This window comes from Aedes albopictus, chromosome 3 (assembly GCF_035046485.1).
Source record: "Aedes albopictus strain Foshan chromosome 3, AalbF5, whole genome shotgun sequence".
NCBI classification, from domain to species: domain Eukaryota; kingdom Metazoa; phylum Arthropoda; class Insecta; order Diptera; family Culicidae; genus Aedes; species Aedes albopictus.
In genome coordinates this window covers 241297651-241369739 of record NC_085138.1, presented here as the reverse complement: position 1 = coordinate 241369739, position 72089 = coordinate 241297651, and the positions used below count along the sequence as shown (strand labels likewise).

The window sequence follows — 72089 nt, the reverse complement described above, 5'->3', positions numbered from 1 at the left end:
CATTCCATCGCTCGGTAAAAGTGTGGTGCAACCGAAAAGTGAAAAATTATATGCTTGGTGGCCCGCAACAATAATGATGCCGGCCACCAATGATTCCACCAGGAATTTAGCAACGCATTATCCTGTCCAGACCATTTTTCGTGAAACATTGTTTAATTTAACCATTTTTCGAATTAAAATAATCTAAATCTTCCAATATTTTGGTTACTTAATTCGTTATATGAAAATTTTCTCATTTCTCGGTTGATTAACCGTTTCAAGCGTCTGTGCATGCGGGGCGGGACATGCAAACGAAATAAACTGGAAAGCCAGTCGAATGGGAGGAGCTTCATCTGCCAATCTAGGGACATAAAAGCTGTTCCCCCTGATTTCTTTCGTCATTTTCATTGGATCAGTCAGGTAGGGTGGATGTCACCTCCACAGCTGAGCAGTGGCACATCAACCCAGCCGCAACTCTCGGCTATCGTGCGGATAGCACCAGGAATCTCATCCATGGCAGAAAGCGGCGTACCAGTTTTCGGTGGCATCCTGTATTTAGCAAAGAGAAAACCAACACGCATTGCGTGACATGATGTTTTCATGCCATTTCGTTCCAAAAATCGTCAAATAATCAAACGGTCCTTTTCAGGACCACCGAAAATAATTTATCAAGAGTTGTAAATCAGATAATTTCATTCCATCAATCGAGAAAAGTGTGGTTCAATCGAAAAATAAAAAATTGAATTCCGGCCACAAATCGTTCCATCCAGAATTTAGCATCGCATTGTCCTATCAGAAACATTTTTCGTGAAACATTGGGGAGCATCCAGAAATTACGTCACATTTAAAGGGAGGGGGTCAGCAAAGTGTGACGACCCATACAAAAATTTCAGAGGTCCCATACAAAACGTGTGACATAGTGATGAGGAGGGGTTGAAAATGACAAACTTTTGTGTGCCGTAATTTAAGGACGATCCCTTGTTTAATTCTAGCATTTTTGGAATTAAAATGATCTAAATCTTTTTATATTTTGGTTACTTTATTTGAAATGAAAATTTCTCTTATTTCTTGGTTGAAAATCGTTTGAAGCGTCCGGAGCATGCGGGGCGGGTCATGCAATCGAAATAAACTGGAAAGCCAGCCGAATGGGAGGAGCTTCATCTGCTAATCTAGGGGCATAAAAGGTGTTCCCTCTGATTTCTTTCGTCATTTTCATTGGATAAGTCAGGGAGGGTGGAGGTGGATATCACCTCCACGGCTGCGCAGCAGCACGTCAACTGCGACGAGTGGTAGCACCAGGAATCTCATCCACTGATCACGGCTGCGGTGGGCCAAAATCTTCCGTTTTATAAACGGTCTTTTCCAGGATCAGCGAAAATGAATCCTCAAGAGTTATGATTCGGATAATCAAAAGCGACAGACTGGAAGCTTGGTAGTTCAGCAATAGTGAAGTCGGCCACTAATATGTTCTTCCTGGATGAAAACAACATTATTGTGGAAAAAGAGTTTCACGTTAAACTTTAGTTGAAAAGATCTATCTAACGCCGTTCAATTATCTAATAATTTTATCCGCTCGATGAAAATTCTCTCGTAGAACAGTAATTTGACAATTTCTCTTCAAAACGAAATAACTCTTGAACTAGTCAACATCTTTCCAAGTAACCGAACCAGCTGAATAACAGCTTCTTGAGCTAAAGTTAGCTTAAGAGTGATTTGTTTTACTCTTATACAGCAAAAATGTTTGTTGGGTTATAAATGCGTTCAGCGAAAGCGATCACACAACAACTTTACTCAACACATCAGCCCACCATTTGTGATGATTAACCTGGACTTGTTAGGGGAATATCTGTAAATAAAAGAAAATCGCGTTAAGTACTGTTTCTTTGAATTCCACTAAGAATTTGCATCCTTTGACAGATACGTATTTCGACCTCAACTGTAAGGTCGTCTTCAGTGTCTTGTACTTGACTCGACTCAAGTACAAGACACTGAAGACGACCTTACAGTTGAGGTCGAAATACGTATCTGTCAAAGGATGCAAATTCTTAGTGGAATTCAAAGGAACAGTACTTAACGCGATTTTCTTTTATTTCCACCATTTGTATTATCATAACAACAAACATTGTATTATGGAATTATAAAAGTCGGAATCTCGTTCCAGCCTTTGTCCTACGTCAACATTGCGGTTATGTCTCAGACATTACCCACTCCTAGTTTTTGCTATAATAAGCGAATCCAACTGATCGAATTTTTAATCGACAAAAGTACATACGACCTTTTCAAATCGAGCTCCAGATATATGCCTATAGGCAATTCAACGCAAAGCTAGAAAGCGCAGGTGGCGCTTTTGTAAAACAGCTATTTATGTATTATGCTTTTGGTCGAAATACGAAGTGACCGAACGTGCAAAAATTGATTTTTAACCTACTTAGAAATGTCACAACTCAATTTGGATTAGTGCATATTGTTGCTCTTAATTAGCTTAATGATGCGCAACAGAAAAAATAGATTCAAATTTACTTCGCAGCTGCAACACACACACACACTTAACTTTTATTACCGGGCTCCCCAAGTAACAATCAGCATGCCTTGAAGGTTTATTCATGTTTTATCCTGGTTTTATACGAGCATGTCAAAAAGCTAGTTGTTCTAAATTAGTTTTATGTGGTAGTTTTTTTACTTTGAACCTCTGGCGTTCCATAAAACTATTATATAACTTCTGCTATAAACATCTTTAGTTAAAGACGTGCAAGTAGTCATAAATTGGTTTTTTTCACCTATTACATACCATTTCAATAAAACTTGCATTTGCGGTTGTTGTCGGAGATTCTTTTTTTGTAAACAAATACACAAAACTGTGAGGTGTTACTACCGATGGGACGCTCCACGCGTCCTGTGGCATCGGCGTCCGTACGCCCAGGCCAGCTCACCTTCTTGAGTTTCCTCAGGGTCGGCATTGACCGGGGAAGACTCGACTACCCTATACTTACCTGCCAACTATATTCACCAAGCGAACAAGGGAAGGCCAGAACACTGCTAGGGAATTTGCTCTCTCGCTTTTAGGGTTTAAAAGATATGAGTTGAGTCTTATCTACTGTATCTACTATATTCTCTAATTTTGTCTGTATAGGTGTGGGTTAGTTTTGTGGTTACAAATTCACATTTGGTTTCGTTGGGGCCCCTTTACTGCTCGGTGGTGGTGGAGGAAGGGAGGAGATGGAGTCGGACGTACCTGATGAACCATGCGGTGTTCGTGTCATGCTGCTTCGGAACGTTGAGAAACCGGCGCTTCGCTGGTAGAAATGGGGGGGGGGGGGGGGGGTTCGGTACCTGGCGTAAGAGATCGACGGCTGGCATTGGCGAAGCCGTAGCGTTGAGAGACCGACGCGTCCCTGGATGCTACCTGGTTGATCGGCGTTTGCCGGCCACGGGTATCAAAGGGGTTAAATACCGACGGTGGAATCGTCGGATGCCATCACACCGCCTGGCGGATGGTACCGCATGGAGATGTGTGTCGTGTTTCGTAGGGTAGAGGCTACGCTCCTGGACCGTCCAGGGGTTTGTTCGTCCAGATACCAGGAACGGTTCCACTTCACTTTAGCGCACTCTAACTTGGGATGTATTGTTCACTTCCCGAAAGCCGGATAGAAATCACGCACTGTCCACTTATCTTCTGCATCGAACTTGTTTCACGTGCGGTTGGCACCCGATCCCGGACTTCAATCATCTCCTAAAAAACTCATCGTTCGATCCTCACCTCCTTTCTCTCCAAAATCCTCCTTTTCATCCTCCCCTTCCCATCGTTCTCCCATTCCCTTCCTCCAGATACTCCCTGCGGATTCGGTGTTGTTGCATTATAAATTTGATCCCGTTTTCGAGGCATTTTCAGACGAGGGGCAGAGAATAGGTTTAATTACATTTTTTTGAATTTAACAATCCAGAGGTTCTCAACCTTTTTTTTTTGTTTTTTTTTTTTATCTTTACTCAATCTAACATTACTAACAATATTCTAAGGTTTCTATGTACATTTTTTTTAAATACTTTTTTCTAACAATTGGTATAGGATTACTAACAAATATAAGATTTTTTTAACAATACAAATTATTTACAAAAACAAACAACTAGCATGGCCTGACGTTCCATTGCTGCCGATGTTGTCGGTAACAATTCTCCCCTCGATAGAGTAGGAAAATTGTACCAGCAATTTTTCGTTGGATATCATTTTTGTCCCTGAACGCTTGCAAGGCTCAGGTCAATATAAGGACTGGATCATATTAAAGTAAATAGTGTTCCTTGTAGATGAATGTTGATCATTCGCCTGTGGAACATATTCATAACCTATTTCATAGCCATTCATTGGTGTTGGTTATAGAGCCAATGTGCATAAAATTCATAATATCGATTGTATATTTTTCACACTCAACCTGTACTTGAAAAAGCCACATTCATCCTAACCATTCAATATTCTACCATTCGACGCGTCCGTCATTATGATTCACCCTAATCGTTCACACACATATAAGCATCAACTTTTAAAACCTTCAGATCATGCCCTAAACCTATACCTTAATAACCTAACTACCAGTGACTAAATGTAAAACCGTCAACATGGTATTCTAACTCATAACCGGTGACTATATCCACGTCAGCACGGTTGTCCTAAATACTAAGTGCCAGTGACCAAATGTGTCTACGTCAGCATGGCAAACCAGTGACTAAAATTTTCACGTCATCATGGTTGAACTGTTTTAATTTCTAGGCACCACTGCCTTGAAAATCAGCGTATTTTTTTTGTTCTCGGAGTTCCAAATCTTTCGTTTGGAATCCGAGCCTAGGAAGAACACTATCCAATGTCTTCGAAAAGATACCCGATCACTATTCGAGATCTGCTAAACGAACTCACTTGCTCTCCTTAAGGAGATGTGAGTCGTTCTTCCATATCATAGTATGGGAAAATGAAAACGGCTGTACTAGAGCGACGCTGCAGCTGTCAACAATCACTTTCACTATCGAACGAGCCGTACCACCACAACCATCGAAATGGGTTGCTACGCAATTTGCCTAAAATTTGTTGCTACCGATCATCGGGATCTCTCATGAGAGAAACCATGGCTTACCGGCAACTGGACTACCTAGGCCATCCTGCGCTCTCCCAATCCATTGATGGAGCTAGAGAGCTATACGCCCTGCGGAACAGTTCGGGCAAAATATGTTCTTTACAAAAAAAATTAGAAAATGAACTAAAACAGAAATAATCATTTAAAAAAAAACCTATTTGTTTGCGTCGGCAGCTATACCGGGTGAATTCCCTGTAGTTATTGAAGCTATTCGTGTGGGTTCAACAAACTATCAGGCAGGGCTTTCGTTTGACTAATCGGCTTCTATGTGGGTCTTTGTCGTTTAGAGATCCTGAATCGGACCATTGGAGTTCTGACCGCCATTCTCTTTGAGTTGAAAATAAATCTTGCTCTAATTTTAAGAAACTAAACTATGGGGTGAGCCTTGTTGAGATTGTGTGGGTTCTATAAGAAATTTTATTTGATAAACGGAATTACCGTGTATTCTACGGTCGCATGCAATGTTCTGAGCTACGACATCCTGACCTGTACTGCGGACGAGATGACGAGTCGTACTCAAGTTAAAGTATACTTTTTGGTTTAACCACTTATTATCAGCACCCCCTGGTTAGACGAGCGTCAGAAATAAATATCAGGTGAGCCTCGGAATGTTCATCTGGAAGCGACTTTCTTCCGGGGACCAGGCAATTCCTTCCACACTTTATCTCTCCAGATCACTATCGCTCTTTTCAAAATATAATGCTCACTATTATATCACCCATTTGAATGCGGCCTTGCTGGAAAGTTATAAATCTCCGCTGCTTGCGGGCTGGCCTAGGGCCAATCCTTATCGGCTTGCTCCACTACCTATTGCTATTCCTGCAATCAACGCTTGGGTGTGAATAATAATGACGAATAAGCTATTTACGGATGAGTGTGTGTCTCGAAAAATCGACAAACGAACATATGCCTACCTCTCTCATCAAGAACGTACACCGAATGGCATGATAGAGTATGAGGAATCTACACATTAAAAATCTCTTTACTCACCACAAGCAACACAATAATCTTTTGTGGACCGATTCTAACAGTCGGCTACATTGACAAGGTCGTGCAATAAATTCATGAACGGTATTGAAATCGAGGCAAGTATAGGGTTGACTCGAGTCTCCCCGAGGTAGGAAGAATATTTCAATCTATTGATTGAAATATTCTAACCTAATAACTTTCGAAGGGTCGCCAATTGTTACTACCGATGGGACGCTCCACGCGTCCTGTGGCATCGGCGTCCGTACGCCCAGGCCAGCTCACCTTCTTGAGTTTCCTCAGGGTCGGCATTGACCGGGGAAGACTCGACTACCCTATACTTACCTGCCAACTATATTCACCAAGCGAACAAGGGAAGGCCAGAACACTGCTAGGGAATTTGCTCTCTCGCTTTTAGGGTTTAAAAGATATGAGTTGAGTCTTATCTACTGTATCTACTATATTCTCTAATTTTGTCTGTATAGGTGTGGGTTAGTTTTGTGGTTACAAATTCACATTTGGTTTCGTTGGGGCCCCTTTACTGCTCGGTGGTGGTGGAGGAAAAGAGGAGATGGAGTCGGACGTACCTGATGAACCATGCGGTGTTCGTGTCATGCTGCTTCGGAACGTTGAGAAACCGGCGCTTCGCTGGTAGAAATGGGGGGGGGGGGGGGGGGTTCGGTACCTGGCGTAAGAGATCGACGGCTGGCATTGGCGAAGCCGTAGCGTTGAGAGACCGACGCGTCCCTGGATGCTACCTGGTTGATCGGCGTTTGCCGGCCACGGGTATCAAAGGGGTTAAATACCGACGGTGGAATCGTCGGATGCCATCACACCGCCTGGCGGATGGTACCGCATGGAGATGTGTGTCGTGTTTCGTAGGGTAGAGGCTACGCTCCTGGACCGTCCAGGGGTTTGTTCGTCCAGATACCAGGAACGGTTCCACTTCACTTTAGCGCACTCTAACTTGGGATGTATTGTTCACTTCCCGAAAGCCGGATAGAAATCACGCACTGTCCACTTATCTTCTGCATCGAACTTGTTTCACGTGCGGTTGGCACCCGATCCCGGACTTCAATCATCTCCTAAAAAACTCATCGTTCGATCCTCACCTCCTTTCTCTCCAAAATCCTCCTTTTCATCCTCCCCTTCCCATCGTTCTCCCATTCCCTTCCTCCAGATACTCCCTGCGGATTCGGTGTTGTTGCATTATAAATTTGATCCCGTTTTCGAGGCATTTTCAGACGAGGGGCAGAGAATAGGTTTAATTACATTTTTTTGAATTTAACAATCCAGAGGTTCTCAACCTTTTTTTTTGTTTTTTTTTTATCTTTACTCAATCTAACATTACTAACAATATTCTAAGGTTTCTATGTACATTTTTTTTAAATACTTTTTTCTAACAATTGGTATAGGATTACTAACAAATATAAGATTTTTTTAACAATACAAATTATTTACAAAAACAAACAACTAGCATGGCCTGACGTTCCATTGCTGCCGATGTTGTCGGTAACAGAGGCAATGCATAAAACCAACAAAAGATTTCGTGGCCGTAACATAAACCAAAAAAATGCTGTGATAAAACCGCTAGTTCTATCGTGAGCTCAAATATGACTACCACAGGAGGGTTAGCCCTATTGGAGGAATCATCAGGAACACAGAGTTTTATCAGAAAAATATGTCGCCTAGCTGGGATAGTTCATGTAAATACAGAAAAAATATTACTCAATTTTATGATTTCACGTACAGCTTAAGATCAAATTAAACCATACAACTCGTTTCCGTCATTTTATTTTGTCAGAAAAATTACATAATGTGTTTTAAACTCCGCTGTGTTGAAAAAACCTTTTATGCACCCAATTCCACCGAGTTAATTAAATGCATTTCACTTCCAAATTATGCATAGTTTGTGTGGCGCACATAGTTTTTGTTATTATCACAGTCACATTCACCACAAATTTTCCGTGGCATGTCTCCTGACACGTATTAAATAGGAAAACAAATCTGAATTCCATATCTTTCCAATTGATGGCTGAATAAACAACCAAGCATAATTTATTCTGACGATCGAACATTGAGAGTGAAAAATAATCAAAACAATTATTTGACAAGTCAGAAGTTGGTTTTATTTAGAAGATTGATAAAACTATGATACAACCCGAAATCCTAAGCCGGTTTGCATACGAAGTCCTGTAGACCCTAATAAGACTGGGCCAACTAGCCAGAACGTGGGCTTATTGAGGCATACAAGAACTCGAGAGCATTTTTAAGTCGGCATAAATAGTTTTATGTTTAGGATTTTTGAATCGCTAAAAAACTTTGATAAAATTAAAATTGTTACTTGGGTCAGTTATCAGATTACCGAATTCTCAACTGCTGAGCTCTCGGTGATCATCTCGGTAATTGAGTTCAACTACCGATTACTCGGTATTACGTTACATCTGAAGAAATGTTAAAAATCACTGAGCTGCTCGTCAAATTATTACTGAATACTTTGTAAAAGAAGTACCGAGTACTCAGGAACTTTTTTTACAGATTACCGAGCGACTCAGTATTTTGTACGGTTTTCCGGAAATTTACCAATAGGTAAATGATGCAAAAATAAGGAAAATTTTGAGAAAATGAATTGAAATATAGTAAAACATCTATGTTTCTTGATTTTTATTCAGATATCAATCTGCATTCGGAATTAAATGCCAAATTAGGTATATCGCAGGTTCCGCCGGAGGATACGTAAGTCTGGGGATGTTTAAAGTTCATCGGCCCCTCCGCAGAGCGTCTGGCCAAGAATTGTGGCATTCCGAGAATTCCGGTTTGTACAAAGCATTTTCCTGTTAGTGCTTTAATAGTATGATTCATATAAAGGCGATGTTCCAACTCAATCAGCTATCCTGAAACAGAACGAAGAGAGAAAAATATGCTTCGCTGTAAAATTTCAACTAACTTCATTTATTATGCATACTTACCAAACGATTCTTTCACGTCATAAAGCTTCACAAAAACACAAAATTGTTTGAGCCAAAAAAAGCTACAAGCCAATAAATTCGAGAAAAAAGATGTTAGAATGAACCGCGCAAGAATAAATCTGACTATTCTTTTATAAATACAAATGGCGTCACCTTGGGCGTCACTCAAGTACTCCAGGAGCTGAGGTCTCGATTATAGTTTTGAAGAGTATTCAGCACTTTTTTACTGATTGTACGGTACTATTATTTACGGAGCTCAATAGAAGTACCGAGCAATGCAATATACAATACTAATCGGTATTTTCTATTACCGTAATCCGGGGTAACATTGATCAGAATTTTTGATCTTTCTTGAATAATTTTCTTGTTAAAGCAAACGTTACATGTTTTATATTTTTAATACAAGTACTGACCCTCTGAGTATGTGTTAAGCTACTCGAAAAAGTATTGTAAAACTTTGAAACATGTTTAAACAGGCTTTTTAATCTAATTTTTGATTTTGTTGATTTGGGGTAACATTGATCATGTCAGTGATGAATGTTCATTAGTGTTGAAAATACCCTTACTCACTAAATTCGGGATCGCTGGTTTCGAATATGTCGTCCAAATTCTTACAAGTTATGTACTTTTTGAGTTATTTCAGGATTAAAATCCTCCAAACCGCGAATAACGCTCAATGTTTGCATGATTCAGTGATGAACAAAATTATTTCAATTTATTTATATTTTTTACTTTCGATATCCAATTAAATAAAATTGTTATAATAATAAATAAATAAAATATAAATATAATAAAAGCTTTCAGTAATCCACTTGTACATGGTAAACTTGTTGTTGATGTAACTTCACGGTGAAAACACAGTCCTTGGAGTTGCTGAACTACGCAGCTTCAAAGCTGAAAGTTTATTTAAAATATAATACATATTCAAATTCCATTTTATATTTTACCTACATTTCTGTATTATCTAGGTGATTTCCCTACTACTGTTCCAACTAAAACAACTAACTAAACAAGTCCCTTTACTACAGGGATTTCTTCTATGCTTACTGCGCATGTGAAGAGAACTAAACTGACTGGATTCAGAACAATGGGGATGGAATTCAATACGTGCTATCTACAAACTATTGCGTGCAGTTCTCGAGCGAAGCTAGTTATATTGGAGTATCAATCATTGATGTTTGTTGCACATTCAGGGGTTCTCAAATTAAAAGTCGGTTGGTTCACCAGCTTCATCAGCTTGCTACGTAACGCAGTAGCTACGGCAACATCCCCCTACCCGTGAACAACCGCTTTTATGTTACCGGCGTAAATTACTAACTTCCAATGCGTTCTGGCTCTTTGAACATTATCAGCAGTTTTACTGTTTCTGCATACAATGGCTGTCACATATCTTTTCAACCACAAGGATCCTACTTCTTCGTATTTTTCTATTCTAGACAATCTAAGCGGTAGTAAGAAAAGTGTATAGAATCTGAAATGCGCATGCTCCTTTTTCTGCGACAAATAACCATCGTTCGAAGGAATGAACACTGACGAAATCTGCTTAAAAGATGAACACTTAACTAGCACCGAAATGGGACGCGAAGTTAATACATGTGGGAACTCCTGTATCTCTTTAGGCACAACTCTCTTCGTAGTAGTCGGTAAAGCTCCTGAAGTTAGCTCGATCGCTGTTTTTCTGGGTGCCACATCTTCCGGTACTGCTTTTTCACTCGGCATCGATGGTAACGACGAAAATGAGAACCCAAAGTCGCGTCTCTGGTAGGTTCCTGCTATGGGCTGACAACTCGTTCGACTTGATCCGATTGCCATACGCTGCAGCAATTCATACTTCTTTCTGTAGAATTCTTTCTCGGCTTCGATTTCCTCCATGCGAAGACGATTTTGTATTTCCAGTTCTTCTAACGCCAGCTTCAATCGCAGAGATAGTCTCCGTCGGTTGATGTCCACATTTTCTCGTGCCATATCTCAAACTAATTCGTTGGGATTGCATTCGCTCGACTAGAGCTATCTGTATTGATTCTGACTATGAATCAAAACAAAAAACTAGGAGTGGGTAATGTCTGAGACATAACCGCAATGTTGACGTAGGACAAAGGCTGGAACGAGATTCCGACTTTTATAATTCCATAATACAATGTTTGTTGTTATGATAATACAAATGGTGGAAATAAAAGAAAATCGCGTTAAGTACTGTTCCTTTGAATTCCACTAAGAATTTGCATCCTTTGACAGATACGTATTTCGACCTCAACTGTAAGGTCGTCTTCAGTGTCTTGTACTTGAGTCGAGTCAAGTACAAGACACTGAAGACGACCTTACAGTTGAGGTCGAAATACGTATCTGTCAAAGGATGCAAATTCTTAGTGGAATTCAAAGAAACAGTACTTAACGCGATTTTCTTTTATTTACAGATATTCCCCTAACAAGTCCAGGTTAATCATCACAAATGGTGGGCTGATGTGTTGAGTAAAGTTGTTGTGTGATCGCTTTCGCTGAACGCATTTATAACCCAACAAACATTTTTGCTGTATAAGAGTAAAACAAATCACTCTTAAGCTAACTTTAGCTCAAGAAGCTGTTATTCAGCTGGTTCGGTTACTTGGAAAGATGTTGACTAGTTCAAGAGTTATTTCGTTTTGAAGAGAAATTGTCAAATTACTGTTCTACGAGAGAATTTTCATCGAGCGGATAAAATTATTAGATAATTGAACGGCGTTAGATAGATCTTTTCAACTAAAGTTTAACGTGAAACTCTTTTTCCACAATAATGTTGTTTTCATCCAGGAAGAACATATTAGTGGCCGACTTCACTATTGCTGAACTACCAAGCTTCCAGTCTGTCGCTTTTGATTATCCGAATCATAACTCTTGAGGATTCATTTTCGCTGATCCTGGAAAAGACCGTTTATAAAACGGAAGATTTTGGCCCACCGCAGCCGTGATCAGTGGATGAGATTCCTGGTGCTACCACTCGTCGCAGTTGACGTGCTGCTGCGCAGCCGTGGAGGTGATATCCACCTCCACCCTCCCTGACTTATCCAATGAAAATGACGAAAGAAATCAGAGGGAACACCTTTTATGCCCCTAGATTAGCAGATGAAGCTCCTCCCATTCGGCTGGCTTTCCAGTTTATTTCGATTGCATGACCCGCCCCGCATGCTCCGGACGCTTCAAACGATTTTCAACCAAGAAATAAGAGAAATTTTCATTTCAAATAAAGTAACCAAAATATAAAAAGATTTAGATCATTTTAATTCCAAAAATGCTAGAATTAAACAAGGGATCGTCCTTAAATTACGGCACACAAAAGTTTGTCATTTTCAACCCCTCCTCATCACTATGTCACACGTTTTGTATGGGACCTCTGAAATTTTTGTATGGGTCGTCACACTTTGCTGACCCCCTCCCTTTAAATGTGACGTAATTTCTGGATGCTCCCCAATGTTTCACGAAAAATGTTTCTGATAGGACAATGCGATGCTAAATTCTGGATGGAACGATTTGTGGCCGGAATTCAATTTTTTATTTTTCGATTGAACCACACTTTTCTCGATTGATGGAATGAAATTATCTGATTTACAACTCTTGATAAATTATTTTCGGTGGTCCTGAAAAGGACCGTTTGATTATTTGACGATTTTTGGAACGAAATGGCATGAAAACATCATGTCACGCAATGCGTGTTGGTTTTCTCTTTGCTAAATACAGGATGCCACCGAAAACTGGTACGCCGCTTTCTGCCATGGATGAGATTCCTGGTGCTATCCGCACGATAGCCGAGAGTTGCGGCTGGGTTGATGTGCCACTGCTCAGCTGTGGAGGTGACATCCACCCTACCTGACTGATCCAATGAAAATGACGAAAGAAATCAGGGGGAACAGCTTTTATGTCCCTAGATTGGCAGATGAAGCTCCTCCCATTCGACTGGCTTTCCAGTTTATTTCGTTTGCATGTCCCGCCCCGCATGCACAGACGCTTGAAACGGTTAATCAACCGAGAAATGAGAAAATTTTCATATAACGAATTAAGTAACCAAAATATTGGAAGATTTAGATTATTTTAATTCGAAAAATGGTTAAATTAAACAATGTTTCACGAAAAATGGTCTGGACAGGATAATGCGTTGCTAAATTCCTGGTGGAATCATTGGTGGCCGGCATCATTATTGTTGCGGGCCACCAAGCATATAATTTTTCACTTTTCGGTTGCACCACACTTTTACCGAGCGATGGAATGAAATAATTATCTGATTCACAACTCTTGAGGAATAATTTTCTATGGTCCTGAAAAGAACCGTTTGAATATTGGACGATTTCAGACAGAAAATTGACATGAATTTATCATGCCACGCAATGCGTGTTAGATTTCCCCGTGTTGAATGCTGAACGCCGTCGAAAATTGGCCCGCCGCTTGCTGCCGTGGATGAGATTAGTGATCGCCTTCACTGTTGCTGAACCACCACCAAGAATTCAATCTTTCACTATTGGTTTTCACTACACTTTCTCGGTCGATGGAGGAAATTTATCCCATTAACTCTCTAGGAAGCATTTTCGATGGTCCTGAAAAGAACCGTTTGAATTATTGACGGTTTTAGGAAGAAATTGAAATCAATTCATCATGCCACGCAATGCGTGGTAGATTTCTCCGTGCTGTTTGCTGGAAGCCGTCGAAAATTGGCCCGCCGCTTGCTGCCGTGGGTGCGATTCCGGATTTTACTGCTGCCTCTGTCACCACCGTCGATCAATCTGATGTTCAAACACTTCCTTGGTCTGCCGCGTTAGACGGTTAGAAGGTGAATGTGCAACAGCACCCTTGCCGAAAACCACCGCCACCGAGCCGACACGGCCGTCGAAGAAGAATGACGAAAACGCAAACGAATAAAGTGGGCAGCTCTCGTTCGATGCGTTCACCTCGAGACGACAAAGACTAATGAGGGAAGATGCGAAGAAGCAGTAGCTTTTATATTCGACGGGAGCATCCAAAATGTGCTCGATCGTGATTGGCTGGAATAAACATGGGTTCACTTTTACCAATTTTTCAATAGTTTGTTATTGAAAATCAGCAAATGTTAATATTGGACATAATTGGTGTAAAGATTTCCAATCGATTGGAACCAAAATTTTGAAAATTCATCGAAAAATGGCTGAGTTATTAACGCTCAAAATCTCCACTTTAAACGTAACGCGGCCGATTTCTGAAAATTTAGAATGACACCCGGTATAGAAAAGAGAGACGTAGTCCTACGTCAAAAAAAAACAATACCTGTTCCTGACTACAGAACAGACTGTATTGTGGAGATTACCAAACAAATGATTACAATCTCATAACATATTAATGCCGCTATGATGTTAGTGCTTTTGGAACGATGCAGCACTCTTCTTGACCACTACCGATTTCTCGGGTCTAGATTTCCGTCCAAGTTTGTTGGCGCAGTTTGGTGGACGACGGAGTGGATGAAAACAGTTTTGGAAGTTGTTTTACTGAACAGCTTCAAAGATTTCTGTTTTATCCGTACCGACTAACCTAAACTGTTATCACTGACCGTAGCGCATTCAGGGTAATAAATTACAAATTGCTATAGCTATAGCTATAATATACTTGCTTTGCACATACTGCGTGTCGAATTCATCAGGAGCACTAATGATTCTGTCAGAGCTAACAAAAGAAGTAGACTTGTTACCTATAGGGTAATCCTTCTGTGTGGAATCGTTTCTGTTACAATTGATCTGTTGGATACGTATCAGTGCGAAAGAAATGCTTGGTTGTTTCACCTATTCAATTAACTGCTGCCGCACAGTGGTCGCGGCAACATCCCCCTCCCCGTGATCAACCGGATTATCAGTACACGGTAAAAAATCTGCACTGTGATATAAACTGATTGGCACTTGAATTCGCACTACTGTTCAATCAGTTTGTTATCAATTACATATCATTTGACAAAGAACATCCAATGCCTCTTCAATTTTAATGTATCTTCACATCAATTCGTTGTTGACAATGTTTTGATTTCAAAACTAAAATTTAAAAAAAAAAATGTGTACAGCCGCACCCAGATTCGATACCAGGACCTTTAGAGTCACGATGAACTATTTTACCACTACACTGCTTCACATCTGTTAGAGAGGTGCGAATCGAAGCGAAGCACTTTCTACCGCCTGTCATCTATATTTACTTTCATGCCCAAAACAGTCATTACCAAATCAACAACTTTTCACTTTGGATCGTATTGCTTTTTACAGTAGTGCAAATCGAAAGGATTTTCTGTTGATTTCTCTGGTGGGATTGTTTTGATCCTCAAATCAACACTGACAGCATTGCGATCTCAAAGGAAAAGCACTTCTGATCATGTTGATTACGACATTGAATAGTTAAGGGATTTTTCCCTTACATCTGGCGTGCAGAATTTTTACCGTGTAGCACAATGAATTAACTCCTGATACATATTCCATGCCCCGTAATGGGTACTCGATTGGAGTGTAATGTATACTACCGCTGTTACATATCGTTTCAGCCATAAACTTCTGACCTCTTCAAATTTCAGGCAATCTACATCTGATGCTGAAAGCAGTAAGTAAATCATGTTTGACAAGATCTTGGAAGATGATAAAGCGGTCGCTTTCACCCTACTCGTAACTGTTTTAGATGCTTTTACCGAATACTTGTCGGTTGTTATTTTTGCAAGACTATTTGCTATTGGCTCGAATGTTATACTAGAACTATTTTCACTTAAAACAACAGTTTGTTTAACTGGTACGACTGATACCACTATCGGAGACGAAACTTCAGAAGAATTTTGGATGTTCATTACCGTTGCGTCTAAGAAAACGTTTGTAGATGTACTAAAGACTTCATTCAGGCTTACTGTCGTTCCTGAATCTGGTTGTTGTTTACTGACAATCGATCTGACAGCATTCTGCCGGCTCGTCCGACTTCTACGGTTTTCAATCTGCCTCAGTAGTAGTTCGTACTTCTTTCGATAGAATTCCACCTCCGCTTTGATCTCCTGCATTCGCAAATCGTGTTGTAGTTCCAACAACTCTAAAGCAAATATATGCCGTGGAGTTTTTCTCCTACTCTGGTAATTGTTGACTTCATCAGCGGCCATACTTCGACAGATGATCACCACACTTCGGTTGATCATTCACAGCACATTCGGACCACTGTGCATGTGCACTGATTTGTGAATACGCGCTCGCTCGACTAGAGCAACCCGAAGAAACAATGATCAAATCGGACTATGAATCTGAACAATTCTTTCTTACATGGCTACCAAACTTTGGCTGCTCGGTTTCACCGTGATTGCAGTGATATATTGCACTCTGGTTCCAACTCAGGACCAGAAATCTTTGAAGTTTGTTGATGTAACTTCACGGTGAAAACACAGTCCTTGGAGTTGCTGAACTACGCAGCTTCAAAGCTGAAAGTTTATTTAAAATATAATACATATTCAAATTCCATTTTATATTTTACCTACATTTCTGTATTATCTAGGTGATTTCCCTACTACTGTTCCAACTAAAACAACTAACTAAACAAGCCCCTTTACTACAGGGATTTCTTCTATGCTTACTGCGCATGTGAAGAGAACTAAACTGACTGGATTCAGAACAATGGGGATGGAATTCAATACGTGCTATCTACAAACTATTGCGTGCAGTTCTCGAGCGAAGCTAGTTATATTGGAGTATCAATCATTGATGTTTGTTGCACATTCAGGGGTTCTCAAATTAAAAGTCGGTTGGTTCACCAGCTTCATCAGCTTGCTACGTAACGCAGTAGCTACGGCAACACTTGTAATGATCAATTGTCTGTGGATCAATGATACTTGAAAATTATTATCCAATGTTTTAATCCTCTTTTGCAATGGGGCACGTTCGATGTAGTACTAGATTTGTAGTAATGAGCTGAATTTTAGTATGGTGAGAAGGTCAGTACTGCGTTTCTGCAAGAAAGTGGTGCAAAAAGCGTGGGTATTATGATTCCTTGCCAAATTTGATGCTGTTTGAGCAAAACTTTGGATAACTATGTTGTTTATGTTGCAAGAAATGGAGAAAACAACTACACTGTTGCCCAAAATTTTGCTCAAACAGCATCACATTAGGCAAAGAATCATAATACCCACGCTTTTTACACCATTTCATTGCAGAAACGGAGAATTGACCTTCTCACCATACTAAAATTCAGCTCATTACTACAAATCTAGTACTTCACCGATCTGTCCTATTAAAAGCAACTTTACAGAGTTCAAACATTTTCGTTGGCCAATAAAAAAATGCTAACATACAATTTTTAACGATGTACGTACACAAATTTAACACTTAAAGTGTTAAAGGCAGTTCAATAGAAAACGGTTAGCTACAACGTAAAAAGAAAAAAGTTAATGCTTTTCAAAACATAAAGTTATGCAACTCATTTTAAAAACGCTTCAACCATCCTTTTGTGGCATTTGTTTAACTTTCAATGTATTTGAACAATTCAATATTTGCTGTAATTGGAAAAAAAATAGAATTTACAGTTTTCGAAATTTTCTGTAGCTACAAAATATTACTTCAGTAATAGTTTAGTCCAATGGGGCACGTTCGGTGTAGTACTAGATTTGTAGTAATGAGCTGAATTTTAGTATGGTGAGGAGGTCAGTTCTCTGTTTCTGCAATGAAATGGTACAAAAAGCGTGGGTATTATGATTGCTTTCCTAATTTGATGCTGTTTGAGCAAAACTTTGGATAACTATGTTGTTTATGTTGCAAGAAATGGAGAAAACAACAACACTGTTGCCCAAAGTTTTGCTTAAACATCATCAAATTAGGCAAGGAATCATGATACCCACGCTTTTTCCACGATTTCACTGCAGAAACGGAGAATTGACCTTCTCACCATACTAAAACTCAGCTCATTACTACAAATCTAGTACTTCACCGATCTGTCCTACTTGAATAGGACAGATCGGTGAAGTACTAGATTTGTAGTAATGAGCTGAATTTTAGTATGGTGAGAAGGTCAATCCTCCGTTTCTGCAGTGAAATGGTGCAAAAAGCGTGGGTATTATGATTCCTTGCCTAATTTGATGCTGTTTGAGCAAAACTTTGGGCAACAATGTTGTTGTTTCTCCATTTCTTGCAACATAAACAACATAGTTATCCAAAGTTTTGCTCAAACAGCATCAAATTAGGCAAGGAATCATAATACCCACGCTTTTTGCACCATTTCTTTGCAGAAACGAAGATTTGACCTTCTCACCATACTAAAATTCAGCTCATTACTACAAATCTAGTACTACACCGAACGTGCCCCATTAAAAGATTTTTATTCTTTTCTCGGCTTATCAATGGCACGAAATCATCGTTATCGCCGTCGGCAATGAGCCAAGCGGCATCGCATCCTCGTCGTCGTCATCGTCGTCGGCAGTGAGCCGACTGTGGTGAAGTGTGTGCAGCTAGCAGGTGTTGGCACAGGGCTGACTCTGCTGGCTCGAACCCTACGTGTTATGCATGTTGGCAATGAGCCATCAGGTATCTTACCCCACTTTCCCCTACTTATTCTATTCAAAAATAAACATCTCATGTTTGTATTTAACCCTTCAGCACAGACAAACAGACGTAACACTCTGATAATTGCCATCGTACATCGATTTAACGGTTTATTTGAAAATTTGATGGTTGACCAACTGCCCATCCGCGGCGCTTGCATCGTTTTTGTTCGAGTTTGACGTTTGCCTACTGCTGCCACCTAGTTGATGATTGGCCAAATTCAGTCCTTTTAGAATTGGGCGAACTTACGTCTATTTGTCTGGGCCTTCAGCACGCGCGCCGTTGTAAAAAGTCGCATTGTTTGGAATGTGATCATGAAATTATATACACATACACTCAAGTTGTGAAAATATTTTATTTCTTGATGAGTTTTATTCCAAAAGTTATCACATTATTTTCGAACATGTAATTTTTTAAATAAAAATGTCATACTATCATTAACTGAGTCTGGAACTAAGCTTGCATATTTTGCAAGGCATCACGTGCGGCTAGTGCCATTTCGTACTCCTGCGAGCCGGGTGGCTCAAAGGAAAGAATTTGGGAACTATGCTTGAGTAAATATATCACTTCCGTTAGCATCCGCTTCAGTTGGTTGGCGTTCATTTGGCCCGCTTCCGACTGGTATTTTATCTGGACCATGATCGGTGCGTGCAACTCATACATTATGACTCCTCTCAGGCGGCTTAGTCCTGGTTCGTACACATCCACCACGGATAATAAGTCGCGGCAGATTTTTTCTTTCTGTTTAATCTGCTGCAAGCTCATTTCGGATATCAGATAACCAGATATTTTACCGTACAACTGGCACAGAGAGTGCTTGGTCGATAGAAGCAGGTAATGGTTGTGATGAAGAACGTTCTTATATTTGGCATTGAATTGCTCGTACAAATCGATGCTGTTACCATCGATGGCGTCTAGTTCTTTGAAAAGTCTGTCCAAAAGTTGCACAATGATTTTAGCCGGTATGGTGTGTGCGCAGGATTTGCATTTCCAATCCGCGTCTTGGTCCAAAGGGTTGGTTGTAAGGATGAAGCCTTTGGGGCATTTGGTGCATTTAAGAGAGCTGCAATTAGTGGAAAACTCGGTTGGATCGGAGCAGCGTTTACATTGGCACCAGAAAAATTTGCTTTCGAATAAATGCTGCCTTCGCTTGAGTGTGCCTTGTAGGGTATACGAATAGGAAAGTGTAATTGGATCGCCTGCCTTCAGGTCATTGGTCAGCCTTATCGATAGAACGTGAGTTTTAGGATCGTCAGTGTGGGTGGTGTTCGGGGTGCAATCGTGCATGATATAGAAGGCTTCCGGGTACAGCGCCCTTGCATGGACATCGTCCTGCCCAATCTGAAACGAGTTGACCTCAATGATACCGCACACCGTATGAATCTCGCCTTCGGAGAACTCGTCGAACTTCCACTCGTCGCGAATCCGCCTGACAATCATTTCTTGATTGCGTTTCCAAAGCGAAGAAATTTTCTGCCGCAGTTCATTGAGCGGTTCCATCTCTAGCAACGTTGCATATCTTTCCGGGTTGGTCGTTTTCAAAAGCAGACAGCGGAGAGCGAAAATTGCTTCATACATCAGCTTTATCTGTTCAGCCGAGCTTGTTTCGAAAAGTTGCGCCACGTTATGCGTTTTGAGGGGATTGCATTCCAGTGTTTTGTGAGCACCACCGACAGTTAGGCCACTACAAGTCGGCGAGCAAATGCGCCATCCACAGCCGACACATCTGAAACAGCGAAAAATAGATCTCTTTTAGAATTTATTATAATTTTGATATCGCTAAGTAATGCTGAAGCTCATCAAGTGAAATCAAATCTAGCAAAATTATTGCATATATCATATATTAAATATTTTTTTTGATTTGATTGGATTTACTTTGGATTTGGATTGGATTCAGAATGAATTTGTATTGGATTTGGATTGAATTTGGATAATATTTGGTTTGGATTTGGATTTTGATTGGAATGAATTGGTTTAGGATAGGATTTGGATTGGATTTAGTTTGGATTTGGATTGAATATGGATTGGATTTAGATTGGATTTGGATTGAATTTGGATTGGAATTGGATATGGATTGGATTTGGAATGGATTTGATTTGGATTGGATTTTGATTGGATTCTGATTGGATTTCGATTGTATTTGAATACGATTTGGGTTGGATTTGGATTGGATTTGGATTGGATTTGGATTGGATTTGGATTGGATTTGGATTGGATTTGGATTGGATTTGGATTGGATTTGGATTGGATTTGGATTGGATTTGGATTGGATTTGGATTGGATTTGGATTGGATTTGGATTGGATTTGGATTGGATTTGGATTGGATTTGGATTGGATTTGGATTGGATTTGGATTGGATTTGGATTGGATTTGGATTGGATTTGGATTGGATTTGGTTTGGCTTTGGATTGGATTTGGATTGTCCAGGTAACTTACTTTATAACTTTCGAACCTTTTTCGAATCGTTTGTAACAGCCGAGGCAAACTGGATCACTAGCCGCCCAGGGGCCCATCGCCAGTGGCTCAACCTGTATGATTTTTTCTCCTGCTTTGAGGTTCCGCGCCGCCACCAAATACCTGCGTCGATAGAAAATGAGTTTACAAATAACGGAGACCTCATTTTTGTGGGTGATTGAGTCTACTACATACCGACCCCAAACATCAGAGTATCGCACGATGTATGGTTTATTATTATTTTCCTCAGTGGCTGGAGCCGGTGGACCTTCTTTGTTGGTTGATTCTCCTGTTTCATCTTCACCATCACTGGAAACATGCTGTCTGTTTTGGTTTTTATGTTTCCGATGTTTCTGAAAATAATGAAATAGATAATTTAAATGACTATCAATATTCAATCCTTGCGTCAAGCTCGATGAAAATATATTCCTTACACAAGAGACTGCTGACTTATTCATTGAAATATATCGAAACTTCAGTTATACCCGAGAGGCCACTGAGAGTGTATGTATTATAAAACATTATTTTTTTGATATCATCGATTATGCCGATGTATTAAATAGTATATCGCCCTGTTCTCGGTAGTCCCTTATGGTTCCAGTGTCGAATGCAAATTAAAATTATTCTGACTTTTTTTCTCTCATAACTGAAGCAATATCATATATTGTATTTCAACTTGGGAATTTCACGCGTAGATGAGCGATAATTATCACCCAAACGTTGTTCGAGATTGTTCGCTTCGCTGTGCGTCTGTGTGACGAGAATAAATTGTTTTGTGGATTGTACTTTCGAAAAATTATTTGCATATGCTTTTGCGCGCTCGTGAGTGGAGGCTCAATTCGTTGCTCAATTGAATGTTTAGTATAGGTATTATATATTGTACAGCATTCCGGAGCATGCTCAATGCAAATAATTAATTATCAAATTTCAATTCAGGTTCTGGCGTTCACTAAAATGTTGTTTTAAAGTGTTTAAATAGATATCGTTATTTGTTTGTTTTTTTTTTAACACGCTAAGTACCGACAGGCAAAAAAACGTGGAACTGTTTTTTTGCACATCCATATCTCAGCAGTTGGTGAACCAAATTTCAATCTTTTTGCGTTAACGGAATCCTACACTATCCTAGAGAGGTGTAGTGAAAGCCGATAGGAATTTCATGCAGCTTCCGGTGAGAACCAGGCGAAAACATTAGTTCCACATTTTAAACTTCTTCCGGTTCCGTTTTGTTCCCGGATTGGTTGTGAGTACCATGTATTTGTAGCGAGTTCTTTCGGAACCTCGACAAGATAGCAACATTCTGTCTTCAGCAAAGTTGTTCAGAACAACAACCACTTCCTGGTGATGGATTTCATAGTTCCGAATTTCCCCACCACGTGGCGCTAGTGTACATAGTGACTTCCGGTACGACTTTGGTGGGATATAGCACGAGATTGAAGCCAGATATGAAGATGCGATCTTCGGCAAAGTTGTTCAGGACTACGAGTACTTCCAGTTTATGAAGTGCATAGTTCCGAATTTCACCACCACGTGGCGCTAGTGTACATAGTGACTTCCGGTACGACTTTGGAGGGATATAGCACGAGATTGAAGCCAGATAGGAAGATGCGATCTTCGGCAAAGTTGTTCAGGATTACGAGTACTTCCAGGTCATGTAGAGCATAGTTCGGAATTTCACCACCACGTGACGCTAGTGTACATAGTGACTTCCGGTACGACTTTGGTGGGATATAGCACGAGATTGAAGCCAGATAGGAAGATGCGATCTTCGGCATAGTTGTTCAGGACTACGAGTACTTCCAGTTCATGAAATGCATAGTTCCGAAACCAATCAAAACCAACAAAAAAAAAATAGTTCCGAATTTCTCCACCACGTGGCGCTAGTGTACATAATGACATCCGGTACGACTCTGGTGTGATAAAGCACGAGATTGATCCAGATAGGAAGATGCGATCTTCGGCAAAGTTGTTCAGGATTACGAGTACTTCCAGTTTATGAAGTGCATAGTTCCAAATTTCACCACCACGTGGCGCTAGTGTACATAGTGACTTCCGGTACGACTTTGGTGGGATATAGCACGAGATTGAAGCCAGATAGGAAGATGCGATCTTCGGCAAAGTTGTTCAGGATTACTTCCAGTTCATGAAGTGCATAGTTCGGAATTTCACCACCACGTGGCGCTAGTGTACATAGCTACTCCCGGTATGAATTTGGAGGGATATAGCACGAGATTGAAGCCAGATAGGAAGATGCGATCTTCGGCAAAGTTGTTCAATATTACGAGTACTTCCAGGTCATGTAGAGCATAGTTCGGAATTTCACCACCACGTGACGCTAGTGTACATAGTGACTTCAGGTACGACTTTGGTGGGATATAGCACGGGATTGAAGCCAGATAGGAAGATGCGATCTTCGGCAAAGTTGTTCAGGATTACGAGTACTTCCAGGTCATGTAGAGCATAGTTCGGAATTTCACCACCACGTGACGCTAGTGTACATAGTGACATCCGGTACGACTTTGGTGGGATATAGCACGAGATTGAAGCCAGATAGGAAGATGCGATCTTCGGCAAAGTTGTTCAATATTACGAGTACTTCCAGTTTATGAAGTGCATAGTTCCGAATTTCACCACCACGTGGCGCTAGTGTACATAGTGACTTCAGGTACGACTTTGGTGGGATATAGCACGAGATTGAAGCCAGATAGGAAGATGCGATCTTCGGCTAATATAGCACGAGATTGAAGCCAGATAGGAAGATGCGAGCTTCGGCAAAGTTGTTCAGGACTACGAGTACTTCCAGTTCATGAAGTGCATAGTTCGGAATTTCACCACCACGTGGTGCAAGTGTGCATAGCTACTTCCGGTATGGCTTTGGGAGGATATAGCACGAGATTGAAGCCAGATAGGAAGATGCGATCTTCGGCAAAGTTGTTCAGGACTACGAGTACTTCCAGTTCATGAAGTGCATAGTTCGGAATTTCACCACCACGTGGCGCAAGTGTGCATAGTGACTTCCGGTATGGCTTTGGGAGGATATAGCACGAGATTGAAGCCAGATGGGAAGATGCGATCTAGTGTACATAGTTACTTCCGGTATGACTTTGGAGGGATGTAGCACGAGATTGAAGCCAGATAGGAAGATGCAATCTTCGGCAAAGTTGTTCAGGACTACGAGTACTTCTAGGTCATGAAGTGAATAGTTCAAAATTTCACCACCACGTGGCGCTAGTGTACATAGCTACTTCTGCTACGACCTTGGTGGGATATAGCACGAGATTGAAGCCAGATAGGAAGATGCGATCTTCGGCAAAGTTGTTTAGGACTACGAGTACTTCCAGGTCATGAAGAGCATAGTTCCAAATTCCACCACCACGGACGCTAGTGTACATAGTGACCTCCGGTACGACTTTTGTGGGATATAGCACAAGATTGAAGTCCGACAGGAAAGTACGATCTTCGGCAAAGTTTTTCAGGACTACAAATACTTCCAGTTCCGAACGTCACCACCACGTGGCGCTAGTGTACGAATTTGATGAGGTATCGCACGATCTTCAAGTCTCATAGGAAGGCAAAATTGTTCAGGACTACGAGCACTACCGGGTTTGGAATTTCACCACCACGTTTTGATAGTATGCAAAAAAAACGATTTTTAAGAGCTATGCAAGAGAAATTTAGGCCAGATTGGGACTTCTCTGACTCATTAGAGGGATTGCTCTGAAAATTTATCTAGTTATTTGTATGGGAATTCCTCAAGGAAATTCCGACAAGGAATTTCCTCAGGGTTGGTCCTGGGATTTTTTTTCAATGATGTATTCGAGAATTTTATTAGGGATTTTTGTTCTTCAGATTCCTACTGGAATTTCTTTAGAATTTTATTCAAGAATTTCTCCAGTGATTCTTCTGGAATTAACTCACCTATTCATTTTGTCTCCAGGAATTCCTCCGAATATTTTCCAAAGCATTCCTCCAGGAATTTTTCAAAATATTGTTCAAGAAATTCTTCCTCCAAGGATTCCTGTGAATATTCATTCGTGGAATTCCCAAAGGAATTGATGCAGTCGTTATTACTAAAATTCCTCACGGACACCCTTCAGGTATCCCTTCAGAGATTCCAGCTGAAATTTTTTCCAGTAAAGGAATTGCTTCTGGAATTTTTTGAAATATTCTTCCAGGAATTCTTCAAGAAATATTTAAATGGGCTTGTGGCCGTGCGGCTAGAGGCATCAGTTATCCACTCGTATCGTAAGCCTCGGAGTGTGGGTTCGATTTCCGCTCCAGTCGGGGAAAACTTTTCGTCAAACGGAAAACTCTCCACTGGGCCACTGGGTGTTTTGTGTGATGTCCGTTGTCTAATGTTAGTGCTTGTTCAGTTTGTACAACCTCTGATTAAGGACGGTGTAGTGCCTTTTTTTTTAACCCGTAGGCTACGGGGCTTGCAACAAAATTTCAAGCCGCTGCCAAAGACGCAAACATCAATATTTTTCAATGAAATTTTGAGGTTCACTTCACTATTAGTTGTAGTTTCAGTTATGCTGGGAGCCACAAAAATTGAGGCCATGAGGACAGTTTTATCCCGGTGGACGTCTGGGTCAGGAGGGGTAAATTTACAAGAAATTGCCTACTTTTAGGCGTTTAATGTTTCAGAAAAGGTACCGCAGTTATCGCCTAAAAGTATGCAATTTCTTGTAAAACGTCTTAATTTCGTGGAAAACATGATTTTTCTAACAAAAACAGTGTGTTACCATCAAGTATTACTTATAGTTAAATTCAATATGATTAAGACCTGCCTTAGGAAAGAAAAATCTACTTCATACGTGCCTCAAAATCTTTTGCAAGCGCATAGAAATTAGACTCAAAATTGAAAATATTTTGGCAGCCTGGAAAAAGTTGTACACCACCTATATACTTCTTAACCCCCAGGCCTGACGTAATATACAATAATACATAGAACTAACAACTTTTCAGATGAATTAATTTGAATTCCAACTAATGGGGCCTTGCTAAAAGGAAGGTTATGCAATTTTTACCCCTCCTGACCCAGACGTCCACCGGAATAAAACTGTCCTCGTGGCTTCAATTTTTGTGGCTCCCAGCATAACTGAAACTACAACTAATAGTGAAGTGAACCTCAAAATTTCATTGAAAAATATTGATTTTTGCGTCTTCGGCAGCGGTTTGAAATTTTGTTGTAAGCCTCGTAGCCTACGGGTTAAATAATTCATACAAAGATTTTTCCAGCTATTCGAAAAATTCTTCGAAATTTCACCAAGAATTCTTTGGGATTTTTTAGAGATTGCTTCGGAAATGCCTCCCAAGATTCCTTCGAATATCCATTCTCCTGCGATTTCTTTGCCAAATTCTTCCAGAGATTCTATCGGGATTCCTCTAGTGATTTTTTGGAAATTCCTTTAGCGATCCTTTCTGGATTATTTCCAAGATTTCTTTCGGGAAATCATCTGGGTGATTTCATTTGGGATCCTTGAGTATTGTTTTGCAAATCTTTCCAGAGATTCAGGAGATTTTCCAGTGATATCTTCAAAAAATCACCCGAGCATACCTTTTTATGTTCTACAGGGAATTTTTAACAGGGATTCTGGAGTTCATCTAGATGCCCGTTTGTATTTTCCTTCATGAACCCATCTTCTGATGCTTTCTTTTCCCAAGGATTTCTTTAGAAATTCCTCCGGAGCTTGAAAACTTCAGCGATTTCATTTCAAATCACTCCGGAGCTTCTTTCTGCGTTTTATTTACGATAAATTTTAGTGATTCTTTCAGAGATTCATTATGATGCTCCCGGATCTAGGAAAGTTTTTTAGTGATGCTTTCGGAATGTTTTGCAGGGAATACTAAGTATTTTTTTCCTAGAGTTCGTTCGCGAAGTCCTCGAAAGATTCCTTCAGAAATTTATGCAGTGATTTATTCGGAAATTCCTCTCCAGAGTGCCCGAGTCCATGGCGCAGTTGACCGCATGTCCCCTTTATTTGCGGATGGTCATGGGTTTGATATATTATTCTGGATAATAAATATAAAGTTGAAGCCAGAAATTTATTTGAATATCTTTGCTAAAACTTGTGTGATTCATCATTATGAGAATATCTTTCTGAAGTTTACATTTTTCACGAAAACAAAAATCTGCCATGAGATCAAAGCTTTTACAATAATTATACTAAAACCTTTATTCTACTAGAACTGAATCTCTAGCCTTGGGCATTCGCGGAAAGTATTTCTGTAGATATTCTTAGGGAATACTCTCCAAGTGGTCCTGAAATGATCCTTTGTCCTTGAACGTGGGAGCTAGACTCGTACCTTTCTATCTGGCTTCAATCTTGTACTATATCTAACTAAAGACGTATCGGAAGTCACTTTGTACACTAGCGCCACGTAGTGGTGAAATTTTGAACTATGCTCTTCCTGACCTGGAAGTACTCGTAGTATTGAGCAACTTTGCCGAAGATCGCATATTCCTATTTGGCTTCAATCTCGTGCTATATCCCACCAAAGTCATACCGGAAGCCAATATGTACACTAGCGCCACGTGGTGGTGATATTCCGAACTATTCACTTCATGACCTGGAATTACTCGTAGTCCTGAACAACTTTGCCGAAGATCACATCTTCCTGTCTGGCTTCAATCTCGTGCTATATCCCACCAAAGTCGTACCGGAAGTCACTATGTACACTAGCGCCACGTGGTGGTGAAATTCCGAACTATGCTCTTCATGACCTGGAAGTACTCGTAATCCTGAACAACTTTGCCGAAGATCGCGTCTTCCTATCTGGCTTCAATCTCGTGCTATATCCCACCAAAGTCGTTCCGGAAGTCACTATGTACACTAACGCCACGTGGTGGGGAAATACGGAACTATGAAATCCATCACCAGGAAGTGGTTGTTGTTCTGAACAACTTTGCTGAAGACAGAATGTTGCTATCTTGTCGAGGTTCCGAAAGAACTCGCTACAAATACATGGTACTCACAACCAATCCGGGAACAAAACGGAACCGGAAGAAGTTTAAAATGTGGAACTAATGTTTTCGCCTGGTTTTCACCGTAAGCTGCATGAAATTCCAATTGGCTTTCACTACACCTCTCTAGGATAGTGTAGGATTCCGTTAACGCAAAAAGATTGAAATTTGGTTCACTAACTGGTGAGATATGGATGTGCAAAAAAATTAGTTCCACGTTTTTTTTTTCCTGTCGGTACTTTACGTTACAAAAACCCTGTTGGTATAAGCAGTGTTAATGGCGGGCTTGGTGGTCTAGTGGCTACCGTTTCTGATTCGTATGCAGAATGTCCTGGATTCAATCCCTGGCCCGTCCCTTCAAATCTTTTTTTGTGTTTTTATATTTACTTTCTCTTTCTCTTCTCCACATACAGGGGGTGGCCAAAAAGTTTGGAATAGGCAACTTTTTATCTCTCATAAAAAAGTTCAACATGCTGTAGCTTTTCATAAAGTGCATAAAAAATTCTAAAATTTTGACTGTTGGTAAACCTATTATATGTGCATCATTGGTACAAATTTGAGCTCGATTGATTAACCTTTCGTGAAGCTAGACCCGTCCTCGTAATACACTATTTTTAAGGCAACTAATTTTTTAACTGTCATATCCCGGAAACTAGTGAACCGAATTGAATGAAATTTTGATCGTTTATCACCAATATATTTATTATTGCTTCACAAGTTATTAAAACATACAGGGGATGGTCAAAATGTTTGGGATAGGCAACTTTTTTTTCTCTCACAAAAAAGTTCAAAATGCTATAACTTTTCAGAGCGCATCAAAAAATCTCAAATTTGTACTGTTTGTCAACCTATTATATGTGCATGATTGGTGCAAATTCGGGCTCGATTGATTAATAGAACCGTTCGGGTAAAACACTACTTTTTAGACAACTCATTTTTGAGCTGTCATATCTCGGAAACCAGTGAACCGAATTGAATCAAGTTTTGAACGTACACTTATAATATGTAAATGCGTTACAAACTATTAAAACATAGGTACTTTTTAAACGTTGAAAAAAAAATATCATGGATTGACACTTTTTGGTTTTTTCTCGAAAAAATGTATTTTTTTTACATCAAAGTCAATAAATTTAAGTGTTGATATCCACAGATTTTCCACTTATGATCTCAAGTTATCTCTAATCAGATATATTGGAGGCTTTTTAGATTGAAGAAAGAATATATTTAGTAATTTTTGTGTGGTATTGTAAATTTGACTTATTTTCCTCTATATGGGTAAAAACTTCAACCCGGTATAACTTAATTCGCCGTGAGAAAATATTACATTTTATAACGTCGTATTGAGTATCAATATATTGTTGATAAACGCTAAAAAATTCATTCAATTCGGTTCACTGGTTTCCGAGATATGACAGTTCAAAAATTAGTTGTCTTAATAATAGTGTTTTACCCAAACGGTTCTGACTTCGCGAAAAATTAATCAATCGAGCCCAATGATGCACATATAATAGGTTGACAAACAGTCAAAATTTGAGGTTTTTTGATGCACTCTATCAAAAGTTACTGCATGTTGAATTTTATTGTTGGAGCCTATCCCAAACATTTTGGCCATCCCCTGTATTTATTACTTTCGAAAATTGCGGCAATTTGTTTTCAAAATTTTGTCGACATTTTTTTTATGAAAATTTATTTGGAAATTTCTTTGGGAATTCCTTTGGCTGTTTCATTCATAACTTCTTCGGTGATCTATTTGCGAATTACTTTGGTGTTCAGCGGGCTTCGTGGCCGTGCGGTTAGCGGCGGCAGTCGTCTAGGCGTTTCGTAAGCCTCGAAGTGTGGGTTCGATTCTCGCTCCAGTCGGTAGAAACTTTTCGTCAAACGAAAAATTCATCACTGGGCCACTGGGTGTCCTGTGTCTTGTCCGTTGTCTAGTGTAAGTAATGTGTTCAGTCTGTGCAGCCTCTGGCTGAAGACGGTGTGAATTGTCTTTCCTTTCTTTGGAAATTCTTTCAGCAATTTGTTTGGAAAATCCTTAGGTAATTCCTTTCAAACCTTCTTCTAAAATTTCATAACATTGGAAACTCCTCTGGAAATTCCTTGGGTCATTAATTTGATAATTTCTCGGGCAAATATTTGATAAATTTATTTCAAAATTCCATTATTATGTTCTTTGAGGTTTTTTCGGCTATTTCTTTAGCCATTCCAATGGAAATTCTCTGACAATTCCTTTGAAAATTCAAAAATTCTCAATTAAGCTTGCTCAAAGAACTTACAAAGGAATTGAGGAATTGCGATTTCCAAAAGAATGGCCGTGTAAACTTGAATATGGAAATGCCGAATCAATTTGAAAAGGAATTCTTGAAGGGATTCTCAAAAAAACCTGAAGAAATTCTCGGAAAACTTCCTGAAGAAGTCCCAACGAAATTGCCTGATAATTTTCCTTCAAAATTATCTTAGAAGTTTTCAAAGGATTTAATGAATTTTATGAAAGCTTTTCAAAGAAATTGGCTAAATCCAATCCCAAAATAGATAGGCGAAATTTGTTCCAAAGGAGTTGCCGAAGAAATTTCCATAAACATTTCCGAAGGTATTCGCAAAGAAATTTTCGAGAGAAGAATACAAGAATACGCCGGAAAAGTTTTGGAAGGAATTCCCAAAACAATTGTTTGAGGAGTTTCCTAAATCCTATGTTTGTTAAGGATTTGCCAAAGACAATGTCAGTGAAATTCTTATAGGAATTGTTGGAGAAATCGTCAAAAGATTTTCTGAAGGATTTTTAGAAAGAATTCCAAAAATAATTGCCGAATGAAGGAATGTCCAGAAGAATTCTAAAACTATTACCGAATTTTCAAAGAAATTTCAGAAGAAATTACCAGAGTTTTTAAAGTAATAATCGAAGAGGTTTCCAAAAGATTTACTTGGGTGATTTTTAAAGAAATTGCTGAGCAAATTCTCAAAGAAATGTTCGAGAGAAACTGTTAGGAATTCCTTTAATTATTACTACATATAGGCATCTCAAAGAAGTTGTTTAAGGAGTTCTCATAGGAATTTAAGAAAGGAAATTCATAAATTTATTGCTGAAGAAATTTTCAAAGGAATTGCCGGTCAAATTCCGAATAGCATAGATAAAGAAATTCATTTGCATAGAAACTTGCGAGGAAGTTCCCAGAGTCATTATCGAATAAAGTACCAAGGGTTATATCGAAGGAGTGACCGTAGTAAATGAAGACCTAAAAAACAAATATCAAATTGCTGACACCATTTAAAAAATGCTTGAGAGACTACTAAACCGAATGGGAAGTCCCGAAAAAGAAATACGAGAGGTTTGCCGATGACATACAAAAAATGACAAACAAATTCCTAAAGAAGTTTTTAAAGTAATTATCGACGAAATTTTAAAAGGATGTACCAGAAGGTACAGGGGATAGACAAAATGATCGGGACAGGCAAAATTTTCACTTTTCCAAAATGTTCAACTAGCTATAACTTTTCGAAAAGTGCATCGAATATTCTCAAATTTTTACTGTATGTTCTTTAACTAGTTGTGTATCAGTGGACAAAATTTGGAGAAGATCAGACAATTCTTCACGAAGTTATAAACATTTTTGAAAAAGATAAAATTATCCGATAGCCAACTTTGAGCTCAATGAATGAACCGATTGCAATGAAATTTTGACCATTCATCATTTTTTTGTCTCAAGAGCAAACTTATGTGCCTCCGAAGGATTTTGAACCGCTGAATCCGAATCCGGGCTCAGATTTGATCTAACACGTCACAATTTTGAGCTATACCTCAATTTATAGGACAAAATATGCGATTTTGGGCTTTTTTGACTGCAAGCCATTAGGCAAGTATCAAATTTGATAGATTTTAGCATTTTATGTTAGTATGAAAACTTGCATACAACTTTTGGAGGGTGACGTGTATGGGCAATATCGTACCTAACATAAATCGCTTAAAACTATGAAATTTGATTAGGTAAAACGAAATATTTAGCATGAGTCGTTAATTTAGATGTTAATTGACCAATTAACCTTTTGATTGCTTAAAAAAATATTTCCTTGCTTAATGGCTTGCTATCAAAAAAGCCCAAAATCGCATATTTTGCCCTATAAATTGAGGTATAGCTCAAAATTGTGACGTGTTAATGCAAATCTGAGCCCGGATTCGGATTCAGTGGCCCAAAATCCTTCGGAGACACATAAGTTTGCTCTTGAGACAGACAAAAAGTAAATTTTTGTTACGCTGTGTGACTTATATAATGAACTCTGGAAAACATTTGACTTAACTTGAAATTTTTAACAAGCGAAAAAGTTATAGCGATTTTATTTTTTTCACGGTTTTTTAGTAAATTGGTCTATTTTTAATATGCATCCCATTACTTTTTCAATTTTTTGGCGGCTATGTTGTTACTTTGCTTTAAAACGCATTTATATAAGTCAATTAGAGGGAAACTAAATGACCTATAATTTGCATCTTGAATTTTGAAACGATGTTGATGTTTTGGATAATTTGGTGTTCTATTAGAAAAATAATCTAATCGTTATAATTTTCTTCCGTGTTAAGAATATTAAGTTAAGTCAATGGTTTTTCATAGCTCATTATATAAGTCATTAATGGCCAAATTTCATTACATTCGGTTAATTGAATCCGGAGATATAACTGCTCAAATATCGGCTATCGGATAATTTTACCATTTTCAAAAATCTTTATAACTTCGTGAAGAATTGTCCGATTTTTTCCAAATTTTGTCCACTGATACACAACTAGTTGAAGAACTTACAGTAAAAATTTGAGAATATTTGATGCATTTTTCGAAAAGTTACAGCTAATTGAACATTTTTTGAAAAGTGAAAATTTTGCCTGTCCCGATCATATTGTCTATCCCCTGTATTTGCAACAAACTCCAAAAACATTACCGTAGAAATGCTTAAAGAAATCGTCGAAGAAATTTTCCAATTTTAAAGGAATTGTTGAGGTATTTTCAAAAGGAATCTTAATAAACAAAGAAATTGCAAAACAATTTCTAAATGAATTGCCGGAAATATTTACAGAAGAATTGCAGAAAAACTGTTTTGACAAAATCACAATGTTCTTGTATTATACGTAGATGTCGGCCTTGATTATTCATAGTCAAGTTTCCAAACTTCCCAAACACACATGTTTCAAACTACATACTGTATACGAAGTTTTGACTCAATAATAATCAGAGTTAGTTTCACAAAAGTCAATATTTCAGCTTTATGCAGCATTCCATTTTCCTGATATATATTTGTGAAGCTTAAGAACGTGACTCAGAATAATCGAGTTCAATCTGTGCTACGAGAAAATGTTGTAAATGTTGAAAAAAATTGAAAACAATTACCATACTAACAATTGCTGTGTAAAAGTTTGTTCATGTATTAAATTTTATTTGGTGACTTACACTGCAAATAGTACTAAATTGCCAAATTTCATATGACGGTTGACTCAAAAACAGATTTGCCGAAGTCGCACATATCTTTTAACGATTACGTTTAAATTTTCGGGCTAGTTCTTTCCAAAGTTTATCATTATATTTACTCAGAAAATGAGGGCGGATCGGTATTTCCTTTAACAAAAAAATCAAGCAAACTGGAATCCACTATAACTGGCACCCCCTAGGCACCCCCTAGGAAAAAATCCTAGATACGCCAATGCAACTGACAACTGATCAGAATGCTCAATACATGGTTCTCGAGAGTCATCCGACCGGTACAAGAAGACGTGGTGCGCAGCGAGTTAGGTGGGTCATCCAAGTGGAGACACAGAGTCATGGACCGAGTGGAGTGAAGACGACTCCTATATACTGCGGAGGCCACCCAGGCCTTAGTCTGATTGGTACGGTACGGAGAAGTCCGTAGAGGTCACCAGAGTGCGCTGTATTGAGATAGTGATTGATGAAAATGTTTTTGAAGTTTTTAAAGTATGTGAGTAGGTATCTAGGAAGACCAATGACATAAGCATGCTGCAGCTGCTAATAGGGCCCTTTATGGACTGCGTAACTAGCTCCTGTAATTTACAAACGCAAACGTGTATGCACTGTGTTTAAAACGCTAGTATAGACGCAGTGGCCCCCTATAAAGGCTATGAAGCGTGGAGTTTAAAAAGGTGCAGACTAAATAAAAAGCGTTCACATTTTCTGTGCGTGTGTGGCGGCACAGACGCATGAATCAAGAATTGTATAAAATGTACAATGAAGCGAATATTGTTAAACGTTTGAAATATGACACACTTCAGTGGGCTGTTCACGTAGTTTGAATACCGGAAAAGATAATTGTGAACACAATATTCAGCAGAGAACCAGGTAGATGTCGGTGATTTCGATGAAGATTTCTTCTTTTTCTTCTTGACGTGAACAAAGCCTGTTTCTCAGCTTAGTGTTCTATGAGCACTTTCACGATTATTAACTGAGAGCTTTCTCTGCCAATGATCATTTTGCTTGAATGTATCGTGTGGCAGGCATGAAGATACTCTGTATACAAGGAAGTCAAGGAAATTTCCTTTACGAAAAGTTCCTGGACCGACCGGAAATCGAACCTATCACTTTCAGCATGGTCATGAGGGTTACATATGTGAAAAGAACACCTTGAAACGCTAAAGGTCTCGGGAATCTGGCCGTAACAAGGTTCGTCACCAAGACAGTAACTGAATTGATACGTGTTCACCTTGTTGTCCAGAGTATAGCAGAATTTGACCCCACGCCAATCTGTGTTCAAAGTTCAGCCAACAGACTTCGCTCAGTCCTAGAATCTCAAGCTTTATACGGCATGCTTCATTGGCTAGTTGTGTTAGTTTACCCTGTTGGGCTAGGGTTAATACATTCCAAGTTTAAATTCTTGTCCGTTATTTCGCGCTGAAAATCGTTGCCGTTAAATCAGTTTGTAATCCTTCATTTTGATACTTCTCAATGTGAGCAAAGATTGATGAATACTAGAAACATTAATTGCACTAAATTGTATTCAACCACAAATAACCGTCACGAAAATCGTGCTACTGTTATTGCGTCGCTTCACAATTAAGTTGAAAATTTTGTTTGCCCTCGCAGATGTCATTCATTTGCATATGTTAATTTCGTTGTTAATATCCCAGCATTCTTTGCAACATTAAGCTAACCCACGTAGGATTTTGTTTTGTCTACATAGAACGCGATGCCCGGGTGTGCAGCATATTTGTGGGACCTTTGCACGACCCGCCCACCTCCGCCATATGGTTGAAATTATCCCCATGGCGCGGTGGCCACCCAATGAATGTGCCGGTCGGTGACCATGCCGGATAGCCTCAGTTCATAACTTGCAGCAGCGCACATAGTCGTGGGACGAAGGTAATATAATTTGTCGCATTGCTTTGATGAAACGCTTGACTGCCGAGAACGTGTGCCAAATTTCGTATGGCGGCTTCTTATGTATGTGCAATTATAATTACCCGTCGTCGTCGTCGTTCTAAATCGTCATCGTGTGTGTAGCTTGACGACACGGTCAAAGGAATGGAACATTTTTAGCGGAGAACATTATTCGCACCAGCTTCGTCCATTGCCTGCCAAATTCACCGGAACTGTGTTTTGTACAGGAAACCGTCCATTGCTTGAAATCCAGAAAATTATTTTAATTACACACATCACTAGTTGAACAGTGAGTTGTGGGCAACAGTAAGGGCTGCTTTCCTATACAAGTGGTGCAGTATCCCATCACAGTCTTGGATACTCGAAGCACTTTCATGCCTTACTATGAACACAAGATGTATCTTTTTTAAGTGTCGTAAGTCATTAATGACAACAACAACATGTATCGCAACACGGTAAACTGGATACTTTTTCATCATCATATTTTCCTAGCATCGAGTCCAGGTTTTTTTGTAAATGAAAATTCATAGAAACTTCTGCTGGAGTTCTTACACGAATTGTTTTCAGTAGCCAGATTAAGATTCTGCTGTGATAAGTCTAGTTATTATATCGTCATAAACTCGCAAAAGCCAGCCCTATAGTCTTCTTGATCCGTGCTTCTATGTCGATATTGTCACCGCCATCTTACCCCAAAAGGATGGGTGATGAAACGTCGAATGCCAAAACGTCAAATGACAAGTACCAACAAAGTTACTCCGCTTTACGGTATGTCTTTTTTATGAGACACGGAACTTCAATGGTATGTATTCAAGATAAAAACCATTCCGCCACAACCTTTAGTGTTAGGGACTATTGCTTTCCCAAATGGGTTGCAGGAAACTGCATGCTCCGGTGCCATAACTAAGCCTTTGAATGATACTTGAAATTGAATTCGTCTTCTCAACGACATCTACTAGGTACCTAGAACAGCTCAGGGGAGGCTAGAATTGATTGATAAATAATTCAAGAATAGGACCATGCATATTGAGAACAACTTGATTAGATTTGCATCAGCACCGGAGGATAGATTTTTCCCCGCTTGTGGGGGTTGACCTGCCTTCTATCAAAACGGCTGCTGTGCATGAATTCTGTGCTTGACACGAATAAAGAATTTCAGCAGCAGTTGCAGCTGTGTGGTGTAGCTCTACAAGTGTTTGGATCTGGATTGAATTGGAATATATTGGATTTGGACGTTGATAAAAGGACACTTGGAAGTTTTTCGGGTAATAGGATTTGCCGGATGCAATATTGTCGTATGCAAATGGTTTCCGTTGCCTGGCGGGAAATGTGTTCGATGATCTAAAACATGGCTCGTTTTGATTTTAATCTTTTAGGTTTGTGAATTTTATTAACACAGGTTTAGCTTACCTTTTTCTTGAAATTGGCCGGCATGGTTTGGTTTTAGTCTTCTCAACACCTGTGAAATAAAAATCATCGTTTATTAGAGTCACATCTATCACACCAAATTCATAGCCAGCGGAAATTGCAAATCATTTTTCACCGATCCACACGTGATGACCGTTAGTACCTAATGGTAGTTTTTTTCCTCGCTCCATCCCCATCCAACTTAGGAAATGCTATAATAATTCGATTGTAAACAGTTTCACATAAACATTCACGTCCTTCTGCTCCACATGCCACACCACCGGGGGGTTTCGTCGTTAGCAAGTGTGTTAAATCGTGCGCCGTGTGGCGTTGAGTGACCAGGTGATTTATGAATGGAGACGCGTGGTATTTTTCGATTTTTTTTTCTGTTTCGGTTGTGCCTAAACAGTGGGTGTCGTTTGAAATAGATCGCTTGCACTTTGAGCTCGATCATTAGCCGGCGTTCTATGCATAACTGTCACATTTACTTAGAAAACTCCATATCACATGGGACATTCATTCGATAGACGAGGAAAAAAAGCTTTGGTAATTGAACATCCAATAGACGACGAAAACCAAACCTATTGCTTTGTTTTGGAGATCTCATCAATTTGTCGGTAACTGGTGGGTGGTCGCAGACTGATTGGCCTTGGCCAGCGCCGTTATAATTCACAAAAATCTGTTTTCTTTGTTACCAATCCGTGGGTGGACATGGTAGGCAATGCGTGGAAATTCAACCAAGGCAAACGTTTTTGCCGCGGATCCTCACGGAAGCGAAGATTTTTGATCTTCATGGATAATGCACAATTATTATGTACTAGCTGTCCCGGCAAACGTCGTACTGCCTGTCTACTGCGCTGTACACACTGCTCCATAGTGATGTCTCCGGCAAATTCATTTGCATAAGAGTCCTCCTTGCCAGAGATGGGAGGGGTCGAACTACAAGTTGAGAACCTTTCCCGGCCCCAAAAATCACGCTAATCGGTCCAGTAGTTTCCGATTCTTTAAGGGTCAGACAGGCAGACAGACAGAAATTCATTTTTCTATGTATGTATAGATAGACTAATATAATAGTTATTTATGCAACACACTAACGAGATTCACTGAACAACGTAACTAGTTGCTTAAGCCATGGTTATCTGCGTTTTGAAATGGAACAATCAAAGATTGTCTTGTTCATTTGGAATATCTTTCGGCTATTTATGCTAGGATTTTTCTCGAATACAAAATCAGACAAGAAGCGTGAAATTTTGTTAATATTTCTTTGGACATAAAAAAACCTTGACAAAATTACTTGAAAACTATACAGTAATGTATCATAGTAATTCCTTTTGTAATTTTTCAAATAAAATAAATAAGCCACGGCCAAAAACTCTTCATATCAAAACAGAACAATTTTCAGAGGATCTTTTTATTGGATTTTGTTTGATATTTTTAAATAAAATTCATAAACAAATGCATTCAAAAAATATTCAGAAGAAATACCGGAAGATTGTTTTCTGTTCTGCGGAACAAGCGTAACGCCATTTACTGGGATCCATCGACAGAAAAGGGACTCGGGCGCCGGTAAAACACACGCTGACTGAAAGACGCTGCGGTGAAAACGTCCTCCATCAAGGAACGGGAGAACCGCGTAGTGGATATTCCAGAAGGTAGAAAATCAATGAAGCACCATCAAGAAAACTTTCATCGTCACCGGTGAGAATAATTTGGATGAGCTACGAAACTAGAGAAAGCAGTGCATCACAGATGACAAGAGGATTTTAGGAGCGAAGGAACTCCAAAGCCACTATAGAGCAAGAGAAATCACGTGAAGCCGAAGCTGTAGCTCGTCCGCACTATTCGGTTCTCGACAAGGAAGTCATGGTGACGGAACAGAACAGCATGGGCGGATTCCCTAGTCGATGAAGGCGAGAAAGCCGGTGAAATCCGTCTCCTCTACGTCGCATTAGTGGGACTAAGAGGGATGCTGTGATGCCCGCGAAAGACACGTCTGAATAGTTATTGACCGACCTGGCTGTCCAGTTGAAACGCTGGTTTGAGCAATTTGGCAACCTTTTTCAAGTGTCAGCCACTTCACTAACATCTTAGCATGTTCCGCCAATTGTTCGACGCATTACCCGTGTGAACACCGAAGCAACACCAGTGAAGGAGATAGACACATCCATCCGCAGCATGAAATCGAACAGAGCCCCGAGGGTCGATCGCATATCAGCCGAGATGCTCAAAGCTGATCCCGTAGTATCTGCACAACTACTGCATCAATTATTCTGCGACATTACCAGTCGAATGGATGCAAGGCGCCTTAAGGACAGACTTGTTAGAATCCCAAAATGGCCGCCACAATGGCCGACTTTGGTACCTACTCACGATTTCGAGGGCACAAATCTCTTCGTAAACAAAACCTGTGCACCTGAGCTTTTTATTTTAAGCTAATCACAAGTGAGCAAGAACAGAATAATGTAATACATTGTTGTTTGAAGCTTGCTTCTTGAGATTTGTGCGTCTGAATTGTCGATGCAATGTTGGAGCGGGATTTCAAGACGTTTGTCCTTAATAAAGGTAAGGTACACCGCGGCAAGTTGAAACCGGTGGGGTAAGATGAAACAACGGGTTAACATGATGTTTTCTAATGATGATAAACAATTCGTTTTCCATTACACATAGTTTTTGATTCAAACAATCTTTTATCGAAGGACACATTTTCAAATTTTATTGAAATTTATTTAAGATATGTGGAGAGCCCTCAGGCGCAAGGGTGTCCTTAAGAAAATCGTCGGCCCCATTGAGGCACAGTAGGAGTGATTTTCGCGCAGAGTACTGCACTATGGGGTCTTGTCCGATCCCATCCGGGTCGACGCTGCAGTGAGGCAAGGTTGTATTATATCACCGCTACTGTTCTTCATCGTAATCGACGAGATCCTGGTAGGTACGATTGATCGGGAACCAAGTTGTGAAGAACCTAAATGACTTCGAACTGACTAATGACATTGCTCTCCTAGCCCAACTGAGCTCTGATATGCAGAGAGAGTAAGCTCGATGATCTAGCCGATCACTCTTCGGCGGTAAGTCTTACTACCATCAACATCATCAACACCAAATCGTTGAATGTAAACACGGTCAACCCTTCCAGCTTTGGGGTAGCTGACTGGCGAAGACTGAATTTGTGAGTTCAAGAAATGTATAGAAGAACAATAAGATTAGATAAGATGCTGATGACGTGGATAGACCTGTAAGAACTATCAATGAAGACCTAGGCTCCATAGTTGAGTGGGCGAAGCGCAATCGTCTCTCGCCGAACCCGAAGAAAACGCAGGCGATTGTTTTCTCTAGGAATGGCTCTGTAACACCATGACAAGACATCATTTACTATTGCATGGTTATTCCGCTGAGTAATCATGTTACAAACCTCGGACTACACATGGACAGCAAACTCTCATGGACGCATCAAGTCAACGATATCATGATGAAGGACTACAACACTCTCCGTACTTTCAGGAAATTTGCAACTGTGTTGACACTACTGACTCGGCTCAAGCTGGTGCAAGCCGTGGTGATGCCCTTTTTCACCTATGCCGATATAGTTTACTACCCAGGGCTGTCAGCGGCTCTCCGTGAGCAATTGCATCGCTGCTTTAAGTCAACTGTTCGTTTCGTGCACAACCTTCGGCGACGTGACACAACGGTTGCAGTACGACAAGTACGACACTCCATCCTTGGTCATGACCTGCCAACAAACTACCGACTTCGGGTGTGCTGCTTCATGAAGCAGGCATACGAGAGGTCATTGCCAGGTTACCTTATGCAGCACATACAACACGGGCACCAGGAACGCATATCACATTCAAGACACACTGGCGGAGTTGCTATTTATGTCAAAGAATCAGTTCAATACAAGCTTCTATTGAACGAGGTTTGTGAAGGCAATTGGTTCTTAGGCATTGCAGTTGTACGTGGCAAGAAGATGGGTAATTATGGTGTTCTGTATCACTCCCCTAGTGCAAATGACCAGCGTTTTATTCAAATTTTAGAAAACTGGCTTGAGACGTTTTTAGATTCAAGTAAATGTAATGTACTTGCTAATGATTTCAATATTAATTGGTGTGACAATCCGAATTCGAATCATTTGAAACGACTAGTAGACTTTTATAACCTTACACAAAAAGTAAATGATTTTACGCGTATTGCCCAACACAGTAAAACTCTCATTGACCATGTTTATTCAAATTTTGATTCTGTACGTGTTGTTCTAAGTCCTGATTTTAAAATAACAGACCATGAAACTTTAGTTATTAATATTGACGAAAATTATGGAGTAGATTGTAATGTTGTCAAATTAAAGTGTTGGAAGAAGTACTCGAAACAAGCTTGCAACAAGAAGTGTGGATTTTCATACTATCGGCGGTTCTTTAGATCAAAAATCAGCTGTTTTAACTGACGTCTTGAAAACCTGTATCAATCAACTAGTAGAGCATAAATATGTTTCAATCAAAAATACTAACAGCTGATACAATTTGGATCTACTGCGTCTTAAACGCAATAGAGACAAACTGTACAAAAAATGGTGTAGAAATGAAAGTTTTAATAATTGGAGAAGGTACAAGGTCGCGCGCAATAAATACTCGCAATTAGTTAAACAAACTCGTTGCGAGTATGTTCAGAGGAAAATTGATCAGCATCAAAACAACAGCAAAGAGTTATGGAAAATTTTAAAGTCTTTGTTGAAACCTAGTACATAACTCAAAACCGCGGTCCATAACCTTTAATGGCACATTAGAAGAGTCTGAACAAAATATAGCGTGTAGATTTAATGAATATTTCGTCGATAGTGTTTCACCTATTAATCAATCAATTGCATTAGTAGATGAGCCTGATGAATTAAAACAGCCAATTAACGTCAATAGTAGATTTGAATCTTTTCACCCTATAACATTGGAAGAATTAAAAAATATTTGCTTTTCTATGGGCAAAACGGCTGGCGTAGATAATGTAAATGCAAGAGTTATACAGGATTGCTTTGATGTCATCGGACACAATCTGTTGGACCTGATTAATGAATCGTTACAAACTGGGCACGTGCCACACGTTTAGAAGGAATCTTTGGTGATTCCTATTCAAAAAGTTGCTGGAACGAATAAAGCCGAAGAGTTTCGTCCCATCAATATGTTGCACACATTAGAGAAAATTTTAGAACTTGTTGTAAAAGGCCAGCTATTAGCATATTTAAATAGTTATAATTTGCTAGTACCAGAGCAATCGGGATATCGGGAAGGTCATTCCTGTGAAACCGCATTGAATCTGGTGCTAGCGAAATGGAAAGAAAAACTAAAGCGTAAAGATACGATTGTTGCTGTTTTTTTGGATCTGAAACGCGCTTTTGAAACAATTTCTCGGCCCTTGTTGTTGAAAACAATAAAGCGCTTTGGATTTGCGGGTTCTGCATATAGATGGTTCGAAAGCTTTTTGTGTGACAGAACCCAACGGACTACTTTCAATGATTCAATTTCGAGCCCCGTGGCGAACAGCCTTGGCGTACCACAGGGGAGTGTATTAGGGCCCGTTATGTATATAAATGACATGCGGCGAGTCTTACGATTTTGCGATATCAATCTTTTTGCTGATGATACCGTTATATTCATTGCAGCCATAGATCTAGGGGAAGCCGAACGTTAAAAAAATCATTCAATTCGGTTCACTGGTTTCCGAGATATGTCAGCTCAAAAATGAGTTGTCTAAAAAATAGTGTTTTACCCGAACGGTTCTAACTTCGCGAAAAACTATTCAATCGAGCCCAAATTTGTACCAATGATACACATATAACAGGTTGATAAACAGTCGAAATTTGAGATTTTTTGATGCACTCTATGAAAAGTTACAGCATGTTGATGTTTTTTGTGGGAGAAAAAAAGTTGCCTAGCCCAAACATTTTGGCCACCCCCTGTACCTAGTGTTAGAGCAGATTAATGGTAGTTACTTGATAATCGAATTTTGTTGTTCCAAATGTAAATCTTCAGTAGTTTAGTTTTGTTTCCTTGCCCTGATATAAAGTATATGTATACTGACAGAATACCAATTACAATTACAAATAGGGTAAGGGAGGTATTTGACCCCTTCAGGAAGTGGATGAACAATTCAGCGAAAAAAGAAGGTTCCCACTTCAAAATAACTTTAGTAGGCATTACGTAGAGCAACATGTTTTCTGCCGAAAAAGGCCAAACAGAACTCAAAATTGTTGTAGTAAATACAAGAAATATCACAACTCCTGAAGGATCTCGGGCTTCTATTTTGGACCACCTGACTTTATTTTGGACCACCAAGTGCACATTAGGGCAGTTCAGATTTGAAACATGTTAAACATTCAAAGCTCCCATATGTTCCTTACACTCCTTGGTGCAAAACTAGAGTCCTGTCAAATTTTCAGCCATTTCGGTGGTGATTTAATGGTGCCCCAAAAGCAAAATAGGTTTGTATGGGAATTACTATAGTGAATTCCCAAAAAAAAGTACTCCGCGTTGTAGAGCATTCACACATGGATAAAGTCATATGGCCAAAGTCAAATTGAATTCTTTAGACCTCAATGATGAATGTTGCCGAAGACCGGAACTCATTTCGACAATCACCAAATTAAACTTCAATTGATTGATGAAATGAAAGCCACCTCAGCAAAAATTTAAACATACACAGTTAAAAAATGTTACATCATATAAGCTGTAACAAAAGGACCCCGTCATATCGCACAGATTCTTCCATCAGTTAATAACTTTACAGCTTGCTCTCAGTATGAAGCTTGCATTCAACATTCCACACAAGAAGTTCTTTCCAGTAAATTCCAGTGAAATTACATAGAAAATTGTATGCTGTATTTGTTTACGTCGGGTGTAAATTTCAGAAATTTTTGCTGTGTAGTTTTTTTTTGCTGTGTAGTTTAAACTACGTGAAGTTTACATCTTTTCTATTCATTTTTTGAAGCAGGGAACGTTTAAAAATTACGTAACGGTAAAAAAGATGAAATTTTGTTGCAATTGCCAGTTTTTACGCTTTGTAGTATGATGTTTCATAAAAAAATGTTACGCAAAACGTGTATTTATTAACTATTGCATGATGTAAGTCACCATGCATAAATTACGTAACGCTTCATAGGAAGTGTGAAAGTCTAGTGATTTTGCTAAATATAAAGGCGTTCCACACATATTGTAATGAGTGGAAAGTCCATCAAAAATAAAGTAATTTGAATGATACGTAATTTGTCAAACATACATTAGATAACACATTGTCTCAGTCATCAACTAGTTGCCGAGAAGGACAACTTTTCTAAACTGGATGACTGAACACCTGAAAATTTCAACTTGTCGAAAAGTTGTTAGGACACAAAACGAATCGAAATTTTTAACTTGGCGAAAAGTTCTTAGAACAAATCGAACCCACAACAATCTCATTGTAAAATAAACGTCTAACAACCCAGATCACGGGAGGTCTCAACTTATTCTATTTATCTGTTTTAAGAGTACATTACATTGGCATGGATATTGTATCCCTTTAGAAGGAACTGGAGGGATGGATCTGACAGGTGGTCCAAAATATGTCCACATCTGATTATGTTGAACATATTCTGGCCATACCTCAAACCACCATTTAAGTAAATATTATCGCTCCACCGAGGTTAAGAACAGTTTATTTTGAGTTCTTACAAGGCCCTAACTACATTCACATGAAATAAATATTTATTTGTAAAATTTAATACATCTTCGAAGCCGACTACAAATTTGGCATCTTCTTTGTTTTTGGTGCTTTTTCGTGCGTTTCATTGGAAGTGAAAACATTTTCTCTATTTTTGATACTGAACAGCATATTTAACTGACATCCAAAATAAAGGTCATCAAGGTGTTCCAATAAAAATTTACCAAGATTTAGTAGAGTTTATGTGATAAATATCATAAAACTCCCTAGGTGGGCCAAAATTCCTGCCCGGACCAAAATCCCTCTACTACCCTATTCGACGTACCAAAATCCGAATTTTCAACTGAAATCTGTTCTTCTGTACGCTACATGCTATTCAGGTATTCATCAATAACTGCCTGCGGTATATAACTCATGCATGGTGGCCTCCCAATTGGATCTCCAGCGTGGGGGTCCTTCGTCGATGTCATCAAAAGCCGACAGTCAAGGAGGAAGAGCTTTCAATTCGGCCCTCTGCACCACTATGGGTGCTCATGACTGAAAAGAAGATGAAAGTTCTAAACCTTTAACTTAAACAGAGTTAGGGCTTCAGCTCAGAATACAAAAGATGTATTTTCGCAGTTAACTAAGACATGACTTGACCAAAGTTGTCATTTTAGTATTTGCATATTGGCAACTTGCTGAAAAGGGAAGCAAAGAATTACAATCATAATGAGCTCCAGCATAATTGGGGAAATCTTACGCAGTCACGGTCTATTTAGGCGCTAAAAATGCGCAATATTCTGTACAATGCTGAAATCCGAAATACACTGCGTCCTTAGTTCTCCACAAGTAATTTACTGTTCCACTTCAACTGTTCAAATGTACAGCACCGGCACACTGTTCTAGATAATCACAATGGTTTAATTTTCGATGATATTAGTGCGGGCGTTAAATTAACTTTGTAAAGTGAATTTTTTACATCGCGAAGGATACACAAAATTTAGTTGCACGCGCATGCAATCGCTAAACAGTTGACCATGAGCCGCGTACCGCGTTCGAGTTCAATTCTTCTAAACGTTCACTTCTCTAGTTCCGATTTTTCCCGACGTCTTGTCAAACAGTCAATTAACTTCTCTTCTCACAGTTTTACAACACAAGCCGGCAACCCACTGCTGTTAGGGCTAATTTTACTCTTCGACAGACGATGCGCTGAAATAACAAAACTCGACACCACGAGTGCGACATGTTGATTGTGTCGAACATTTGCTACACATTATTTCTTGTGAAGTGAACCAGCCGTGCTGAACTTTGCACTTGCAGCAGTCATACTCGTTCCATCTGCGTGGATCACGTGAAAATGAGAAGCAAACCTTCCTGCAATTCACTGGACGAAATACCTCGAAACAGTCGAAAGGGGTACCTACTATCCGAACACAACGCCCTGTCACCTGGGCGATATTTTCCGTTCTAAGGTATTTGGTGGTGAAAACTCGCGATCGCGACACCGCACCCGTCGGGGACCGTGCTGAGCACTAAACTGAGGAGTGAAATCCAGTGTTCAACTGCTCTGCGGGTGCGAGAAAAACAAAAGTCTGAAATCTATCGTGTCAGTGTGTCGCGCTTTTCGGCCCATCTCGCACGGTCCGCGCCGTTACTACACTACACGTCCGTCGGCCACTTTTCATTTCCGCCCGCGTCTTTCCGAACGATTTATTTCGTTGCCTCATGCGCCTACGGTTGTCGGTTAGGTTGGGAAAAGTTGCGACCAACGTCGCCGCCACAGTTCTGCATCATTTAAGATATAATTCACGCACGCATGGGACCACTACTGGGCGGGGTCAAAATCTGCTGATCAGATGCCCAAGAGGTTTTTCCTCGGGTTTCGTGGATTTCGACCCTCTAAAAACTCAACCTCTCGCTTTTCTTACCTTCGCGGTGTACGCCCGTTAGGGATGCCTTCGAGAAGGGGGTACTCATGTACGGTCCATGAGTATACTCTAATAGTTAGCGTTCCACCATCTATCGCCTTAAAATGTTCACTCTCCCCTCGAGGCTCGGGTTCTGGCTAGTACTAAGACTACCCGTTGGACTCAAGCTCCTAGATGGGGAAGGGCATGCTTTCAACAATGTTGTCAGGCGTGATATCTACCGCATACCTCCTGCATACTCGACCTTTGCTCCACGAAACGTGGGCATTTATAGAGCACATGGTCTGCGTGTGCGTGAACTAAATGCGGTATACTATGAAATTGTTTTGAAGGCATTCCAATCTAATAAAACAAATATTATTTAACACTGCTTTATTATTCAAATCATAAATTCAGTACAAATTTGATCAAAGTTAAGGATTTTCTTAGCAACGTGTAGTGCCAGATTTTGCCAGATTTTTAATTACGGACTTGCCAGATAAGTTCAAAAATGTAGTGGCAACCCTGTTTTAACAGTGCAAAGGTGGTAAGGATATCCTCCCAGTTCTTGAAACTATGGTGCGTCCTCAAAGTTGAATATCAAGAAGGACCTCAAGCGGATCTTGCTGAGAATTCGTAAGCCAACGATGGCGGCTAAGTAGGACTATGATAAATTGCGCAACCACAACGCTCCCACCACAAGTCTCGCACCATATCATGCTAATTTTAATCGTTTCAGTACATTCACTTTGAACCCTCTACTTTCAACTTGGCATTGTAGCCAACAGAGATAACGCACAGTTCTCAATCAGAGGGACTGGGTTCAATTCCCACTGAACACTATTTTTTTATTTCAAAATCTTGAGTTGTATATCGCTATGCATATTCGTAATAAGATTATGCATTATCGTATATTTAGATGGAAAAAATCGCAAAATCGTTTTTTTTCGAGAAATTGTTAATCATGGTGCATGGAATCGCTGTAATCGGTTATATGTTTCTACACGCAACCGGAGATTGGCAGATTTTAATACAATGCGGTTTGAAACATATACAAAAATTGTATTAAGGCTTTGCAAATACAAAAATTGGTAGGTGGCAGTATACCAAAAATTGTATTGGCTTCCTAGAATCTGGAAAAGGGAAATTTCGCATGTGTGCGTCGTGTGCTCTGTCGCATAGGTTTTTTCTCTTCATTTTTTCTATTTTTAGACTGGTCATGGCAGCAGCAGCGGCATCAATTACCAAAACATGTTTTAAAAGAAATACAGGCAGCGGCGTGAATCGAACCGAGACACTATAATGGTGATTCACAGTACCCTGCGCTCTATCCAGCACGGCTACAACTGCACATGGATAAACGATAGGCTGAAAGCCATCATTAACAACACAAACGTGGCTTGGTGATAGAAGTGATACAGCCGCCACGCTGCACAATGGGCCCAGAGCCGTATTTACGAAGACAAAACTGTTTAAGTTTTTAGGCACATATTGTGTTTTAGAAAGTTTCTTTTTAATTCTTGATCCTTTTCCCCATTATTGTTATGTCAAACATCTGGTTAAACTGATTCAAAAATCTGCTTTCTAATAATTTTATTTACGATTCCATGATGGATGGTGATGGATCGTTTAATTGGAAATTCCACCAATAAGCTGCGCCAGAGATCAAGCAAATTTTAAATTTCATATATCTCAGGACTCTCACCACTTAGAAAGATGGTGTCTTCGGCAATGTTATTCAGTTAGTCAAGAGCTTACAGTTAATGGTCCACTTGTTTCGAAATTTCGTCACTAAGTGGCACTAGGTACACATTTGCAAAATCATATTATTGGTTGAATTTTTTCGTGAAGTAATCAACAAGTTGTAAATTTTGTTTTCTTTGAACGTGTCTAAGTCAAGTCAAAGGTTTTTCAAAGAGCTATGTATGAGTCATGATTGTGCGACATTTCATTTCATTCGGTTCACTTAATCCAGAGATATAGCAATTTTACGAAGAACACTCAAATATGAAACATTTTACTAGAGTTGCTCCAACTTCATGTAAAGTTATCCAATCGAGTCCAAATTTGTACCGTTTATAGCTAACAAGTTGTGCAACTGGCAGGTAAAATTTGAGAATATTTGGTTTACCTTAGAAAATATTACAGTTTTCTGAATCCATTCAAAATATTAAATAAAAGTTGCATGCTTCAATAAATTTGCAACTAGCGCCGCCAACTGGCAGAACCTTGAACCAATCAGCTAATCAACTGAGAGGCCTTAACCAAGCTAACAACATCACCGAAGACATCAACTTTCTAAGTGATCAGAGTCCTGAGATATATGGAACATAAGATTTGTATGCTCACTAGTGCCGCCTTGTGGTGGAATTTTGAAACAAACGATCCATCATTTGTTAGTTCTTGACCAGCCAAATAATATTGCCGAAGACACCAACTCTCCAAGTAATTAGGATCATGAGATATTTGGTATAAACATTTCATCAGTGTTACGTCTGTTTGTCTCTGGCATGACAGATATCACAGACAGCAAGACGTAGCGCTTGCAAAATTTCTATACCGTATATCTTAGCACCATGATCACTTAAATATTCGGTGTATTTGGCAAAGTTGTTAGGTCAGCCAAGGTCTTACTTTTGATGGGCCATTTGATTCAAAATTTCACCACTAGGTAGCGCTGACGATAGATCAATTTTTATATTCTATATATCTCATGACTCTGATCACTTAGAAAGTTGGTTTCTTCGGCAATGTTGTTTGGTTTATTAAGGCCTTTCAGTTGATTAGCTGATTGGTTCAAGATTCTGCCAGTAGACGGCGCTAGTTGCAAATTAGTAGAAGAATGCAACTTTTACTTATTATATCGAAAATATTCAGCAAGCTGTAAGTTTTTATAAAGTGTAGGGAAAATTCTAAAATTTTATCTGCTAGTTGCACAACTAATTAGCTATGAATGATATAAATTTGAGCTCGATTGGATAGTTTTACATGAAGTTCGAGCGACTCTAGTAAAATGTTTCATATTTGAGTGTTCTTCGTTAAACTGATATATCTCAGGATTAAGTGAACCGAATGAAATGAAATGTCGCACAATTATGACTAATACATAGCTCTTTGAAAAACCTAAGTCAAGACACGTTCAAAGAAAATAAAATTTACAGCTTGTTGATTACTTCACGAAAAAAATCAATCATTTGCATAATTTTGGAAATGTGTAACTAGCGCTTCCTAGTGGCGAAATTTCGAAACAAGTGGACTATTAACTGTAAGCCCTTGACCTACCAAACAACATTGTCGAAGACACCAACTTTGTAAGTGACCAGAGTTCTGGAATATATGAAATTTGAAATTTGTTTGATCTCTAGCGCCGCCTAGTGGTATATACAAAAGCATGCCAAGTTTGGTAAATTGCCTAAAACATTTTTAGCAAGTTGTTACCTTTTATAAAGTACACCAAAACTATTCAAATTTTTATTACTTGTTCCTCAACGAGTTAGATATAATTGGTACAAATTTGGTCTTGATTAATTAACTCTACACGAAATTAGAGCCCTTCTAGTAGAAGACCTATTATATGACTTCCGTTTATTAAATTACTGTACCTTAGGATTAAGCGAACCGAATTAAATTTAATTTTGAAAGTTTATGATTAATGTATTGGTCTTCATGTACAGTTGGACTCGACTTAAGTATGTCCAAAGGGAAAAGAAGTTGCAACTTATTGAATACTTTTTAAAAAGTTCTAATCATTTGAATGTTTATTTTTGGCAAATTTGCTACAACTTTGTAGAACATTTTGAATATATTGAATATATAGAGAATAATTAATCAGCAGATTTTTGGATAAGCCACACTCGAGTGACCGTACTCATTTCACAATAATGCAAAAAAAAATGACGGAACTTGGCAGAAACATTTTTGTCTTCGTAAAACGACTCCAAACCCATTGTGCACTGAAAAGCCCGCATCCGGCAGTGTGCTGTTTACTAGTGGAAAATTCCTAGTAGACAATAGGACGCGAAGCTCAGCAGCGAAGCGAAAGTTATTTTTAGAAACAACCCGGTTCAACTTCTCGGGTTTGAATAGCGGTGTTTGTGTGTAGTGGTTTGGAACCTGTGGAACCGTGTAGCGCATCTTAATACAACGAATAGATAATGATTTAACACATTTTCTGTACATTTTTAATACATTAATTGGTAGATAAGGCATCTCAATTTTTGGTAGCCTTTCTTGTTTTGCGTGTATATGGCCTCTACTTTAGTATGTATGTATAAACCTTTTTTGTGCATTGAATACGATTTTTTCAACGCTATATATGTGTGGCCAATTCATTTTCAAATTCAATATAGTAACCAAAATGCTGGCAGGGGGTTGTGAACATGTATAGATTCTCAGTCACCACAGATTTGAGCTGGGCAGGGGGAGGGCGCCCGTTGGACTATAGTCGACAGGCAGAAGAAGAAGAGAAATGCTAAAAAAAGTACTGTAGCATAGGGACATGAAGTCAAGAAAAGGTAGGAGAGCAAGTGCCAAGTGTGAGGAAGGTGACGCCTTCGTCATCAAGATTGTCGAGTTAAGGTACTCAGAGGTCTTAAAGGGGATGCCAAACTCGTTGATCTTGTCGCCAGGAAAATCGAAGAAAAACAGTTTTGAAATGAACGGGTATAAGGGCCATACGTAGCACCTACTTCTAGCACAGCCTCCCTTATCGTTATACCTGAAGTTTACCACATCAGACGGTGATTATAAAATGCGCTAAAACTCTCCGTGATTAACAACGTACGGTACCAACAGCCGCCTCGGTATAATCTGAAGGGGTCGAAGCAACCGGATGTCGCCACCACATACGGGCAGAATCTCGAGGCAGCGTTACCGGCAACAACACAGCTGAGTTCAACGTTGGGTATGTGGAACGGAGCCAAAGGAACGACTGGTAAGAAGATGGGTGTAGATAGATTTAGGAAGAGAAGAACGCAGCGAGGGCGGTCTTGCTGCAGCACGGAACCCGGTTGAATGTGGAGCGATATGAAAGGACGCGATATAAAAGGACGCAGACTCGCCTCTCTCGGAAGACGACGAGCCGGGCTCAACAGCCGAAACATGATTTTCACGAACCCCGGTTAACTTGTCTGTTTTGCAGATGACATGAATATTATTGCTAGAACATTTGGAACGGTGGCAGAAGTGTACACCCGCCTTAAACGTGAAGCAACAAAGGCGGACGCGTCGAAAACGAAGTACATGCTAGTAGGATGAACCACGAACGACAAGGTAAGGCAGTAGTGTTACGTTAGAGACGGGGCACTTTCTATTTTTTCGAGGACTTTGTCTACCTCGGTCTACCTTTTTAACGGCAAATGTAACATGTTGAAAACGTTGATAAGACCGGCGCGTGACCTGGACTTTGCTCGAAGAGGACATGCAAGCACTCGAAGTGTTGGATCGTTGGATGTTTAGGACCATCTTTGGCGGTGTTATTTACGGCGAAGAATAAACAACAAGCTCGCTGCACTCTACGGCGAACCTAGCACTCGGAATGTGGCAATAGTTGGAAAGATACGATGAGCAGTGCATGTTATGAGAATGTCGGACAACATCGCTGCAAAACTGGTGTTGCCGGGGCCCGTAGCGTAGTGGCTACACGTTCACTTCATAAATGGATGGTCATAGGTTCGATCTCAGTCCCGGCTCGTCCCCCTGAGAGCGGCTGGCACTTGACCCTCTTCTGAGCTCCATAGCTCAAATGGACCCGTATAATTGGATATCGGCGAAACGGCAACTCACAATGGACCCCCAATCGGACTGGAAAAGGAACAAGAGCTAGACATCAACATCCTCGTGCTCATCATTCTTCCATGGACAGAGTAGAAAGTGACAGCAGCGCAAAGGCTACCAGTTCGATATAGTAGAATAAGAATGAATTGAATACATTTAGGCGCTGTACAAAGTTTAAGTGCAGCTGCCAATTGGATTCGCTCAGGCAGTGCCCTAGTGGACAAAAGAGCTGTAAATTAGGTTAAGTGATTGAAGAATAAAAAAAAAACTGGTGTTCACAAGAGATCCGGATGGTACAAGAAGACCTGGAGCGCAGCTTGCAATGTAGGCGGACCAGGTGCAGAGAGATCTGACAAATGTGGGACGCTGCCGCGGATGGAGGCACGAACCGAATGTTTTGGCGAAGAATTGTTGATCCAGTTTTATTATAATTGTAATGTTACGCATAATAAATAAAATAAGTGAATGAATTTTCTAAAAAAAAAACAAATCAAATAATGACATTACCATATTCGGATAAATATTTTCGAATCACATTTGGTTTAATTTTCTTGGACTAATCCTCGAGCGTGCGAGAAAATCTGAATTTTCTTCAGACGCTTCTCCCTTTCAGCGATGTCCCATTCATCGTACTTGGGCTGACTAGTGACTACGTTGAATATGTACCGTCTAAGTCAAAACTCCGTATAGTGTGCAAAATTTCCTACGGACAAAAGACTGCCGACCACGCTGGTTGTCTTTCATTCATGATCCATATTATGGTTGGTGTTTGGATTTTATTCTAGTGGAGATAAAATCTTCCACAATGCGGGAATTAGGTCAACACATTGCCTGATGCTCACTAGTATGGGACAAACATCAAATTCTCGCTCCAGTAGACTTTTTCGATTCCATTTAGGCCCCATATGAACTGTGCAAAATTTCAGCGCAATCGGTGAAACTATAATTTAGCGCAAGCGGTTCAAAGTTTTCATAGGATTTACTATGGGAAAAGTTACACTTTCAGATAAAAAATCCCAGAGGTCGCCCCTTGTCTCCTTAATTCAAATCGATCAACGCTTCTTGTAGAAAAATCATTTATGAAACTTTCCTTCGAAGACCGCGAAACAATTGGATGCTTGTGGAAAAAGTTATTGATTTATTACCGATTAGTGATCCAACGAACGGCTTTTTGTATTGTTTTATTAGCAGCACTGTAGCTGCTGCCTTGGCTGCTGCTGTTTCTGGGGGTGGTGATGCCTCCCACCACCCCATGCAACAACGGTAGCAGCAGTGCTGCTGATAAAACAAAACAAAAAGCCGTTCGTTGGATCACTAATCGGTAATAAATCAATAACGTTTTCCACAAGCATTCTATCGTTTTGCGGTCTTCGAAGGAAAGTTTTATGGATGATTTTACTACGAGAGGCATTGATTGATTTGAATTAAGGATACAAAGGGCGAATTCTGGGATTTTTTGTTTGAAAGTGTAACTTTTCCCATAGTAAATCCTATGCAAATTTTGAACCGCTTGCGCTAAATTATAGTGTCACCAATTGCGCTGAAATTTTGCACAGTTCATATGGGACCTAAATAGGATCTAAAAAGTCGACTGGAGCGAGGATTTATTTTTTCCATACAAACGTGTCCCATACTAATGCTCACTTGTCGTTTTATGTATTGGTTTGGTTGTCTGTTTTCTTTTTTACTGACGTTACACCTCTTTTGGAATAGAATCTGCAAGCGTTCTTTTTAAATTGCCAATTTTTGCATTTTCATTCCTGATATTTTATAGTAGGAATGAGAATACTTCATAGGGATTAAGGCCCCTATGAAGTTGAAAATATTTCGAACCCAGTCACTCTCAGCAGCATCTTTTCGAAAAGCTGTGCGTTTGTCGTCTGTCTTATATGGGCTGCCTTGAACAAATAAAATCTGCAACTATAAACGTGATGAATGACACACGAGTTTTACTGATTTTTATCGCTTTCTGAGCACTTCAATGCATTGGAGGTGTGGTGGGAGTAAATTTCATAGCAATATACCTAGTATGAATTCTGAAGACTGGAACCAATGCGTTCACATTTCATTTGTATAGCACGCTTTTATAGTCATTTTTAGCTTGTACTGATTCACTACTTAATGTGTGCCATCTTCTATTGGAGTACCCTGCCTTATCTTGTTAATTTTCCGGAAGATTGACACACTTTAAAATGTGTGCAGATTGTTTCTATTTTGGATATGACCTTTACTTAGAAATGCGACTTTTTAGATGGCGCACATAAATTGTTTAAGTTGTACGACAGATGGGATGGAAATAGCTTTTTTTTCTGGTGAACAAAGTGTACGTACGTATTGTTGATTTTTTGTTCGTCGTTACATCGAGTTTTAACCGACAATAAGTAAAATTATGTCAAATCATACGCAACGGGGGTATCTGAGTCCCCGAAATGAAATGAAGCATTTCACCGAAGTATTTATTTATGAAGTATTTCACCGAATCAACGCTCCAAAATCCTTTCGCAAGACTTAGGAATGCGACGCTCGAACGCATAATGTGTCCACCAACGCGCTTGTGGAATGCTACTGCTATAAATACTTCTGGAAGATAGTTTACAGTTCTCCAAAATCTCACTCCTACTCCTAATCTTGGAAGAGCAGATGAAGAAAATATGAAAAATATAGATTACGTTTGCTCATATGCCTGCCTTCGTAACAGGTGGCAACGGGTTGGCGCCAAACGCTTTCCTACGCTCATCATTAACGTGCGTTGGTTTACTACTGATATTCAGTTGAAGCAGGGCCGTAATTGTCGTAGTTTGAAATGTTGTAGTATTCCTTGATTTGGTATTTTCATTTAAGTAAGTATACATTTTTTTGTTAGAAAAAAAAAAAAAAAACAAGAGACGAGACACATTTAATGAATAAATTTTCTTACGTGATGAAAGTAAAGCGTTGGGTCTTTAAACGAACTATCCTGGTGCTGAAGTTTTCGTAAATGAAAAAACAAATTAGCTTACAAGTTGAACGAAAAAGAAAAATAATTGAAAGCCCTGTCGTAATCTTTGGCTCACATAAAACGTATATGATTATATGTGATCACAGAATTGAGCCGACTCTGATCCACAGAAAACCCAAAACTTAGATAGAGGACTACATTCTAGCACAGTTTGTTTTTTCTCCCAGATCACACGCATCACACAGATGGACTGCTTCTGTCTGGTGAACGTTGTACAAGCAAAAGCCATGCAGCAGATATAGATCTAGCTATAGGTAGGTATAACAGCGTGCTACTTCCCCATGAACTTTCTGCCACTCATTGACTAACCCGATCGGTAGCAGCCGTTCGGTGTAATTAGTCATACATGATTGCAATTTTTCCTTAACGCACTTAAGCCAATTTGGCATTTCTGTCTGTAGTTTCAAGAGGTCGACACGAACGCGCCAATCATTGAGTGAGCGCACGGGAGAAAACATGATTAACGATCCATCATGTTCTATTTAGAGGGATGATGATGGCGATGGAGACGAAAGTGATGGCGTAGTTACACAGATCGAAAAATGAGTGTAAAATTCTGTGACATATGATGCACATAATTGGAGCGTGGGATATCACGGAAGTTTACATGACATATCATGTAAAGTTCATGAAATATCATGTAAACTTCCATTATATGTCATGTAATTCAGCATGACTCTGAGAGTTTACATGACATATAACACAAATTTACATGATATATCATGTAAACCATCATAACACTAAGTTTACATGACTAAAATGAAGTTTACATGACGTGTAAATCTAATTATTTTTATCTGTGTAAGTACCCGGAGTATTAAAGGGATTTTCGCATTTATGTAAGACTATCTTGATGCAGTGGAGATTTTATAACTATTTTTTAGAGAAATTGTCTTTCCTTGAAAACATATGCGGGTTCATAAACCACGTAGACAAAAATTTGGTATTCTCAGATTTTGTCCATACAAAAATTTTAAAATTTGTATAGAGCGTAGACTTTGGCCAGACCCCCTCCCCTACCCCCAAAAAGTCCACGTGGTTTATGAACGGCCCCTATGACATGGCATTTACTGTGTGATAGATTGAGTTACGTTGAGTTACGTAACTATTGAACAATCCCCAGAATATGAACGATTCGATAATGTGGCAATTATATTTAGGCTATTATAACATTGCCTTCTGTTTATATTTTGTATTTGGCGCACCACATATTTACGACACGTTTCACGATCGATACTATAATATCTATTCTATATATATATAAGAAACAACAAACTGTCCAGAACTGTAAACATTGAAGTTTTGAAACGCAGTTTATTGTCAGAATAAATATTATTGAGACATTTGATTTACTCGAGCTGGTTCTGCTTTGTCCGATGATCTAGGTTTGAACAGAATCTTACTCTACCGTATAAAAGTTTTATTTCATCACATATAAATCAGATTTATCCACCTAGTGGTGATAGCACCTTTCCAGTCTGATATGGATTCATGATCGTTTCGATTGCGTGAGCCGAAGTATTTGTGATAATTCCTGACTTAGCAATGCAACAATTATAGTTATCTTTGACTTAACAAAACTAATAGATGGCATATACAGTCAGATTTTTTTACGCTTTTTTATATAACTCAGTTTGGTATCATAATAGTCAATTTTTCCGAACTGGTTCATTTTGCAACTGAAATGAGTTGCGTACTGAAAAAAAGTTGCACAATGTTCATAATGTAACTCATTGTATAATAAAAAAATGAAAAATTGCATAAAATTTTGCGTTAGCGTTAAAAGCGTGTTTAGCTCAAGTGGCTCTTCAAAAAGTTCATTTTCGTAGGGTAACTTCTGTATAGGTTACCTTGTGAAACCAGTTTTGCTTCTTTCATTTTAGAATTACGTTAACAGTATGTTTCAACCTTTCTGTATGGATGCCTTCAAGCAAGCTCTTGTTTTTAGCATCTTTTCGCTGATATTTGGCAGTATTGCTACGATGATTATATCATCTGAAGTAGCTCAAACATTAATTTGAGGTGCTTCAGTTTGATGGATTACTTAGGTAGTACAGTTCATGGATAACTTACCATAGAATTGCACCTAACCCAACTCTGCATGAGCAGAATTTGTCATGAGTTGACTGATTGACATGTGTCAGATGAGGAGTCTTTATTTGACCTTCTTTGCACTTTTGAGTGTTCCTTCGCAAAATTTGCGTATTCAGGCGTCCCTGTTCAACAAACTAGGAAGCCTTACTAATTGGTTGCAACCACATTTTATGGATAACTCGCTTCCATTGCTATTCCAAGAGAGTTTCATTGTGGTTTTGTTACTACAACGCCCTCCATTGTGGTTTACCATAGCTATTGCTTTGAAAGAAGCTTTTCCTCTGCGGTCTGTGCGGACCGCAAGAGGTATTCCTGAACGGAACTCTGACCTGTTCAAGTTCAAAATATCTTCGGATAAACCAGTATTTTGTATAGCTACGAATCTTTAGTTTCTGCCCCGAGGTTTGTAGCTATAGAATCGATTTAGTGGGCACTAAAAAGCTCTGCTTACTTCAAATCTGCAGGAGCAAATGGGGGTTTCTCCTATTTTTCCCCAGAGGGATTTGAGTATTTCAAACATGTTTTGAACTCTTGTAGTTTTCTATTGGGTATTTTCATGGCGTGAAATTACTCCATAGTTTTATCCCGAAAGGGTGCGTGCGTTGTATAAAGAAGGAATGAGTTCCAGATTGATCTGGTTACCTAGTTGTTTCTGAAATGATTGAAACGCATTGTCGGTTATCACATCTGTGATGTTTGTTTGGCTAACATGTCTATTCATGTGAACCCACATGCCTCCCAATTTGAGATGTCCACAGTGACTCTTTTACACAAAGTTGTATACGTTTTCAAGAAAACACTCGTTCAAATGTAGTTTTTGCTTTGGTGATTTCTTGAATACTGAGGATGCTTTCGGTGATGTGCCTTTCAATGTCATATTAAGAGTCGCATGACGTCACAAGCCACCTCCAATGAGCTGTAGGCTCTCTCTACGCTTATGTGTTATGTGTTTTTCAGTGTCCTTTTCAGGGCACTGATATAACCCGTTGTGGTATGGGCTATGAGCTCCCGTTGCGCTTTTGCGTTCATTCCCTCTTGTAGGGCACCCCTTCCTATTTCATCACCTTTCCCTTTCCTAATCTCATTCCATCCCTTGTCCCATTCTCCCTCAGATAAATGATGAAATAGGCTTATATGTATGGCGATGGCACAAATGTCCCAAATGGAGGATAACGTGCCTCTGGAGCCGGCCTTCTGATACCTTATGTCAAAAATAAACATTCTCCGCAGAAAAGTTTGTCGTTCCGTTAGAGTCTGCAGTCCAATTAGAGCGCACCTGTGTTCATACGGAGGTAGGTTACGGGCATCAATCCAGAGCAGTCGGCGTAATGCAAATCGGACGAATCGTTTCTGAACGTTTTCGATTCGCAGTTCGTGGACACCGCGATACGGGGCCCAGATTTGAAATCCACATTCAAGGCCGCTGCAAACCATGTTTTCGAGTGTAGGTGACGACTTTGCATTGTCAAGACTCATGTTCAACCATTACTCGCTAGATGCGCATTTACACAGGATTAACCTCGCGTTGAGCAATGTTTGTACTAAGTGCGGTTCCGGTTATGATGACATTGACCACGTAGTTTGACAATGCCCGGATAATGACGCCTCCAGAGCACTACTTTTGGATACCCTTGAGGCCCGAGGTAGACAACCCTTTGTTCTTGTGAGAAATGTGTTGGGGACTGTCTTCGCTCTGCTGGTATAAAAGTTCAATTCGCTTGTGTTTTCTTCTCCAGTTTATTTCTCTGTTTTGTCCTCTTTGTGTTACCAAGCTGCTCCTGGCCATCCGGAAGACCGAGTCCCACAACAAGTTGGTACCAACACCACAAGGCACCGAATAAGCTAGCAAGATGCGATTCACTCCCGGATGAGCTGCAGTGAAACCTTTGACCTAATCCTTACCCTGTCCATCCCTCAAAATGTGACCTTCTAACCTCGATCTGCCACGATGATATCATTAAAAAGTTATTACTCTGTATAATGTATACTATTAAATACAAAAAAAAAAAAGATCTTCGGCTCCGTAAAACGTTGTACGCGATTGAGCCCCAAACAAAAGAACTAGATAAAAAACGACTTTTCATTTTGATGGATTTGTCTTCATTCCATTCATTCGACAGCACGATGTCAATCAGTCAATATCAGCTTGAAGGCACAGCAATCCAGCACTGATTTGACTATGGGATAGATTTTTAGGTCATCAGCACACGATACAACAGCTTGCAGGAACACAAATGGTCACACACGTCATTTATAAATAGAATGAAAATTAGAGGTCCTAAGAGGCTTCCTTGTGGTACACCAGAAGGAATATCAAAAACGTCGGATCTGGTATCGCGGATCTTGACAAAGGCCTTTCTGGAGGACAGGTACGAGTTAATCCAGGTGACTATCCATGAAGGAAGCCCTAGTCCGCTCAGCTTTGCGACAGCGAGATCGTGTGGAACCTTGTCAAAGGCCTTGGAGAAGTCAACATAAATAGTATCAACTTGATGCCGCTTCTCGATGCTGTTGTAGCGGTGCTGGTGAATTCCATTAAGTTCGATAGAGTTGAGCGTTTTTTCACTAACCCATGTTGAAATTTCGATATCGCAGGTTGAACTATTGGGTACACCAAGTCATGTAGTAGACCTTCCAAAACTTTGGCCAAGCAGTTCAGAATCAAGTTTGGGCGGTAGTTATCAACCACATGAGTATTTCCAGACTTGAAAATCGGTGTAATGGACGCGAGTTTCCAGGCATCTGGAAAAATGCCTTCCTTAAGTGAACGGTTGGAAACAAACATGACGGGCGAGGCCAACGATGCTGCGCAGGTTTTCACGAAAGACATATACGGTATACGATATACGGACCTTTAGAAGCATCGACTGCACACTGCACAGAGGGCTTTGTATACAGTATCCAGGCTGAAATCGGATTGTGGCAAACGGATGTTGTAACAAGGCAGCTGGTCGATATATTGCTGCGACCGAAGGATTAACTGGACTCAAATACGCTTTTAAAGAAATCAGAAAAAAGGTTTAACGGAAGCAGCATCGGTGGACGAGCTCTGATTACCATAGGTCAAATCTGCTGGAATGCCTGCGGATCGTTTATGAGCATTTACTTACGACCAGAATGACGACGGATTTTCTTTGAGATCAGCTTGGAGATTACCCACACATTCCTGAAACTGAACTTCACATAGGCTTTCGTATTCAGCTTTTGTGATTTGAACAGTATACTTGTTTTCTGGAGACCGACAGCGAAATCGTTTTCGTGCCTTACGCAAACGGTTATGCAAGTTGCACAGTTGTGGAGTCCAGCACGGTTGTTTGAAAACTGTGGTTTTCAGAGGAATAACAGTCGCATTTATTACTTGATAAATGTTATCTTAAAAGGGGATACGGCTGCATCAACAGTTGGCAGATTGAGTAGTTGCGACCAATCCAACGCATCCAATCTCGCGTTCACGAGGTCGAAATCGCACCTTGCAAAATTATACTCACTGCGGGTTGAATTGGACGATGATGAATGTTTAGAACACCAGCGGCTTATGATGCGGGTTGGCTTTCAGCATATCAGGCGGCGATTCGAATAGTACCATGGAGTTCGCGTCACTCACAAGAACAAGGTCGAGAAACTTGCCGTTCTCATTGACCAGATTGTTGATTTGTTTGAGCCCTTTAGAAAGCAAAGACTCAACTACGGCTAATTCTTGGTCGCGTTGATTGGTAAGAACGCATCAAAATCCCAGACTAGATCAGGCAAGTTGTAATCGCCCATGACGATTATCGTATCGCAAGGAGCTGCCATGTCAAGAAGCTGTTGTACGGATTCAGCGTGCTTGGTATACTTATCAGGATGGCTTATAGGACGGATATAGACGGAATAGACGAAAATGGAATTATATGGGAGCATTATTTCCACGGCAGTTTGCTCGAGACTCTCACAGTCTACAAGACGAACAGCTTTACAGTTCAGTTCCGATATTACAGCAATTAACACGCCGCCGCCATGCCGAAGCTGACTAGTTCGAGTATTACGGTCACAGCGGTAGATAGTGTAGTTACTTGCCAGTTCAGCGTTCGCAATATCAGCGTGAAGCCACGTCTCGGTGAACACTATAACGTCGAAACCACAGGAAGACAATTTAAGAAGAAGTGTGCTTGATGTGGTCCTCAAACCCCAGACGTTTTGGTAGTATACGGTTAATTGTTCACGAGGTTGAGCAGGATTAGGCAGTGGTGGCAACATATTGACGGCACCGTTGCGTGGGTGTATTGGATTAAGCTAGGCGTGATATAGCATTTCTAACTCAGCCGCTGGATGCCAGAACATGCGCTGTTTGAGCCGCACCTCTTTGGTGAACAGACGCTAAGGTCGTACCTCCTAGCTGAAGTCAGAAGGACATCAGTGCCCACGCTGCACTACCTCTAAGCACACAACTCTTAGCTGACGGTCTTTGTCATCGATCGGACCTTGGAAGCATGAGGTAAGAACTTGTGAGAACCAGACCTGTGTTGGACGCTCCGGGTTGTCAACTCGCCATTGTGCAGCCCTACTACTATCAACAGTATATACCAATAAATTACATATAATTATCGTTTGAGTTCTATAGGTATCAACCACCATGCGGCTCCATTCGTTTCGCAAGCTTCTTAGCTTCCTGGAAACATCTGATTGATTATAAAGGTAGGCTAATAGAGAAAGGGTTTGCTTCTGCAAGCTTAAGCGCCTGATCCCCGGCGTAGCAGCTCACACAGCGTCTGTTCCCCATGCTAGGGGATACTGATCGGTACGATCGGTATTAAGCCGAAATATACAGGTATTAGTCTCTTAACGGATGAGCGTGAGGTGATCGAAAAGTGAAAGCAGCATTTCGATGAGAACCGGAATGGTGTGGGGAAAGCAGATGTGAAGTACCAAATTAGCGGGAGAAATGACTACGTCACTACAGCAGGAAGTACCAAGGGGCTATTCATACACAACGTGGACCAAATTTTGGCCATCTTAGACCCACCCCCTCCCCCTCGTAGACTTTCGTCCAAATAAACAAAATTTGAAATTTGTATGGAGCGTAGACTTTGGCCAGACATCCTCCTCCAGCCCCCCCCCCCCCCAAAAAGTCTACGTGGTTTATGAATGGTCACCAACGAGCCAACACCCACGAAGAAATGTTAACGATGCTATCCAGTAGCAGCTCAACAGCAATATGTCAGCTGATAAGGATGCATCCTTAATAAGATCAGCGAAATGAGCCCGAAAAAGTTGGCCTCCTGCTTGCACCGGATAGAAGTCCGGATTGTGAAGTGGACCTGGTGAGGTGGTTGGGGCCTGTCCTTGAACTACGCTGAGTCTAGAAGGTGGCACACCGTGCACAAGACGAATATAAGAACTGAAATTTTTAATATTAGTAATTTTGTCGATTATTTAGCTATACCACTAGGTTGCGGTCTTGAACGGTCTGACTTCCTGGAAAATTTCTTAGTTCATTTTTAATTGTCAAGGAACGATTTCTGGTGGTTTTTTTTATTATATTAACGTTGTGAAAAAATATAGCCAACAAGTTTTCTATAAGTCTGAAAACGGTATTGCTTCATTATATTCAAGGTGTTGGACCCTACCAAGAAAAACTACACTAATGTCACGCTATGTGGCGCGTCCGTTTAGCGCAGGTACGGACAACTTGGCAGTGACTTGAGCAATTCACACGGATAATGGAAAATGCTCCAAGCGATTTCCGACACACGAAATACCTAGCACTAACTTACGGGAGCGATGAAAAACATACCACGGAATTCATCTGAAATGGATCGTGCCAGCCATAATGCACATCGTTTTGGCATCGGTACAAAAATTTAACAACTGGCTACCAGCGTACTAGCTTACCTTTGGAGTGTTGCGGTTGCTTGTGGCCGTTTGATTCGTTCGCGAAAATAATGCCGCCAATTCCAACATCAGGACACATTAAGCCGGCGATGATACATTTATATGGCACTAATTATCGACACGGCAGTGTGTTCTTTGAATTGAGGGCGGCGGCTTGGTCTCTCTAGATAAACAACTTTGTTCCGTAAATCATGATATCATGGGCATGACCAAAAAAAAATATCGCTTTATTAATGACAGTTTTGGATTTATTCATGAACAATTTATATTCTACTGTGTGGTCTGTGTGGCATGTTTTTAGACACCATTTTAGGATTTTTTTGAGCTGTCCGGGAGCTATACTGGAAAATAATAGATTCAACTATTTCAATTAAAACTGCCGGTGAAGTTTATAAATTTGTAATGAAAAAAGTTCCAGCTGAAAACCAGTGGCAGTTGATAAATTGCACACTGCATTCCGCGCACTTCCGTGGCGATGCCTTTCCAGTTTATTTACACTTTCATCAAAGAAGCGAGGTCCACCGCCACAGCAAACAGGCAGATTCCTACTACTGTTTGTGGGGGGTCAACTTAAATAGCATGCTTTTTCAACTCGCTCCAGCCGAATCGGGGTCTTCCTCCGAAACCAATATCTGTGAACACCGCAAAGTTTTCATCCGATTTATGATTTAGTGTGGCCATTTCCTGGGCAAACTGCGGGGGAACTTATCATCGCTGCTCAGCTCTCGAATGATGGATGGAATTGCTGATGAAAGCTTCCCCAGTAGGAAAAGGGCAAGTTTTTCGACACGCTCAGGAAATTGAAATTGTAATATTTCTTTCGTGGCTGGCAAAGTTGAGCCGTGGCAGTGTTGAAATTTTGCAGTTCAATTTTCGTCGGTTACACTGATGAGACAGAGAAATCTGAATAGATTTTTTGATTATGATTGCTGAATGGTACTCTGTAATAATTTGCATATGTAACTTAATTCGTTTTCGTTTTCTCATGCTCAATTATATTGAATGAATGATGTTGAAGCATTTTGGACATGAAAAAGTTTTTATTAGAAAATCTGGATTTTCTTAAAAGTGCCCATTAGCGTGGGTCATCGGAACCGTTTTCTCAGATCAAAGCTTTTTTGATTTCGTTTCGGGTCCTGAGTATCTGTGCAAAATTTGAGCACGATCGGTTGCGTCTACACTTTGCGCATTGCAATTGAAATTTGTATGGGATTTTGTATGGGAAAACATACTTTTTTGCATTTTTGTCATAAGTTGAAAAAGTCTGAATCTTTTTAACCGATACTGTTAAATTATAGCCTAGGATGTTCTGAAAAACTTTGTTGAAGACCGCAAAGCGATCCGATGCTTGTGAAAATAGTTATAACCAACGAACCGCATGCATGTGTTAATGTTTTAACATGTAAAGGAATAACAATAGCAACAAAATCATGCTGTTTCGGCAAGCAATGCCAGCGCTATAACTTTTTTCATAAAAGTCAGATCACTTCGCGGTCTTTGACAAAGTTTTTCAGGACACCCTAGGCTATGTTTTCACTTTATCGGTTACATGGTTTTACAAAAATTCGAGCTTGTCATTAGAGAAATGCAAAAAAGTGTGTTTTCCCATGTAAAATCCTATACAAACTTCAAACGCGATGCGCAAAACGTAAACATAACTGATCGTGCCCAAATTTTGCACACTTATGGCAGACAATTAAACGTTCCATAATAAATACAAATTTTCCCATAAATAATTCGAAAAGTCCCAGTGAAGAAACAGGGGTGTAAGCAGTAATAAATAACAAAAGTTCCATAAACAAATAAACAAATGCATAAATAAACCAAAAGTTTCCATAAATAATTGATTTTTGAGCAATTAAAAACGTCAAAAATGCAATGAATAAATCAACTGTTGCAATAAAAAAAGCCATTTTTCCCACCAAATAACTTCGAATTTTCCATAAATAAATCCGATTTTTCCATAATAAATTAGAAAATTCACAATAAAAAAATATCGAAAAAGCAATAAAAAATTCAAAAAATGCAATAAAAAATGACGAAATTACCCATGAAAAACAAATGCAGGAAAGTATGAGACAGTGAAATGCTGAATCGCACTTATATGACTGAAACGACTGAAAAGCTTGCGTAACTATGATTGCAATTTACCGAGCAATTGCTTGCTGTCCGAACTCGCTATCGCTCGTCGGACCTTAAAAAAGGGATAACATCTATGTTTGCATTATACCGGGCAAATTCTTGGATCTGTGGTTTGCCTAGAACCGAATCGATGCAGTTGCGGTGCATCGGTTATCGGAAACTTCGGCGAACTTCTGCCGCCTCAGTTCCTCTATGCGGCCTCGCCGCATGGTCTGCATATTTTTTTGGCTCAAAATGCATTTACGTTTTTTGACATTTATTGATAATTTATATTTTTGTTTATTGCACTTTTTGAATTATTTATTGCTTTTTCGATATTTTTTTATTGTGAATTTTCTAATTTATTATGGAAAAATCGAATTTATTTATGGAAAATTCGAAGTTTTTCGGTGGGAAAATTGGCTTTTTTTATTGCAACAGTTGAATTATTCATTGCATTTTTGACGTTTTTAATTGCTCAAAAATCAATTATTTATGGAAACATTTGATTTATTTATGCAATTTTTAATTTGTTTATGGAACTTTTGTTATTTATTACTGCTTGCATCCCTGTTACTTCACTGGGACTTTTGGAATTATTTATGAAGAATGATCACTTTCTTATGAGTCGTTTATATTTTAGCCCACACTTATTTGGGTCCTGAAATGAGATCAAAAAAGCTTTGATCTGATGGGATACTATTGAATTTTTCAATTTTCCATATAAACGATGACCCACTCTAGTGCTCATCTTGTGATGTATGAACGGTTGGTATGGATCATGATTAACTATTTTGAGACAAAATTTCACTGAAATAAAAGAAATGGCGTTTTTACCCGCTTTGTGTTTGAAAAAATATTTTTTTCAGTGTATTTTTTTATTTTTCTTTAACTTGACTTATTTTGTGTTAATTACTCATCCAACTCTTTTTTGTAAAAGTAGTCATCTTTTTTTAAACACATTTGAAAAAAAAATCAATAAAATAAATACAAATATCATAACGCCAAAATGGGCTTGTTTTGACACCCACCCACCCCTTTGTGACACTGTTTGTATGGGAAGAAAAATTATTTGTTCGGGCTGTAACACCATGAAGGACACCCACCCATCCCCTCCAGCGTTATGACATTTGTGAACAAGCCCTATGCAAGCTTAGTTTCTTCAAAGTTTATCTAGACTGACTTTTGAAAAGGGCTAAGCTTTTTTTATTGATTTTTTTCAAAGTTGTTTAATAAAAGATGACTACTCTTGTTCCCGATCGTCGGAACAAACACCGTTCTTCTAGTTGCAGACTTAGCAGCTACAAAGCTGAAATTTATTGAGTTCATTTAGTCGGTGGTCAGTAAACAGACATTAAGTTAATTCACGGAGACAAATTTCATTCGTTTGAAACAAAAATATTCATGTTTATTCGATAAATTGATGAAATGTTTAAAACTAAAATTTTAATTTTTAAAACTAACTCAATTACACATTTATTGCGACAATACCCATTGAGGAGCCCCCCGTTCCGCCGTCGAGAACATAAACAAAACTCACAAGTTCCAGCTGCAACATCAAACAAAATTTCCTCCTGCAAAAAAGGCAAGGTTCACCGAAAGCCTTCACGAAATCCCGTTGTTTTCGGGAGCGTATGTTATTTAATACATGTATACATGATGTTGGCATTGAAAGTACAACACGGGAGGTGGATTTTTCCAGCGAAGGAAATGACTTTATAAGTTCAATGGGAAAACAAATATTTCCGTAGGGCCGACCTGCCACAAAAAAACAAAAATATTTACATTTATTTCTAACATAATCTGTCAGAAGATGCATTTTTGTTTCAAACATGGATTGCATTAGCTTCAAATGTGACGTTCGATTTGCTCCAAACAGTTTTATTTTTGTGGCCAGAACAAATTGACAATTTATTTGAATTTGCCTCAAATATTTTTGATTTTAACATAGATTTTTCTGCGTGTTCTTACATTTTCGGTATTTTTCTGTCTCTTCCAGGTGTGACTATAACCGGAAAAAACGTGGGTCGGATAATCTATAGAAATTTACATAATTTAATTGTAGGTTACATACTGTTTCGCACTGTCTGAATAAAGTTAATTTCTGCCAATAACCTACCTCAACTGACTGTAATAATTATGCACTGTGCGGTGCTGACTGTGTGCGGAAACTGATGTAATTTCTAACTGACTATAACGGAATAAATTTAGTATAACAATTCAACAAATAATTAACCAAAAACTCACTTCAAACTATCGAAATATACCAACAAATTCACTATCACTGCGAACAAAATGCTGCTTATATGTGCACTAGCAAAGTCTGAATGGGTCTGTCTTTCTCTGTTCTGTCAGTTGCTGTCCGATCTGACAGTCCGCTCGGCGACAGCCGCTCAGTTGCGAGGGATCGGACGGTGGTTTCACCATCGTTTCGCGGTCAACAGTGTTGCCGGTAACATTCCCCGCCCCGTGAACCACTTCCGTTTCCGGAGCGACTTCATCCGCCTTCTTGTCGTTACTTGAAACATCCAAAACTGCTAGCTTAACTGCTGGCCTGGCAAAGACTCCTCGAGCTGTCTGCACCACTGCTCGTCGAACTTGACCTGATTTGTCCGGAAAGACCTCCAGAATCCGGCCTCTTTCCCAACTGTTCCGTGTCTGCTCATCTATTATCACAACTAGGTCCCCAGGTTCCAACGGTTTCACGCTCTCGAACCACTTCGTCCTCCTTGTTAGCATCGGCAAATACTCCAACACCCATCTGCGCCAGAATTCGTCAACGATGTTCCTAGCGACTGACCAGCTGTCTCGAAGACTGACTGACTGATCAACTGTAGGCTGCTTTATGCCGCTTGAACTGTACAGCAAGAAGTGATTCGGAGTGAGCGCTTCTTGATCGGCTGCTTCTAAGGGAACGTAGGTCAGTGGACGACTGTTTACGATCCCCTCTGCTTCCAGCATTATGGTTTCGAACACCTCGTCACTCGGATGATTCGGACTATCGGATATTGCTGCCATTGCTACTTTTACAGACTTCACCATCCGCTCCCACGGACCTCCCATATGCGGGGCTGCAGGAACGTTGAAGTGCCACTGCGTTCGGGCGTTGGTGAACGTAGCCGCACAATCCTCGTTGATGGCCTTGGTTCTCTGGATCTCATCTGTCAACTGACGACTGGCTCCCACAAAGTTGGTACCGTTGTCCGAGAATACTTCCAGCGGAGCTCCTCGCCGATTAACGAAACGCCTGAACGCCATTACGCAAGACTTCGTTGATAGACTGTGTGCTAGCTCCAGATGAACAGCTCGAACTGTGAGGCACGTGAACAAACATATCCACCGCTTCACTAGACTGCGACCGATTTTCACTTCGAAGGGACCAAGGTAGTCCACGCCAACGTACGTAAACGGACGGATGAAGGGAGTCAAACGCACCTTCGGAAGCGGTCCCATCATCGGTGGAACTGGAGCTGCTTTCTTAATCTTGCAGTACTGACAGCTACGGCATACGCTCCGCACTACTGTTCGCATCCTCGGGATGTAGAACCGTTGTCTCAACTCGTTGCACACTGTCTCGGTGTTTGCGTGAAGAAACTGCTGATGGAAGCTGAGCACAACGAGGTATGTGATTCGATGATTTCTCGGCAACACGACTGGATGCTTCGTTTCATATGCAATCGATGGAGCTTGTTCGATTCTGCCGCCAACTCGTAGAACTCCTTTCTCATCCAGGAATGGAGACAGCGCACGTATTGAACTGCCTTTCGCCACACATTTTCCTTCGCCCAACAGCTGAATTTCTTCCGGATACGCCTGTGCTTGTGCTTGCCGCCATAGTGTTTCCTCTGCTTTCGCGAACTCACTCTGGCTGAGTATTTTGAGCGATCTTGTCCCGCTTGTCAGGTGCTTCCATGCTGCCACAGCTCGGTGGACGTATGCTATCGCTCGTAGTAGTCTAATCCAGTTGGAAAAACGTTGCACGTCTACCACTTCCTCTGCTGTACGGTGTACTGCTACAAGGCGAATTTCTTCAGTCGTCACATCTGCTTCCGCTGTATTTCCTGGCCGTTCCGTAGGCCACTGACTTTCCGGATCTTGCAGAAATGCTGGACCCTGATACCAACGGCAATCCGGGTCGAATGAAGGCCCTCCATTCCATTTCGTGGCATCGTCCGCAACATTTTCGCGAGAAGGAACGTAACGCCATTCATCTACACTGGTTAACGACAGGATTTCACCAACACGAAAAGACACGAACTGATGATACCGACGACTATCGGAGCGAAGCCAAGCAAGAACTGTTGCTGAATCTGACCACAGGAAACGCCTCTGAATGTTGATGGTTAGGGCCGAGCAGATGTTCTGTAGTAGACGGGAACCCATCATGGCAGCCTGTAATTCCAAGCGTGGAATAGAAAGCGCTCGAAGAGGCGCAACTTTTGTTTTTGCTGCGATCAGCGAACACTGACTCTCTCCATCTACTGTGATTCTAAGGTAGGCCACACACGCACAGGCTGACACGCTCGCATCCGTGAACACATGTACCTGAATATCGCTGACTTGCTGTGGGCAGGAATCCTTGAAAAAGCAGCGCGGAACGTTTACTTCGTTGATCTGCTGATACTGCTCCATCCACCTTGTCCAAAGTTCGCGTGGTTGCTCCGCAATAGGCTCGTCCCAGTTTGTACCTGTTCGCCAAATCTCCTGCATCAGAATCTTCCCTTGGACGACGAAGTGTGCGATGAATCCTAAGGGATCGTAGAGCTTCATCACAATACGTAGGACCTGGCGCTTCGTTGGTGACGCCCAATCGGTACCTAGAACTTCCTCCAATCCTTGGTGACTGAATGTGAAGGCATCTTCCGACGGAATCCATGTGACGCCCAGAACACGTTCGTATGTTCGGTCTTTGTCTACTGGCAGTGGTTTACTGATCGCTGTATTCGTCTCTCCTAGTCGGGCTAGCACTTCCTGCTCGTTGGACAGTATCTTCCCAAACTGGAAACCGGCTGCTGCATGGATATCTTGCACTTGCTGTACCAACTGTACTGCTTCTTCCACCGAGTTGACGCTGTCGAGGAAGTCATCCACGTAGTGGTTCTTGGTCACTGCTTCCACTGCCCTGGGGTACTGTTCGCTGTAGCCAGAAGCATTCCAGTTCTTCACAAACTGCGCCGTACAAGGTGAGCTGGTTGCACCGAACATCGCCACGTTGATCACGTAGACTTGGACTTCTTCCTCCGGACTACCTCTCCAAAGAAAGCACTGCGACCATCTGTCTTCATCACGGATGAGGATTCGGAGGAACATTTCCCGAATGTCAGAGCACACGGCGACTTTCCCTTGCCTGAATCGCAGCAAAACGTCTACTAGCGGTACGAGAAGATCCGGACCCTTCAGCAGCATATCGTTGAAGCAGACTCCATAAGCTTTCGCGGCCGCATCCCAAACCATTCGAATTTTGCCTGGCTTCTTGGGATTGATCACCACTCCCAGCGGCAAATACCAGACTCGTCGAGGATCCAGACTGCTAACTTCTTCCTGTGATGCTTTACTGATGTACTGCTTTTGCTCGAAGCTTTTGATCTGCTCGTTCACTCTTTGTCGAAGTTCTGAATCTCTGGACAGACGCTTCTCCAATCCAACGAGTCTGTTCATCGCCATCTTGTAGCTCTCTGGAAAGTGGATATTGTCCTTTCGCCACAGTAAACCAGACTCGATTCTTGAACCTCGGCGAACTGTAGTTGTCTCCAAAATGCTGCGCGCTCGTTGATCTTCGTCGGACTCTAGGTGCTTCGTGACCACAGCTTCTTCGACGGCGAAAAACTTCTTCATCGAGTCGTACAGATCACTGTTACTCATCTCCTGACCGACGTGCAGATTCAGCTGTTCCACGGATCCTTCACTTCCAGAATTTCTTCCGTAGACGCACCAGCCGAGACGAGTTTTCGTTGCGACTGGATCACTTCTCCCGCCTTCGCGAAGCTTCAGACTGGTAAGGAGATGAACGTGCTCGATGCCGATGATCATTCTGGGTTTCGCATTCACATAACTGCTGACGGGAAGACCTTGTAGATGTGGATAGGATCCTGACAGATCGGAATAGTTCAACGTTTGACTGGGAAGTCCTAGCTCACGTACCGTCCGTACGTTGCTCAACTGGAAGGTATTTTGTTTCCCAGCTCCAGAAATCTCCACGTTGACCCTTTTGGAGCTCTTCTCGTGTCTGCCGATCTTCCCTGTCCATCCTAACCAAAGGTTGTCCGGCTCTCCGTCAATCCCCAACTGAACTGCAACTGCCTCTTCCAGTAACGTCGACGATGATCCGTCGTCCAGGAACGCGTAGATTTCTACTTGTTTTCCGTCTCCGTAAATCGTGATTGGCAGATAACGGAAGAGAGAAAACGACTTCGTGTGGTGGTAGTTGTGCTGTACCGCTTCTGTTGGCTTCGTTGTCTCAGCGGATTCGCCTCGGCTAAACTGGTTACTATGCAACAGCATGTGATGACGAAAACGACAGCCATCCACGCCACACTCCTTTTTCGAGTGGCATGGCTATTTCCGATGCGGTACTAAACACAGACGACACAGATTCTTCTGACGCATTGCTTTCCACCTCGCTCCAATATCCAAAGACTTGAAACTGGAACAGTTCAGGATCTGATGATTGTCCTTTCCGCAATACGAGCAGGCTTTTGAAACAGACCTTTCTGTCGACGTGTCCTTTTCCTTCTTGGCTGCATCGGACGATTCGTTGGCGTGAGTGAACAACTTCTCCCTTGGCTTCGGCTTCTCCGCGCGAACTTGTTTATGCTGGTTCTGTGCGCAGTCCACGTCGATAGTGAGCTCCGACGCCAAGTTCACAAGGCCTGCCATGAAACCGTTGAATGTCGCCAGGTTGACATATGCAACGCCTTGC

At 40.3% G+C, this 72089-nt stretch overlaps 2 protein-coding genes across 4 annotated transcripts; both read right to left on the bottom strand.

Annotated features, from left to right (window-relative positions):
- Window positions 1-18897: 18897 nt before the first annotated feature.
- Window positions 18898-46151, bottom strand: LOC109415898 (SET domain-containing protein SmydA-8-like). 3 transcript variants are annotated; one of them, XM_062859781.1, is made up of 5 exons: window positions 45802-46151; window positions 36749-36797; window positions 21212-21369; window positions 20999-21139; window positions 18898-20287 (listed from the first exon to the last, which is right to left on the bottom strand). In XM_062859781.1, exons 2-5 carry the CDS (start codon window positions 36770-36772, stop codon window positions 19015-19017), a joined length of 1596 nt encoding a protein of 531 aa, XP_062715765.1. In that variant the 5' UTR covers window positions 36773-36797; window positions 45802-46151; the 3' UTR covers window positions 18898-19014. The 3 variants fall into 3 exon arrangements, with proteins under 3 accessions (XP_062715765.1, XP_062715764.1, XP_062715766.1); XM_062859780.1 differs by having other exon boundaries at window positions 45829-46150; XM_062859782.1 differs by lacking the exon at window positions 45802-46151 and adding an exon at window positions 45455-45474.
- Window positions 46152-67483: 21332 nt separating this feature from the next.
- LOC134290661 (uncharacterized) lies at window positions 67484-71671 on the bottom strand. Its single transcript, XM_062857840.1, has one exon. It carries the CDS (start codon window positions 71669-71671, stop codon window positions 67484-67486), a length of 4188 nt encoding a protein of 1395 aa, XP_062713824.1.
- Between the last annotated feature and the right edge of the window lie 418 nt (window positions 71672-72089).

Coding starts and splice junctions, on each gene's coding strand:
- LOC109415898 (XM_062859781.1), bottom strand. CDS start 36,772: ATGCCGGCCAATTTCAAGAAAAAG. Junction 21,370..36,748: donor CGGCCAATTTCAAGAAAAAG/GTAAGCTAAACC, acceptor CATTATTTTCAG/AAACATCGGAAACATAAAAA. Junction 21,140..21,211: donor TACTCTGATGTTTGGGGTCG/GTATGTAGTAGA, acceptor CTATCGACGCAG/GTATTTGGTGGCGGCGCGGA.
- LOC134290661 (XM_062857840.1), bottom strand. CDS start 71,671: ATGCTGTTGCATAGTAACCAGTTTAGCCGAGGCGAATCCGCTGAGACA.